This window comes from Phascolarctos cinereus, unplaced genomic scaffold (genome assembly GCF_003287225.1).
Source record: "Phascolarctos cinereus isolate Bilbo 61053 unplaced genomic scaffold, phaCin_HiC Scaffold_726;HRSCAF=1367, whole genome shotgun sequence".
In the NCBI taxonomy this organism is placed as follows: Eukaryota; Metazoa; Chordata; class Mammalia; order Diprotodontia; family Phascolarctidae; genus Phascolarctos; species Phascolarctos cinereus.
This window is the reverse complement of record NW_027556098.1, coordinates 247,943,963-248,000,403: the sequence shown is the minus strand read 5'-3', so window position 1 is coordinate 248,000,403 and position 56,441 is coordinate 247,943,963. Positions and strand designations below refer to the sequence as shown.

Sequence of the window (56,441 nt, the reverse complement as noted above, 5' to 3'; positions counted from 1 at the left end):
CAATGGATGATAACAACAGCTCACACTACATGGCAGTTTACAGCTTACAAAGCACTTTCCTAACAGCTCATTGTGTTGCTGTTATGCAGTTGTTTTAGTCTCCTCTGACTCTTCATGATGCCATTTGGGGTTTTCTTGGCAGTGATAATGGAGTGGTTTGCCATTTCCTTTTCCAGCTCATTTAACAGATGAGGAAACTGAGGCAAACAGGATGAAGTGATTTGCCCAAGGTCACACAACTGGTAAGTGTCTGAGGCTGGATTTGAACTCAGGAAAATGAGTCTTCTTGATTCCAAGCCCAGTGCTCTATTCACTGTACCACCCAGCTTCCCCCTACAGGCTAGGTTAGAGGTGAAGAGACAAACAAATGATTTACCCCTGGAAAGCTCTGCGCCATCCTCTCCTAGTTTGTGGTAAGATGCTCCTTCATAAGTGGAGCTGCTTTGTCACAGACTGATTTGTTCTTCAGTGTCTTTGGTATTAGGTCACTTGCCCATAGAGCTGGCTTGTATAATCACGTATGATGATAGGATCGTAAATTTTGAGCTGGAAGTGATGGTGTTGGGATCTGGGCCCCAGAAAGGAAAAACCCTGGACTTTCCCACATGGCCAAATCCCTGTCAGTTGCCTAAGGCTATAATCCCATCCACTGGCCTTTCTTTGTGGCTACACCTAATCTCCCCTCCATTGCCTTGCCTCCCTATGGCCCCAGGCCACTTCCCACCCTTGGTCCCATCTAGGCTCCATTAACTCAGAAACTACTTGGCCACTCCTAGATCCCTCCCATAGGCTTTCTGTATATAAGGTCCATCTTGTCTCCATTAAGATGCTTAGATTCTTAAAATTTAGCCACTGGTGGGATTCTTATAATCTAGCCAATAGTTTACTAATGTTCAGACTCATTAAGACTCTGCCCAATATGACAGATATTCTAATAAATCCTGTCTTTGGCTGAAATAAGACTTGGGTCGAATTCTTTCGTGCAGGGCCCGTGTATTGTGATTTTGAGGTCCCAGCACCCTGAAGCCTAAACCGCATCAGAAGGGATCTTGAAGGTCACCCAGTTCAACCTTCCTCCTCTCCCCCTCCCCATTTCATAGCTGAGGAAAGTGAGGCCTGGCCCAAGGTCACACTAGTAGTAAGTAGCAGAGTCGCATTTGAACACAGGTCCTATAACTCCAAACTGAGTGTCCATCCATTGGACTCTTCTGCTTCCCTCCATGATGTGATTTGAGGTGCTCCTTTGAACTGGAATACCTGCTCCTTTCACTGACACCACCTGAAATGCACATATCACCCTTGCTATTTGGGGTTAAAATATTGAATGCCTCTGTTACAACTAAAATACTACCTGTCTGAGACTGGATGACATTGCCGTTCATTAGCTCATCAAGAAAGAGACAGGGAATACTGAAAACAACTTGGCCCACTTCAATTTTGCTAGGGCCCACCCTGGACACCTAGATAGCTGAGTTGTGCATATCTCTCCACATCTTTCTCTTTCTTTGCCTACTTGTTTTTGGTTTTTGGAGACAATCAGGGTTGAGTAAGTTGCCCAGGGTCACACAGTAAGTGTCTGAAGCTAGATTTGAACTCAGGTCCTCTTGGTTCCAGGGCCAGTTGCTCTTATGGGGTATGGGCCCAAGCTGAGACCTTTGTCCCAATTTGGGCCCCATTTGTCTCCAGGGGCCCTAGGAAAACCCTTGGATTGTCCTTAAATTCTCCCATTTGATCAAGGAGGTCTCAGGCATTCCCCTGAGGCTATAATTCCATCAATTTACCTTTCATTGTGGCTGTACCCAAACTCCCAATTCTGTTACCCTTGACCTAGACTAGCCCTCCACTGTCTCACCTCCTTGTGGCCCCAGGCCACTTCCCAACCTTAATCCTATCTAGGCTTCATTCTCCCTGGTCCCTGGCATTCTATTACCTCACAGTCCCTGCTACTAGGCTACTCCTAGCTCTCTCCCACAGTTTTTCTGTATATAAGGTCCATCTTGTCTCCATTAAGGTGCTCAGATTCTTACAATCTAGCCAACAACTCACAGATGTTCAGATTCCTTAAGAATCTGGCTGATATGGTGGATCTTTAATAAACTTTGTCTCTGGCTGAAAGAAGGCTTTCGTCTAATTCTTTTGGGCAGGACCTGTGTGTTGTGATCTCAGGGCCTCAGCACCCCTAAACCTCTAGACCTCTTCATATCCACTGTGCCGCTTAACTGCCACTCCCCCCTCTCCTGCCCCAGTTCTCCACTCATTTTTGAGAATTAAATTGAAGCTGAGGTGACAAATTACATCACAGGATCTCAGAGTTCAGAGCATCATAGATTTAGAGCTGGAAGAGATGAGGAGCCTGAGGCAAGGGAGGTTAAGTTACTCACCAGGTCACCCAGAAAGCTGTCGGATGGGATCGGAATGGTCCTCTTACCCTCCTAAGACCCCAGAGACTGAGCACAAGCAGAACAAACACCCCCTCTATAAAAGAGCCAAGGAGTCACTCAGTCTTTGCTTGTAGAGCTTTGGTGAGGGGAAATTCACTACCTCCACAGGCAGGCTTTTCACCTTGGGCTAGCTCTATTGCTTAAAAATAAAAAATCCTTTCTATTTAGCCTAAAGCTTTCTCTGCAACTTCTAAGCACTGCCCTCCTGGCAATACTAAAGTCAATTATCTATAACCCTTGCTGGCTTGTTTATACTGAGATTTCCTGAATATTATGGTGCACATACCTTATTTATGCTTCACTTTGTAGATTTCACCTCTACCTGATTTTCTTCTTTCATTTGGATGAAATACAAATGGAGCTAAACTCTGTAAGGATCATTATTGATTGCATATTTTCCTTCAGTTTCCTTTTCTAGTATTTTCATACCCTCTGATTTGTATTCTTATACTTCTCTCTTTATTTGCATACTTAAAGCTTTCAGAGGGGAAAAATAGCTGTATGTACGCAGAGAAGCATTATTTGTATTTTTGTTATTCTTCACTAGATAATAAAGGTTAAAAATATGTCCTTTCGATAACAGAATTTTCTTGCTACTTCTTCAACAACATGAATAAGCAAAGAAAAAACAGTCATCATTGTATTAAACTGTCTGATTTAGAAACCAATTATAAAGAACCTAATTATCTCTGAATGAAATAGGCATGGAAGTCCTTGGTTTGCTGCTTGTAAAGTCACTATCAGCAAATATTGAGCCAGTAGTTACTTCTAGAAGAAAAGTATTAATTTTCCAGTTTGTTCATCAAAAATACTATGTCAGGAACTATCCCAAAATCCATTGTAAGTGCTGCTGGAGTCACTACTGAACCAGTAGGAGACAGTGTAATTAGCAGGAGCACAATACCATATTAGAAAAGCTTTGAGTATGGCCCCGGCAGCCCAGTGAATCTGCTTTCTAAAATCTAGCCCAACTCAGGACAGAAAGGCCTACCATGGGTAGTCCTGTTAATTGGTGTTGAATTTTTTTGTCCATAGGAATTCATGAAACAGAGAAAAATACTGTGTTCCTCCCCCCAACACCTCGGGGGCAACACTATCTCCTAGTATCTGGGGAGAGTGGGCTCACTCTCAGCACAGTCTCCACATAGCAATGGTCCCACCAGGTTCAGATCCAGATAAGTCCAAATTCTGACTAACCCTAATACTAATTCTGACTCTAACCCTAATTCCATCTCTGGGCTGGGTCCCAAAAGCCACTCCTTGCTCCTCAGCGCATTAATGCTACACTGGCCACAAAACTTAGCATGATGTCTAACCTCCCCAGAGGCTTGCTCTGTAGATCTTTCCAAATTCACAAGTTGGAGCTTCTAGATTAATCTCTTTTACCTAAAACAGAAAAGGAAACATGTCAAGTCAGGCAAACAGCCAAGACCCATTTTTTCCAAGCTATGTGGCCTCAGACAGGAGAAGGCCCAAGGCTTTTCCCTTCATAGCATCGTCTCTCACTGGACACCATTAGCCATGGAATCAGAGATCCACCAAGACCAAGCTGGACAGGGATGGTCAGTGCCTTTTGGAAGGCACCACCAATTCTGACTACCCAGCCAATTGTGGTTAGGAGACTGGAACTGATGGAGTCATGGGACCTGGACCCCTACAAGGAAAAGACCATGTCTTTGAAAGAAATCCAGTTCCTGCATTTTTCCACACATTTCAGCAGCCCAGATCAGTGGTGCCTCTGCCCAAGTCAACTGACCCACTCCAGCCCCCTAGATCACCTAATTAGCTTATTTGACATTCCTTTCTCAGTTGTATCTGACACACCAGCTACTTACCACTCCTTAATCCCATCCTGATCCTTTCACTGTTCTTTTGTATGTAAGTAAGAGTCTCACCCCCATTAAATTGCAGGTTCATTAGGAACCTTGCTCACTTCTATTGGTTATGAGTGAGATATAAGCCTCTGTGAAGAATTCTCAGGGTGGTGATGAAAAGACAGCCTCAGAAACTAGAGATAGGCTCTGAGAGAACAAATAGGTCATAAGTTTAAATTGCCTAAACCTATAGGAATTCGGCCCTAAACCCCCTTCTGATTGTCACACCACTGCCACATCAGCACTAGGTTTGCTAAATAAGAACATGTATGCTTGGATTGGCTATACCCTGTTTCCTTTTCCAATGTAAACCCGCCTCCCAGCTAATGGGAATAAGGGATAGTGGTGGGTAGAGGTCTGTTTCCGTTAGGGTATATAAAATCTCATTTTGCTTTCTGTGCCTGCCTCTCTCCTGCTGGTAGTGTACCGGAGGAGCAGACACCCCTTCTCTTGAGATTGTAATAAAGAGTAACTTTTGCTTCCACCTTAAGAAGTCTCTGAGTTTAATTGAGTCAGGGTTGCTGTCCCACACAGGTACAATAAACCTTGCCATTTGACTGGAAGATGGTTTGAGTATGGAGAATTCATTCCAGGCTGATGCCCTGTACTTTCAGGGTTCCCAGCAGTCCCAAACCCCATCAGAACCAGTTACAGAATATCTACACTTGCTCCAATGTTTTTCCAAGGCACTAGTATGACACATCATCATGATTCACTAGCTTTTTCTACTGTAACCAGATGTATGTATGTTCTAGTCTTTGTCATGTGTAAAATAAAATGCATAAAGGAAATCAATTTTACCAGTTATAAACAATGTGTTATCAAAATGTTGCAAAAAACAATTTACAGACCTCCCCATTAAGAATCTTTGCCTTGAACAATCTGTGGGTACCAGCCTAGCATTTGTGCCCTCTTTCTTCTTACTGTATTAATAGATCTTAATCTTAATCTTCTATTTTGTGTGTGTAATATTCCTTAGTGTATGTGTTGTTTGCTCCAATAAAATGTTAGCTCTTTGAGGGCAGGGTCTGTTCTTTTTTTTTCTTTTTTATTCTCATTCTCAACACATAGTAGGTACCTAATAAATGCTTATTAATTGATTGGGAGCACCAGCCCTTCTTGTGTGGCCCCAGAAGAAAGGAAAGGGACCTTGCTTCCTCAATTGTCCTTTGGAGATCATAGATGTGTCCTGCTGGGGCTAATTTTTAATTTGATTTCTGATTCCAGGATCCTCCAACTTGAAAAAAAAAGAAAAGCTCAGAATCTCTCTGAGGGATGGGAAACTATTGAGGTTTAGGGGTGCTGGAACCCCCAAATCACAACATGTGGGTCCTGCTCAAAAGAATTGGACCCAAGCCTTATTTCAGCTAGAGAACAGGTTTATTAAAGATCCACCATATCAGCCAGACTCTTAAGGAATCTGAGCGTCTGCGAGTTATTGGCTAGATTGTAAGAATCTGAGCACCTTAATGGAGACAGGATGGACCTTATATACAGAAAAACTGTGGGAGAGATCTAGGAGCAGCCTAGTAGCAGAGATTGTGAGGTAATAGAATGCCAGGGACCTAGACCACTGAGGCCAAGGGAGAATGGAGCCTAGATAGGATTAAGGGTGGGAAGTGGCCTTGGGCCGTAGGGAGGTAAGACAATGGAGGGCTGTGCTAAGTTAAGGGTAACAGAATTGGGAGATTGGGTGTAGCCTCAATGAAAGGCCAGTTAATGGGATTATAGCCTCAGGCAAACGTCAGAGATTTGGCCATGAGGGAAAGTCCAGGGTTTTTCCTTTTTTGGGGTCCACATCCCATCCTCATCAAAACTGAAGTTCCCAGTGACTGAGCTCAGGGACACTTGCTGACTGTGAGTCAGACATTTCTGCCAGATACTGCATGTACTTTGTTTTGAATAGTTTAATAATGGTGGGGGTTTTTTGTAGCCACACAACTTTTAGGCCTTTTGTTCATATCATTATTATAGTCATCATTCAATAGACTCAGCAAAAGGTTATTTACACCAAACAATACAATCCATGAAGTAAAAGGTGAGTGAGTCACACATAGGTATCTTAGGGAGAATGACTTTGAAATGGGGCTTCTGTGATTTATCCTGAGAACACAGGAAGTAAGTATCTCACTGAAGGCTATGGAAGGTTGGCTGTTTTTTTTTTTATCCAGGAAATAAGTATTCCAGTGCATCCTTGCTCTCTGCCCCGCTAGATTCATCTCTGAAAGAAGTGTTCTACCAGATGAAAGATATTTATTCCCCTAGGTTATAACAATATTAAGGCGATGTAGTGATCTGCTGGCCTGGTTTGGCTTAGTATCTTATTAAGTGGAAATGAGAAATTTCACCTAATCCCAAATCTTAAGGTATAGGTCACAGGGGTGGGGAGCCTGCGGCCTCGAGGCCCCACTCGGCTCCCCACTCTTGGTATAGAATTTTGTTTTCATAACCCAAGGAGGTGAACTATAACATATATACTGTTTGTTTATAAAGGGCCTTGTGGGCTACTGGATTTATTTCTTAATTCAACTTGAACTAATTTCGCAGAATTTATACTGTGAACGGGGTGCTTTTTTTGGAGAAGGTAATATTAGTACTATTGGGGACATACATCACATATGCTGGGCGACATGCCTCCTGGGACTGGGAAACAATGCATTTCCTTCCCTTTTATTCCACCTTTCTTCCACTATGATTGGGAAGAACTTTTGGGTCTAACAGTCCTGATTCTCAATCATTCCTGATCCCACTTTTTCTTTGGCTAAGTGATCTGCCCAGCAGGATTGTCAGACTCTCCATCTTTAATCTCTTCTTACTTTTGTTTTTTATTTTATTTTTTGGCTAGGCAATGGGATTAAGTGACTTGCCCAGGGTCACACAGCTAGTAAGTGTTATGTGTCTGAGGCCAGATTTGAACTCAGGTCCTCCTGAATCCAGGGCCGGTGCTCTATCCCCTGTGCCACCTAGCTGCCCTTTAATCTCTTGTTGAGAATGGATAATTACATGTCTAAAGTAACCTAGGGAAGGTAGGTGGTACGGTGGATAGACACCTGGCCTGGAGTCAGGAAGACTCATCTTCCTGAGTCCAAATCTGGCCTCAGACATTTACTAGCTGTATGAGCCTAGGCAAATCACTTAAACTCTGCGTACCCATCTGAGTTTCCTCATCTGTAAAAGAGAGATAATAATAGCACCTGCCTCCCAGGGTTGGTGGGTAGCAAGGTGGCACAGTGGGTAGAATGTTGGGGCTGACTTCTGAAAGATCCTAGTTCAAATCTGCCCTCAAACACTTAACTAGCTGCAAGTCACTTAATCCTGCTTACCTCAGCTTCCCCATCTGTAAAATGATCTGGAGAAGGAAATGGCGAACCACTCCAGGACCTTCGCCAAGGAAACCCTAAATGGGACCACAGTCAGGCATGACTGCATAATAACAACAATAATAGTTATTGGAACATGGATCATATCTCCTCTATTCCATTATAAACTCAATGGCAAGGACCAGGTTTGTCTTTATTTTTTTCTTATAGCCCTTCCCCTCTGCCATAATGTTCTGAATTCGATTGGATTGGATTAAACCCCACTCTCCCTCCCTCTAGGGCTGATTTCCACATGCTTTGGCGGTTTGTTGATTTCTGGTGATTAGCTCCTTTCCTTGATTAGGAGAAAAGCAGCTAGCCCTTGGATGGTGCCTGATTATCCCTCCACACCGGTTTATTGATGCCTGGCTAGCGGTGGCAAAACCCAGCCCCTGGTTCCCAATCTAAACGCAGCTACAGTCTCCAGCATCCAGCTTCCTCCTTCCTTAATTTTTAGTCCTTTTTCTCTAGCAGCAGCATTTTAATAGTTATATCTAACTGAGCAGAGGAAGCAGAGATGCCTTCCTCTGTCTTCCCCTGAGGAAAAAAAAATGGAGTCGGTGACATAAATTCTGGCTGGCTCCGTCTAGAGAGGAGCTGTTGTCCCTGTAGAGTCTAAATAAGAGTCCCAGTCTTTTGCTGTATCGCTCTCTAAGACAACTGCCTATGCAGCTGAGATTGAGTGGATTAGCCCTCGGGGGCTGGAGAGACTTAAAAAAAACAATTCAGAGCAAAGGAAGCAGCACAAACCTGACACTGGAGATGAATTTTGATAAATCGCATACCTAGATTCCACGGGCTGGGACTCCAAAGAGCCTCATTGCTCATCTATTCATTCATCTAGTTACCTACCTATGGCAAAAGCTCCCAGCCCCTTTCGGGCTGTGTTTTAGAAAGAACCAGGGCAATGAATGTCAGTCTTGCAGTCAGAAAGGGGACCTTTGATTTGGGAATGTGTCAAATTCAATAGAATCCATGTGGTTCTATGAAGAGAGAAGTGCACTTGGAGGCAGGAAGGCCTAGCTTCAAGATATGTCTCTGACATACACTGTGTCTCTGGTCCTTTGGCCTTTCAGAGCCCCTAGGTAACTCTCTAAGACTATAAATTGCAGGATTTTTGAGAGAGTTTCCTTCTCCAGGTGCTTCCTATACCAATTAAATCACCCATCCAATCTCTTCTCTATTTTTCCTCCTCCAAGCCATCCTTCTTTCTAGCTTTCCTATTTCTGTCTAGTACCACCCCCCACCCCACCCCCCACACCCCTGTCCTTTCAGTCATCCAGGTTCAAAACCTCAGAATAATCCTAGAGTCTTTCTCTCACTGCCTCCCATATCCAATCAGTTGCTAAGTCTTTTTAATTCTATCTAGCCTTTGCAGAGGCTTTCCCCCCATGCCTGGGATGTACTCACCTCTACCTTTTAGCATCCCTAATTTGCTAGCTCAAATGCCACCTTCTACATGAGACCTTTCCCTAATCAGCTGCCAATACCTTTCCCTGGTGAAATTATCTTGTGTTTACTTTGTACAAATTTTGCATATTCTCATGTAGCCCCTATTTGCCCTGATTGAGCTCATTGACAGCAAGGACTGCTTTATTTTTGTTTTTGTATCCTTAGAGCCCAGCATAGGGCCTGGCATATAGTAGGTGTTTAATAAATGATTAATGATTGATTAAGTTGCCTAACTCCTCTGGGCCTTATTTTCCTTGTCTTCAAAGGATTGGATTAGATGGCTTCTGAGATCTGTCCCAACTCTAGTCTATGATCTTGTGATCTCATTGGAAACCAGGCCCAGTAAAGGTTATCAATGGGAGATGCACCAACTCACTTTTCATAGGTCGCCTAGAGGTAGGGTGCCAGGTAACTCACATGGAGTTCAGGTGACCCAATATGAGGAAAGAAGGGTGAAAAATAGCCTTGCAATTATGGCAATCATTAGCTAGCCTCTTGGTTTTCTTTTGCTCGAGCTGTGATGAGACACCAGAATGAACAAACAAATCTTGGCTGTCTTTGTCTTTGTTTGATTGGGTTCTCTTTGGAGTTAAGTAGCTGCCTCCAGAACCCAGGGGAATTGTTAATGAGCTGACAGCAGTGAGATGCTGTGACTTGCCGATTTCTGTTATGGTTATCCCACTCCGGCATCAGCTCTGGTCCCTCACACTGCGGGTCTCTTTGCTTAATGGGGAATAGTTCATTAAAGTGTTCAGCTCAGTGGGCTGCTCTCATCGGTAGGGACAGCAGACGTTGTCAGCAAACAGACCTAGCCTGGGCTTCCATTAGGCACATCCCAACCAAGCCCTTGTCCCTGATGCTGATAACCTTGAGTGACCGTGCATAGAGAATTGTACTCGTCTGCCCTGTGGGTCCCCTAAGGCCATCCTTCCTCAGTGCTGTCTGGGGACAGTGTGGACTCTTGAAAAACTGGAGGGTGGGAGCAGCTGGCTCAGAAATGATTGACACTTGAGAGCATTTGCTGCCTCATTCAGTTTCACTCCAAGGGTTTTCATCCCTTAACATTCCTTTCCTGTACTTGCTCTGCCCAAACTTGAGGGCTACAGATGGGCTGCTCAAGCCTGCTGCTTGCTGAATACAAGCACTATATATACGGGCCTTAAATTATAAACTAAATAATAATACAGGCATCAAAAAATACCCTTCATAAAAGGTCTTTGTTTACCAACTACTTCAATAGCGAAGCTGATAGCCCCTGATGACTGCTAAGCGAAGGCTTTACAAATGCAAGTCTCTGCCAAAGTCTCTGACATTGGTTGACCTCGGGAGGGGGTTGTTAATGCTGCTACTGTTTTATCTGTTTCATTAATGGTTTCATTTTTTCCTTTTTGGCCTTGCCCCCAAGGTAGTTCTGTGAAATTGCAATTTCAAAACCATATAAATAAATAAATCACCAGAAGCATTGCTTGGATTTTAGGGAGGAAAATCATCTCCAACTTTCAAAGAGGACATTTTTCCTGGTAAAAACTAAATGATTTGATAATACTTTGGCTGGAAGTAATATTTCAGATATTGCAGTTACTCTTAGGCAGTTTATCATGCCCTGTACTATTGCTAGTTCAGCGATTTTGACTGCATTTCTATCCTCCCCCCTTCCCCCTTGGGCACATTTTGCTCAAGTTACCTAGCACTTAGCACAGATCTGTTTGTGGCACCCCACTGCTCTTTAGTGGTTCCCTATTACTGATTGAATAAAGTTTAAAGTTCAGCTCATGTCACCTCTTCCATAATGACCATTCCCTCCTTAAATTCCATGTGGCATTCTGCTCATACCTCCAGTGGACATGCTATGTATTCTGGTTATTTATCTCTGTGTCCCATTCCTCTGCTTAGATTGTAAGCTCCGTGAAGACAGGAGTACTTTATTTAATTTTTGTATACCTCGCATAGTGCCTGCACATAGTAGGTGCTTCACAAATATGTGATGATTGATTACTGTGTTCCAACTCTGACCTAGATATTGTGGGAGGATTGAAAAGGAAAAAAAGACTTTGTCTTTGCCCTCTGTAATTATAATCTAGTTGGAGAGACAAACCATGCACGATGAAAATAACTTAAGAACAATTATAAAAGAATATTTTAAAAGCTCAAAATAATACATACTTAATGATACAAAAGAACAGAAGAATGCTGGTAGGGCAGAGGTGTCTAACATGCTGCCAACATTCCTGGAGCGGTGCCCAACCAGATTAAAATGTAATTGGGAAATATTTGATAAAATAAATAAAAATACAATATAACATAGATAATGTGAATATGTGGTTTTCTAAGTCGATATGCTGCCTGCAAAGATCTTTATGTACTGGTTCAGTGGCCTCAGTTTCTATTTCAGCGTGACACTACCGATCTAGGGTATGGCTAATACCAGACAGCTTCTTGGAGAAAGTGTGTTTTGAGATGAGTTTGAGGGAAATGACAACACTGGATTGACTTGGACTTTCTGTGTTACAGCAGAGAGAGCATTGGTCGAGGAGTCAAGAGCACTTGGCTTCAAGGCCTACCTCTGACATGAACTGGCTGTGTGACCCTAGACAAGTCATTTACCACTCATTCTTCCCCTCCTTTATCCCCCTCCCTCAACTCTCTAAGACTATAAGTTGGGGGAGTGAAGATTTGACTTGTAGAGAGAATGTCCTAATTTCCTTATAAAACTAATGAAATCAAAGGTTCAGGCCCATCCTTCTTCTCTTCATCCCAATTCAATAAAGCCTCTATTAAGTTGCTACTTTGGACAAGGTACTGGGAACACGAAGATAAAAATGAAATCATTCCTACTCTCAAGTAACATTCTTACTGGATTTTTCCTATTCTTTCCTCTTCACATTGATGGTTCTTATTTATATAGGCTTATGAAATATTTTCCTCACAACAAACCTGTGAAGTAGGTAGAGCATAAGTATTGTCCCTATTTTACAGATAAGTATGCTGAGGCTCAGAGACATTAAATGATTTTCACACAGCCTAGTTAAGTGCCCAGGTCTCTACTGACTCTGGGTCCAACATTCATCCCACTATTCCACCTTACTTCTCTCTGCCTGTCTCTCTTCTTCCTTTAGCCTCCCTGAATGTGAGTGCCCCTTGAAGATCAGTCTTGGTCCTCCACACTTTCCCTCATTAGAATAGATATACACTGATGGCTTCAATTGTCATTGCTGTGCTCTTATTGTTATTGAGTAGTTTCATTTGTTTCTGACCCCATTTGGAGTTTTCTTGGCAAAGATACTGGGATGGTTTGCCATTTCCTTTTCCAGCGCATTTTACAGATGAGGAAACTGAGGCAAACAGGGTTAAGTGACTCACCCAGGGTCATACAGCTAGTAAGTGTCTGAGGCCAGATTTGAACTCAGAAAGATGAGTCTTCCTGACTCCAGGCCCAGCACTCTATACACTGAGCCACCTAGCTGTCTCTGACTATTCTAGTCCTCATTAATTTCTCTTAAATTCTAGCATACTTATAGAACAGTGCTCCACACAGGAGCATTTTATTATGGTCTCTTTCTTGTTATTGACTTGTATTTTACATGTTCATTTTGTTTCCTATCTTCTTCCCCATTAGTCTATGAATGGAGGCCATATCTCAGAGCTCTTTTGCCACACATTTCCCCATCAGATGGCATGTGCTCAAGAAATACTTGTTGACTGTTTAATCATGCACTCCCTTCTCCAGTCTAACTGGATAAACATCATTTGATCTATGTTCTGTGCTTTCCTACCACTGTGCCTTTTCCCTTTTCCTGGAATGCTCTTTTCTTATATGTCCACCAGTTAAATTCCTACCCATCCTTCAAAGGCCAGCTCAAATGTAACCTCCATGAAGGTTTCCTTGGTTTATCAGCCACCCCACGAAGACAGAACTGATTCTTCTCTTCTTTTGAACTCTTATACTTTGTACTTCTTCTATGACCCTTCATTGGCTACTCTTCTCCTGTGTTTGTGTCTTATTCTCTCTAGATTGCAAATGCCTTAATGGCAGCGACCATGTCTCATATATACCTATTTCCTCGAGAATCTAACACAATGCATAATAATAATAATAATAATAATAATAATAATAATAATGATAACTGACATTTAAGGAGCAATTAGATAATAAAGAGGATAATGCAGTGGCCCTGAAGTCAGGAGGAACTAAGTTCAAATCCAGCTTCAGACACTTAGCTGTGTGATCTGGGCAAGTTACTTGACCTTGACTGTCTCAAAAAAAAAAAGTATACGCGTGCACACGCACATGCACACACACACCACATATGTATGTATATATGTGTATCTATGCACACACATATATACAGACACATATGTAGATACAGATATGGACATAGATAGATAGTGTTTACTATGTGCCAGGTGCTTTACAATTCTTTTCTCGTTTGATTCTCACAATAACCCTGGGAGGTAGGTGCTATTATTATCTCCATTTTACAGTTGAGGAAACTGAGACAAATAGAGGTTAAATTAAGTCTCAGAAGGCCTGGGAACCTCCAGTCCCGTCATCTGGCATGTGTGTGTAATCACATGCACATATATGTGTATGTATGTATCTATGCATATGCAGCCATATGCACTTATACGCATGTGTGTGCATGTATATATATCTGAAAAACTGGGGACTAAGTAATGGGAACCCCATCCTTGGAGCTTGCATAATATGCTCTGCTTACTGCCAATCCATGGTGAGTCTCCTTCTGGAAATGTGTGATGGTGTGTCAGGGAAGGGCCCTGTTCTTAGACTCAGAGCATTCACAGCTATTCTGTGACACTTTCCCATCTGGTTACTGTGTGGTAAGGAAAAGTTTTTCCATCAGCTACTGAACTGGAACTGGATGCACATTCAAAAGGCATACCCTGTCCATGCTCCCTTAAACACCATTGTGCACTTCCAGGAATAATCTCCGGGAATAAGCCCCTCCCTCCTTCCATGGGATGGCAGCTGGCAAAGCATACTGTGCAAAATTCTGAGGATGGGATTCTCGTTGGCCATTCGTCTATCACATGCACACATATATACACACTTATGTTGTGCATGTATACAGAAATGAACACATGTATATACACATTACATATATTTTGTATATTATAAATTTATGTCTGTACATATATGTATGCTTGCATATAGTACATCTAACATATAAATATAAGGCTATACACACATTTTATATGTGTGTATACACACATACACACACACACACATAGAGAGACTTGACTGAAGTTATGGGTGGAGAAGATTTTATATATTTATATAAATGAGTATATGTGTACACGCATCTATGTATATGTACACATACACACATGTATATATGTGTATGTATTTGTGTTTTTGTATATGTATATACAGAGAAAGATACACACACACACACACACACACACACACACACACACAACCAGGAGGATAAGCAAAGGTCTCATGTAGCAAGTAGCACTCGACCTGAACTGGGAAGCAAGTTAGGGATTCTAAGTAGCCATGGTAAGGAGAGAGTATATTCTGGGTAAATGAGTGGGGGCCCATATAGACAAAGGCAGGTGGGAGGTGGATTGTCACATACAGGAACAGTGATCGAGAGAGTTTGACTGGAACAGTATGTGATAGCCACCTGATCTTATCAGAACTGACCTTTTCAGAGGTTCTCCAGAACTAACTGGTTTCATGTTACTATGTAAAGACTCATCCCTCTGATGTTCTCCTCATTTTTTCTTTTTTTCACCTTGGATCTCTTTACTGTGATTTCTCCTCTCAGTCTGATTCTTAAATGTAGTCCCTCTTGCTAAGGTTCTGATCTCCAGATTTCATGCTGTTTTCTTACTGAGAATGGCTCCAATGGTCTGTAACATTCCCATCACTAAATGACTCATAGTTTAGGGCTAAGATGGGCTGTGGCATCTCAAATTGAATAGAAGGTACACAACCACTACCACTTTTGTAAACATTTTCAAGACCAAATTCAAAGCTCAGTTATCCTTGGCCAAGCCTGATTAATAATCTAATCAGGTGCATATGTTGTTAATCAAGACAAAGCCACAAGAACAGCCTGATTTATGATCTTTTCCAAGTATATCTTGGGCCAAGCAATTTATTAAGGGTTGATCTTCTATGCTATCGTTACTCTCATCCACAAACATCAACTGAGTATTTAATGTGCGTTATAAAGGGAAAAAAAGAGGCCTGACTTTAACAAGTTGACTATCTAAAGAAAGCAAAAGCAACTTGACTGGTCAATGATTGCTTGTTGGAGCCCTAAGGACTACTTTGACTCCCCTGTCTCTATGGCCCATAGACTTTATTCATTGCACTTGTAAGAAAGACTAATAAATAAATGAATTAACAAGCATTTGTAAGTGACTATTATGTACCAGACATTATGGTAGGTGCCATTCTTCCCAGATGCTATGTGCATTTGTGAAAGCGTGTGCTCCAGGTTAAGTGGAGGAATGTTTTACAGCTACTATTCTTCCATATTAGTAAATGCCTTTGCTAAGAGCTATGTGTGTCTGCTGATTGTTAATGGGAAATTCGCTGGTGGGGGCTTATGAACTATAGTTTTAGAAGGGTGGCCCCTAGGGCACACCCTTGAAACCTGATGGTAGTGGTCCTTTGGAGACCCAGCCTTTAAGTGTGAGCTTAAGTTAGGGAAGTAGCTCCACAAGTAGTCATTAAATATGTGCTTACCATTTAGAACCCTAACTTGTAATTTTGGTGCTTGAAGTTTTTGCCTTTCAGTTGTTTCAGTCATGTCCACGTCTGCATGACCCCATTTGGAGTTTTCTTGGCAAAGATACCGGAGTGGTTTGCTGTTTCCTTCTCCAGGTCATTTTATTAGTGAGGGAACTGAGGCAAATAGGGTTAAGTGACTTGCTCAGGGTCATACAGCTAGTAAGTGTCTAAGTCTGGATTTGAACTCAAGCCTTCCTGACTCCAGGCCCTGTGCCACCCAGTTGCCCTGGTGCTTGAAGTAAGTCCCACAAATCACACTCAGGAAAAGTGGAGTTTAGGAGGGGAACAGACCAACAAGGGGTGGAGCGAACAGGGCAAGGCTGGGCCCAGAAGAAGCTAAACTAGGCTTAGTCAGGGCAAGGGTAGGAAAGGAAACTTTTCAATCAGGAGCTTCCCATTCAAACTGGTTTACTTGCTAACAAAGCACCAAAAGTCAGGAAGCCCTGGGCTCATGTGTTGACTGTTACATGTGCATGTATGTTACATTGATGATCCTGGAAAAGAAACAGAACCTTTCAGTGCCCTTGGGCAACTCTCTAAAATAACATGTAGGGGAGAGCTAGGTGGCACAGTAGATAGAGCTCTGGCCTTGGAGTTAGGAGGACCTGAGTTCAAATCTAGCCTCAGACATATGACATTTACTAGTGTGTGACCCACTTAACCCTGATTGCCTCACCAAAAAGCTAAAAAAAAAAAATAAAATTATATGTAACAGAGAAGGTACCAATCTATAGTTTATAGGAATACTTTCTTCCTACAAACTCCTTATGCTGATGAAATCACAAGTCCAGTTACACACACACACACACACACACACACACACTTACAAGTAGGCCCTAAGCATCCTTGTTTATTCCTCCCACAAGAAGAACAAGTAGCTTTTAAATTTGGGTGTCTTGGGGCAAAGCCCTAGCTAGCCTCCTCACACTGGCTAGATCTCTGCTACTGTGTACAGAGCTCTGTGCTGGGTGATGCAGGAGGTATGGAGATAAATCAGATGAGGTCTTGACCTTCACATCATGGAGGGGTTGCATCACATGCACAAATAAGATGAAATAGAAAATGCTAAATGAACAAAGGAGGGACCCATAATCATTTCCATAATAATAATAATTATTGCCTTTTGATATTTACAAAGTGCCTTCCTCACAATAGCCCGATGAAGTAGGTGGTGCACGCATCACTATCTATATTGATAGGGGTGCCTCTCTGAGTCTCAGAGGAATTAAGTGACTTGTCTGTGATCACACAGCTAGTAAGCATCAGAGCCAGGATGACAATCCAGCTCTTCGGACCGCAGCCTAGCGCCATCTGGAACAAGGGCTGATCAGACTGTGGCTGTTTTCTACTATGAGCTCCTGGCAAACAGGAGAGGAAAAAAGGAAAGGTTAAAAAGAAAAGCTCCCATTTTGACCTCTCCTCTTGCTATTCATAGCTCTCTAAAGCAGCAGGTGCCTTCCTGCCCACCTGCTCAATGAAACATCTGTTGTATTCACTTCTGCTATTGATTCTACCCCTCTGAGTTTGTAGGCTTCCCTGCTGAATCTCACTGTGTTTGCTTCTGAAAAGGACTTGAATTGGAAGTTACAATTTGTGTTATTGGAAGGTACCATTTATGCTGGACTGGCCCCAAAGAAAACTGTTTGAGTTGAGTGAATAGAGTTAGTTTTGGTCTTGATTCATTTTGACCACCACAGGCTCACACAGTCTGAAATGGAGGTCTCCCAGGAAAGTGGGTTCCAGGCTAGTAACCATGGTCCCGTTAATCTTAATTTCGAGTAGTCACATCAGTACACTGTGTGCTGGGATAATGGTAACATCTTTAAATGCTTTAAAAAGGAATCTCAACGTGTGTGTTGGGGGTGGGAGGTGGGGTGGTGAGCCACTGTCACTCATGGAAATTTCTGGAAGGAATTAGATAAGTTGGGATGAATCTGAGATGGCAGACAGGCCGAGAGATGAGATTACTGAAAACAGCAACTAAAGGGAGGCAGCAAAGTTGCAGTTGGGGGCACGGAGGCAAGAAAAGGGACCATGAAGTGTGTTGTCATGGCCCACAGGATGGGACGGGGAACAGGAGCTGGGTTCTAACTAGACAGGAGTGTTCTAATAGGTATAGCAGCTCTAAGAAAAACAGTCATATTCCAGTGGAGCAGAAAAGGGTAAACAATTATTTTCAGAGAAAGGATTAGTCCATATTTTTAGAGCTAAAATTCTATAAGGGAAGGCAGATCTCTTCTAGGAGAAATGTGAAGCTCTTCAGAATGAATATATACACACGTGTACATGCACATATATGATGTATGTGTGAGCATACATGCATGTGTGCATGTGTGCACGCTTGCGTGCGTGTGTGTGTGTGCGCACGTGCGCGCACACACACACACACACACACACACACACAGAAGTCATTAGGATGAAACATAAAAGAAAGAGCTAGCTGAAGATATGGCTGCCCAGGAAGCTCATTGGCCAGCTCAGACTTTTAAAAAGACATGTATGGGGGTAGCTAGGTGGCACAGTGGATGGAGCACGGGCCCTGGAGTCAGGAGGACCTGAGTTCAAAACCGGCCTCAGACACAACACTCAGTAGCTATGTGAACTTGGGCAAGCCATTTAAAAAAAGAGAGAGAGAAATTAAATTAAAAAGACATATATAGAAGATGGAAGCAAATGAAGATGACTGCGGATAAATGTAAGAGATATGCTAATAATATGTATAATAATATGCTAATAAGGAGAATAAATATAAAGTCCTCCATTTGGGTTCAAAGAATCAATTACATAAGTGAAGTTGGGGTAGGCAAGGCTAGACAAGGTCTGTGGCGCCAGGGGTTTAGTGAATTGCAAAATCAATGAGTCAGCAGTGTGACATGGCAGTAAAAGCCACCATCTTACGTTGAATTAAAAGAATCACTTCCAGAAGAAAGCCAGCGATCATCCTGGTCTGGGTATTCCTTGTCAAATGTCCATGGGAATGCTACATTCCGTTCTGAACACCTCATTTTAGGAAGGGCCCTGACTTTGGGTAACAAAACTATGTCCTTGAAGCTACTTATTGGCTTTCCCAGAAGCCCAGAATAGCTGTGGTGACACAAAGCAGAACACAAAGGAGCACCCATCTGAGTCATGGCAAACTCCCTAAAGCCTCACCTGGCTGCTTGTTTCCATCTCTGGTACACTGTGGCCTTGTTATTACAAAATATTGTCTGATTTGCTACCATTGCAATGCTAAATTCACCTAAATACTCTTTTGGGTCTGTGGGTTGAGTCTTCCACCTTCATACCTAGTCCCTGGCCTCAGCTGTATTCCTTTTTCCCCATTTCTAATACTAACTCAGTCTATTTCTGACCCCACACTTAACAATGTTTTCAGCTTGGTTGGGCCTTCCACAGCTTCTATTCCATTGACACCTCCTTCAGGAATCCAGAGTCACTTAATTCTAAGATAAAGCACCAGAATTATAGTTTGTGGTACATCTTACTGGTCATATTTTTTTTTTCCTAGTCTGAAAAGGGAAATATGACAATACTATAGAATAGTACTACAGCAGTTTGAAAGATATGATGGTATGGTGGATAGAGCACTGGCCATGGATTCAGAAAGATCTGGGTTCAAATCCTGCCTCATACATTTACTAGCTGTGTGATCCTGAGCAAATCCCCTTAACTTTTGTCTGCCTCAGTTTCTTCATCTGTAAAATGGGGATAAAAATAGCACCTATTTCCCAGGAATGTTGTGATGATAAAATGAGGTAATATTTGTAAAGTGAATTAAAAATCTTTTTTTAATTAATTAATTTTTAGTTTTCAACAATCACTTCTATTAGCTTTTGAGTTTTAAATTTTTCTCCCCCTCCCTCCCCAAGATGGCACTCGGTCTGATATAGGCTCTACATATTCATTCCTATTAAACATATTTTCTCATTAGTCATGTTGTAAGGAAGAATTAGAACCAATAGGAGGAACCACAAGAAAGAGGAAACAGAATAGGAGGGGAAAAAAGAGCAGATAGTATGCTTCAATCTGCATTGAGATTCCATAGTTCTTTCTCTGAATGTGGATAGCATTATCCATCATGAGACTTTTGGAGATATCTTAGATCCTTGCTTTGCTGAGAAGAGCTAAGTCGATAGTTAGTCATTGCACAGCATGGCTGTTACTGTGTACAGTGTATTGGTTCTGCTCACCTCACTCAGCATCAGTCCATACAAGTCTTTCCAGGTTTTTCTGAAGTCCACTTGCTCATCACTTCTTATAGCACAATAGTATTTCATTACATTCATATACCACAACTTGTTCAGCCATTCCTCAATTGATCAATTTTCCCTCAATTTCCAATTCTTTGCCACCACAGAAAGAGCTGCTATAAATATTTTTGTACATGTGAATCCTTTCCCCATTTTTCTGATCTATTTGGGATACAGCCCTAGAAGTGCTATTGCTAGGTCAAAGGGTATGCACATTTTTATAGCCCTTTGGGCATAGTTCCAAATTGTTCTCCAAAATGGTTGGATCATTTCACAACTCCACCAACAATGCACTGAAAATCTTAAAGTGCTATATAAATGCTAGTTGTTACTACTACTACTGCTGCTGCTGCTGCTTTCATGGCTCTGGGCAAGGTGCTTAACTACTCTGTGACTCAGTTTTCTCCTCTGTACAGCGAGAGGGTTAGAATTGAGGTCCTCCAAGTTTCCTTGCAGCTCCAAATCTATACACTATTATGAAGAGATGTAATTAACAATGATGTGAGTTATTAGTAAAAGAAATACTAGGACAGAGAACAAGACCCACACCCAAAATTCATTAGCTATATGGGGCATAGGTGACTCACAGAAACTCAGAGGGTATCTAAACCATGCCATGTGTGAGTAAAGAGTCCCTCTAAAAATACCCAACAAGTAGTTACTCAGTGTGTGCTTGAGGAGTGAGTTAACATACCAAGTCCTTGTCTTCAAGGACCAGGTTAGTCCCAAGTTCAGAGAGCCTGAGGGTTCTGTTCCACCATCCAGGGCTTGAACAATGGTGCATTTAGTCAGGTGTAGCCTTGATGAGTAATATATGCATCAAATAATTATTGTCTAACTTACAGGCTATATTATTCACTTTGCTTATTGAGTCAGTCCCTTGATATTGCCTTCATAAATTTTTTTTTAGCTCCTGAATATTCAAAGGAAGCGGCCTATTAAAAGTTCTGCTATTCTTAAGAGCAACTCCCTTTAATTAATATAGTCTCAGAGGCATTGTGTTTAGCACAGAGTTGGCCTTCTTTATGTTTGTAAGTCTTGATGAGGGAATAGCTGAGTCAAGCACCACAGAACTGCCCAGTTCTAAGCAAAATCAAAACATTACCACGGCTTCTAATATTTCTCCTCTCTGCCTTGGCAGTATTTTTCCAGTCAAAATGAAAATAACATTTAGATACTTCATTCTCCTTTTGGACTAAAATGCTCTATTACATAGAAGTACCAAGGAAGACAAAGGCTCAGTGTCCTGGAGAGATTTTGGGCCATGGAGTCTGGTGTTAGAATGATGAATGTAGAATCCCAACTGGAAGAAGTGTTACTAATTTTCTTCCCCTCCCCCAGGATTCCTTTTCCTATCTGAGAAAATTTTCCTCATAGTATCTAACTCATATTCTTTCTAATTTATTCTGTTCTTTACATTGGACCAGAAATAATTGCAGCATTTTGTTTTTCAGGGATTTGAGTCCCCAAATAGCAGCATCTAATAGAAGATATCTAGCTATAATTAAAACAGGAGATGATGTCAATTTAGCTGACAGTTTTTGGAGGCAAACTAGGGTATTGGCTAGCATTCAGACAGCTTTATAAGGTTATAACCCCTTTATTTTTAGTAATGGCTTCAGAGAAAGTCATTCAAGACACCCAAGATTTGAACTTCAAAGAGTCAGATAATGGGAGCTCTCTGCAGGTTTCCCTAATCCAGGATTCTCTGCCATCAATAGCTTCTGTAAATTGAGTCTCAGTGAGGCAGGACTAACACTTGTATGGCAGCTGGAATAGTACTGAATTTGTGTGGTGCAGTGGAAAGGACCTGGGTTCATATCCCACTGATTATTACCACTCATGTGACCTTGGGCAAGTTATTTAATCTTTTGGGGTCTCAGTTTCTTCACCTGTAACATGGGAGAGTTGCACTATATGGCCTCTGAGATTTCTTGTAGCTCTGTGATTCTACGATTTAGGTTCAAACCCCAGCTGCTTTTTCTTGTCTGTCCTTCATTTTCAGAGAGGACCATGACATTAGGGAGGTGATGCTATGACATGCAAGTGAATTGGATAAAGGAGGGCTGTGCAAAGTCACCAGCCTCACTTTTTCCTCAGGAGCCATCTGGGTCCAGTGTCGAGATACAGATCAGGATGACTGGAGATGCCCCCTACCTCTTTATTCTTTGCATGCATAACCTTGGGCAAGTCATAGCTAATTCCTGGGACTAAGTTTCACAGGATTATGCTATTACAGAATTTTGAAAATCAAATGAAATATTTGGGAGCATGGGATGACTGATTTCTGTGAGTTGAGAAATAATGTGACATGATCTCAAATCTTTTTTGGTGCAATAACCCTTTGGTGATAGCATAAATAAATGTCCATGCTCTTTTATATTTCTATTGCTTTTCCATTTTCAATTACTTCCTTCCCTGCAGATCACAGAATTAAGGCTTCTTCCAGCTCTAAATTTATGATCTGATGATCCCATTCTCTTTCCTCTTCAACAATAAGGGAATCTGTCAATGTCACAAGTAAATACTCAAACACAAGTGAAGGAGGAATGGAGGCCAGTAGTCTGGAAGCCAGTTGTCTTCCATTATAGTCAAAGGGAAATGAAAAGCAGTATCAACGATACCATTAAATCTTCACTGCTGCTGGTGCTCTTCCAGGACTGGCCTCCTTCTGAGAGAGGCAAAGTGCACTGCAGCATCATGAGGGAGCATTTCATAGACATCAGTCTGTGACCAGCTCAAGAATTCAGTAGCTTCTGCCTGCTTGGTGATCTGGGGCTCCTACTCTATCTTCTTTAGTGTTATTCCCTCTGATTTCTTCCCATTAGATTTGGATTTTAGGGGATTAGGCCTGTCTCTGTGTATCTGGAAGAGTGGTGATCTGGGAAGAAATTCCATTCCTCTTTGTATGAAGTGGAAATGTAATATGGGTCAGTCAGATCACAACAGAAATTTGCATTTTGGTGAGACCTGGCACCAGATCTTGTTGGAGCATGGGCCTACTGGAAGCATTCCCTCACCTCACAATGAGGGTTCAGTGGAGAAATAGAAAACATGTAGTTAACATCTATTTCTAGCAGTCTCAGCAAGATTCAAAATAGGTCATAGCAAAGAGGTGATTTCTTTTCTCAGCATTGGGATGGACCATTTCAGGATCCTCCAGTTGGAAGGCCATGTTGAAGACTGAAAAAAAATAATGGTTTCTCTGAACCCCGGGTTTGAACTATTACAGTTCATATATTAGCTAGATGATGTAGGTAAAGTATTGAGAAGGGTGTAACTTGCATTTCATAACATTTTAATTGGGTGGGTGGGGATGTCATGGGAGCAGAAATGATCTGCTGACCTCCTAAACACTTCCTAGTGACCTAGCATTGTAGTACTTTGCACAGGTTAATTTAGTGGAAATCATTGACCCCACTGAGATCCATTACTTAAAGGGCTAAGAAACTTGAGGAGCTAGTAAGAAACTGGTTACAGACTGTTAGAGGGAAGGAAAAAGGAAGACGCAGCTGAGCCACATTTATGGGGATGGGGGGTAGGAGTGGGGCAGTTTGTGGTCTTCTTGATCTTAATCAGACTAGGGAGGATATTATATATTTCTTCTTTCATGTAAAGGCAGAAGTTATTGGGAGATGAAGGGAAACATAACTCTTTCCAGAACATAAAATGGGCCTTCTGTAAAGTAACCTAAGAGAAATCTGAGATGTCATCACTATCCTGAGAATATCATGAACTAGAAATATACAGACAATAGAAAGACAAATCTAGACAAAGTAAAAATTCTGAACTTCAAGTCAACAAGCATTTATTTTTATTTTTTAAATTTTTATTTATATGTACTTTATGGAATAAAACAAGTATTTCCATAACATAGTATAATAAATACCCATCTTCAGACACCATCTTCTCAACCAGCTATTTGCTGCCTAAATCCATCTTTCTATTCCGAAGTCTTTACCTTCCTTTGGCAATGATGAAGAAAATACCACCAACACCCTAATGTCTTCAACTTCTTGTCCAACAACCTCCAGCAATGCTTGGTAGGTTTCTTCTGGGGCAGTATCCTTTGTATTCACTTAGTCTTGGGAGGCTTCATCTTCAGGCTGCGGCTCAACTATAGGTTGGCTAGATCTGTTTGCCTCACTGGGTGCTTAATCCCTGGGAAATCTCGATAGAGACTTCATTTAAATTTATTTGTTATTAATTTGTTATTATTATTTATTAATTAAAATTTATTTATTTAATCTTCTTGATTTTCCTCAAGGCCAGTTTGCTGTACTAGCTTTACTTGATAATTAGCAGTTTCCTGTTGGGCACTCACTTCTAGAACATCACTTTTTTTCCCCCTCTACTCATCCTTGACACCCGGTCAGGCCTCCCAGAGATGTGTTTGCCGACGCCCTAGAACTACCCTTGCCTCTGCTAGTCTTCCCACTTTGCTAATTCCCAGCCCTGGGTAATCACCACTAATTGCTCTCTGCTTCCAGTGCCAGGCTTATTAAGAGTATTGCTGGAAAAACACAAAACTGTTCTGACTTACTGTGGTACAAACGAATGCTCTCTGACCTTGGCTGGGGCTTTGCAGCTGCCTGGCAGCCCTTTTATTGGATCCTTCTGGCTCTGCTCAGATCATGACGTGACATTGGGGAGTGTGTTCACTGTGCAATTTGAGGTGACTCTGATTTGCCTGTGATCTCCCCTGCCTTTTCTTCTTTCCCTTATTGGATGTGCCTTTAGTTCTATCATGGCCAGGGTGCAGGTAGGGGTTTCTCCAGATTTCTGGGTAAGAACTAAAGAAGTAGTAGGCTAGGCAGCACAGTAGATAGATGTTGGATTTGGAGTCATGAAGAATCTTGCCTCAGATCCTTACCAACTGTGTGACCCTGGGCAAATCATTTAATCTCGGTCTGCCTCAGTTTCCTGAACTGCCAAATGAGAATAAAAATAATAGTAAATGCTAGCTATCATTATTACTTTAAGTTCTACAGAAATGAGGCACACAGTTATTTTGTGCCACGGACATCTCTGTTACCTACTGTTTTGATCCTCACAGTAATCCCCAAAAGGTAGGTACTGCTAATATCTCCATGATGAGAGTACCCTGGGATGTTACTTGTTGGAAAGGGAGACCTATCCAGGCTGGTTCTCTCTTCCTCCTCCTTCCCTCCTCACTTCCTTCTCCCTCCCTCCTCCCTCCCTTCCTTTCCTCCACCTCCCCCCCAAGCTAGTTCCCCTTTCCACTCCCCACCAAACTGGCTTTTCCTCTGCCTCGAGGCTGACATCATTGTAGAACTGCACCTGCTTTCCCAGGCAATATTTCTCCTTCTCTCTGGGCCCAGTCTAGTCTACTTGGGTCTGAGTTTAGTTGAGATGAAGTTGGAGTTTCCAGAAGGAATGATTACTAAGCAACTCAGAATGTTGTTTAGGCTACCTGGTTAATGAGACACTTCATCACCCCCCCTCTAGTTTCTTTCCTCTGTCACAGCTCTATTTGTAGAGCAGTGGCCAATAATGCATAGCTGGGTGGCATAGTGGATAGACACCGGCCCTGAAGTCAGGAGGACCTGAACTCAAATCTCCCTGAGACCAAACATTTGACACTTATTAGCTGTGTGACTCTGGGCAAGCCACTTAACCCCAATTGCCTAATATATAACATTACAAAATGCCAGTAATGAATGATGACTTTCTAGAGAACTTTGAGGTTTCCACAGTAATTTCCTTTCAACAGCCCTGTGAGGTGGGTAGTGCAAATATTATCCCCATTTGGCATGAGATGAGACTGATGCAGCATGCATGGAGTGGTGAAGAGAACACTGGAAGATTTTGGTTCAATCCCTGCCCTAGAGACTATTGTGTTACCCTGGGCAAGTCACTTAAACTCTATTAACAATATTGTCAAAATGAAACAGAAATGGGGGACAGAGCTGCACATGGGAATCCCTGCTGCCCAAATATTGGCACAGAAAACCACATATTAACATTATCTATGTTGTATTGTATTTTAAATTTGTTAAATGTTTCCCAATTACATTTTAATCTGGTGCTGCCCTGGGGAGGGCTTCGGGATGCAGTGCAGTGAGTGGACCTCGTGTTTGACACCTCTAGTCTAGAAGATGAGGGAGCTGGATTTGACAGCTTCTAATGTCCCTTTCAACTCCAAATCTAAGGTCCCTGAGGTTGGTGCCTTTCCTCCAGTTTATCCTGAATACGTATTGTTTGTAAAGAGTTGTTCCCTGTCTCCCTAATTAGCCCTTGTGCTCCTCAACAGCAGGGGTTGTCTCTGCCTTTCTTTGTATCCTCAGTGCTTAGCACAGTGCCTGGCACATAGTAGATGCTTAATAAATGCTTGGGTAGCTAGGTGGCATAGAGGAAGGATCAGCGGGCAGGCATGGAGTCAGGAAGACTCATCTTCTTGAGTTCAAATGTGACCTCAGACACTTATTAGCTTATTCCCTTAACCTTGTTTGCTTCAATCTCCTCATCCATAATAATGATCTGGAGAAGGAAATGGCAAACCACTCCAGTATCTTTGCCAGGAAAACCCCAAGTGGGGTCACAAAGAGTTGGATGTGACTGAACAAAAAATGAACATTGAGCAATGAATGTTCATTGAATGAATGAACAAAAGATACTTTTTGACTTGGCTTAATCCTATGAGGCTCAAACATAATTCTACACAGCTAGTTAGTATCTGAGGCAGGATATGAACTCAGATCTCTTGACTATAAGCCTAGTGATCCTTTCACTACACAATGCCACTTATCTAAGAACCCCCTTTTAAAATTAAGCCTTGGACATAATCACATCCACCTTCTTTCTCCCTTGGTGTCTTTTTCCTTCCAGAGCAGGAGGCTGGATCTAGAGTTCTAGTCAGCTGTCCCAGGTCAGTGGGGTTATAAACCTAACCTGTAGTACCTGGTTAGCAAGAATACTTAATTAAAATAGAAGGCACTAGATGCTTTCAATAGAAGACCCTCTTCAGGACACCGCCCCTCCCAACCGTGGACAATTGGAACCCTCGGATCTCTCTCTTCTCATTTCTGACCACTCAGAAGAAGTTTACTTCCTGCATCTTTCCCCAAGTACAAAAATTCCTGGTTTTAGCTCCACCTTTCACAAGGGCTGGGGAAAACTGTCAGTGTCAGAGACACAGAGAAGTCTTTATTTTCCTGGAAAGCTTAGCTCATGCACTCTTTCTTCATGAGGTTCACCTAGTCCTTCTCAGCTACATTCTGACTCCCCCTATTATTGTATTTATTGTGTTTATTATTATATTTATGTGTTTCTTTTTGAATACATTATACATATATACATGCATGTGTATATATACATATGTGTACCCTTATACTCATATATTTTTGCAGTGTCTTTGCCAAGAAAACCCTAAATGGGGTCACGAAGAGTTGGACATGACTGAATAACAACAATGTTCTTATATTTTTATCAGGGGTGACAACATGTATGGATATGTGTGTGTTTATATACGACAACATGTGTATGTATGCACATATACACACATGTTGCTACTCCTGATAGAATATAAGCCTCCTGAAAGTAAGGACTGTATCATTTTGGGATTTGTATCCCATGGTGCTAATTGATTCACGGTAGAGTGGATGGGGGGGGGGGGACACCAGGTAATAAATATTCATATAGCGCCTGCTATGTTCCAGGCATTGTGCTGAATCCTTCTTACCGATATTATTTCATTTGATCCTCACAATAACCCTGCAGGGTAGGTGCCATTAATATCCCCATGTGAGGTTTGAAGAAACTGAGGCAAGCAGAGATTAAGTGATTCACCTAGGGTCACACAGCTAGTAAGTATTGGAGTTTGAATTTGAACTCAGGTCTTCCTCAGGCTCAGTTCTTTATCTGCGGTGCTACCAGCTGCCTTTACTCTGGGTAGGCTGTTGGACTTGGAGTCAGGAAGACTTGGGTTTGAGTCCTCCCTATGATATTTACAAGCTGTGTAACCCTAGGCAAGTCACTCACAGTTCCTGGCCACAGTACCCTCATCTATAAAATGAGGGGTTTGGAGCAGACAACTTCTGAAGTAACTTTTTTGTTTTTGCTTTTTTGGTGAGGCAATCTGTGTTAAGTGACTTGCCCAGGGTCACCCAGCTAGGAAGTGTCAAGTGTCTGAGGCTGGATTTGAACTCGGTCCTCTGAAGTAACTTTCAACCCCTAAATCTATGAACCTATGAGTAGTCTAAACAAATGATGGAGAAAGAACATAGAAAACGGAAGGCCATGGGGAATGCCCTGACTACATTTCAAGCAAGATCTCAGCATCTTTTCTTATTCCAGCCAGCTCTTCACCTGAGCCCCTGACATGTAACAAACTGAAGGGGTGGAAGACTCATCTCTCTCCCTTTTCCTGAGTAGCCCAGTGTAGAAGGCCTCCCAGGCTAGGAAACACCAAAGCAAATCCAAGCCAAAACTCAAAACAGACCGAAGAAGGGAATACCCACGGACAGCAGGTAGAGAAATTAAGCACCAAAGCTGCAATTAGGAGATTCAGATTTACATCCCACCTCATAGGCTTACTAGTTATGTGATCACAAGCGTGCTGCTTACCTTCCAAAAGACAGTTTTCTCATATGTAAAATGGGGAGATTCTTCACCACCTTGAAGAGTTGTGAAGAAAGTGCTCTGCAAACCTTCAAGTAGGAAAGGAAGAGCACAAGCACCTACTGTGTGCCAGGCACTATGCTATATATACACATATCTCACTCAAAATACATACATAGAAAATGTATGTATGTGACATTAAGCAAAGAAATGTAATAGTTGGATAAGCCATCAACCAGTCGATCTACCCTAATATAATGAAATTGACCAAATAATTTTTAAAAGGATATATACCATACTTATTAATATTTTCCTCACTTCCTGACAGTATAGTCAGGGCACTGCATTAGGAATCGGAAGTCCTGGGTCCTGAATACCTGTTTATTACTTGTGGCCTTGGGAGAGATCAATTCGATTCAACAAGCATTTTTAAAGCACCTACTGCGTATAAGGCATTATGCTAGGCACTGGGTGGTGGTGGTGAGGTATTGAGACTCAAAAATAAACTGGTCCCTGTCCCCTGGAGGCTTATATTTTATTGAGAAAATAAAACAAATATGTAAATATAAATATAACAAATATTTAAGTAAAAAATGCAAAAATTTGAAGAGAGTATTAACTGGCAGGAACAGAAAAGATCTATAGCAGGTGGCACCTGAGCTAGCATTGATAGGAGTTAAAAATATGAAGAGGCAAATGTGAAGGTAGAAGAGAACATTTCAGGGGTAGAAAACATCCTATACAAAGGCCCAGAGACTGGAAATGGAATATCTTTTTTTTTTTTGGTAAGGCAATTGGAGTTAAGTGACTTACCTAGGGTCACAAAGCTAGTAAGTGTCAAGCATTTGGTCTGAGGCCGGATTTGAACTCAGGTCCTCCTGAGATGGAAGAGCTAGCAGGCCAATTTGGCTAGAAAATAGAATGTATGTGGGGCAGCTAGGTGTGGCAGTGGATAGAGCGCCGGCCCTGGAGTTAGGAGGACCTGAGTTCAAATCCGGCCTCAGACACATAACACTAGCTGTATGACCCTGGGCAAGTCACTTAACCCTGTTGCCTAGCCAAGGGGGAAAAAAAAAAGAAAAGAAAAAAGAAAATAGGGTATTTGACCTAGCATAATGTGAAGTAGGTCTGGAAAGGTAAGCAGGCCAAAGCTAGGTGGTAGTGGTTGATCAATTGTTTCAGTTGAGTCTGTCTCTTCATGCCCCCATTTGGGGTTTTCTTGGCAAAGATACTGGAGGGGTTTGCTGTTTCCTTCTCTAGCTCATTTTACAGATGAGGAAACTCAGGCAAACAGAGGTAAGAGACTTGCCCAGGGTCACACAGCTAGTAAGTGTCTGAGGTTGGATTTGAACTCAGGAAGATGAGTCTTCCTGACTCCAGGTCCAGCACTGTACTGCCTACCTGCCCTTAAAGCTAGGTTATGAATATATATTAATTTTTTTAATTGTATTTTATCCTAGAGACAATAAGAAGCCTCTGAAGATTTATTGAGGAGAATGACATTAGTGAGACCTTTGTAATAGGAAGATCATTTCGCCAGCTGAATGGTGGGTAGATGAGAGCCAGGGAGAGAAACTGATAAAAAGAGCTACCAGTTGCAGCAGTCCAGGTGAGAGGTGATGAGGGCTGAATGCGTGGGGTTACTGTGGAGAAGATGGATGGGAGAGAGAAGTTATGGAGATAGATCCAGCAAGACATGCCTCGGAGACTGTAAGCCTGGTGACTGGAAGGATGGTAGCGTCTATAACCAAAATAGAGAAATTCAGCAGAAGCATAAGGGGAAAGAAGGCACTGAGTTCTGTTTTGGACGTGATGTCTTAGGGCTTAATTGAGTCCACCAATGTTAAGAGATTCCTTCAAACAAAAAGCTGTTGGATAGCAATAATAATAATAATAGCCATGGTTAGCATTACATAGTGCTTTTAGGTTTGCAAATGCTACATATGTTAACTTATTTTCCTTCTCACAACCCTGGGTAGTAGGTGCTGTTATTATCCCCATTTTACAGATGAGGAAACTGAGGCAAAGAAGTTAAGTGACTTATCTGGGGTCACACAGCTAGCAATCCTGTCTGAGGCAGGATCTAAACTCCAGTCAAATTAACAGCTTGTAGCAGCTAACCAGCCTTAATACTATAGTGGCCGAAGCCCATATGTTCAAATCCCCCTCAATGATGAAACTCCTTCCTTCCCAAGAGTTTCACCCTTCACTTGTAAAGGATCTAGGTGCCCAAGCATCCTGTTGGATTTCCAGGCAGGACTACCCCTCACTATAAGACCTCCAGTCATTGGGGGATGAATTTGCCAGCTAAGCCGTGGGATGCCAGCCATTGTTAGCTGAAGAGGCCCTGCTTGGGGTAGAGGTGGGCTGGGAGCGAGTCCTGCCGATGATAGTGTTGATGTACCAGGGCCTGAATGTGTGGCTTCCCTAGCTCAGTTAGTCCCAATCCCCTAATTTGTGAGAGTTTTAGCCCAGCTCAGAATGCAGATAATTAAGTAAATGTGTTGGCACTCGATTATCTGCATGTAGAGGAGTGATCCACCTTAGCAATCTAGATAGAAAACTGTCCAGGCCAAAGTGAATTATATACCTATTGTTTCACGTATGCATCCCATCAAAGCTTCCTCGCCTAGCAAACGTTTGGGTTTAAGATGCTCATGAACACTCAGGAAAAGATATCCACTAGGCAGCTGGTAACACGGGACTGGAGCCTAGGAGACAGGGAGCTAGATATATAAATACAGGAGTCATACATGTGTATTATGGTCTTGCCTAGGCCCACTACGGTTGTGAAGGAGACCAGGAAGCTAGAGATAGATGCTAGCTGGTTTCTGGTAGAAATACCAGAGACTTTGGAGATTATTTAGTCCAATGTCTTCATTTTTACAGATAAGGAAACAGAGAAGTAAAGGTGACCTTATGCAAGGTCACACTGTTGGTAAGTGGTGGAATTGACTTAAAATTTTGAGCCTTGTTTTTTTTCCCACAGTACCATGATGATTCCTGAACTTCTTTTCTGTATGTCTCAGTTTACACATCTATAAAATGTAGCTAACAATGCCTTCCCTGGTTTAGATTTGATTCAAAGATTAAATGAGATTAAATCCAGGAGAATGTTTGGTAGGATAACATGTGGGCCAAATGTAAGGGGTTATTAGTATTCTAAGAGTTTTTCAGGAGACATAGAGGAATCCTGGGGCTGATCTAGAATTAGCTACTTGAAGGTTGGGAAATATCTTGGAAGAGATTTAAATGTCCTTAGATTTTGCTGGATTCCAGTCTCAGAATGAGTCACTTATTCTTCTCTTGTGGTTTGGAAGGAAGAGAGGGGAATCTTACTGGTTTTCCCCTGCTACTTTGTAGTAGCTCTGTAGTACAGTGAGACTAATTTTCTCTTTCTTTTTTTTTTTTCAAATCGTGTGTGTTTCTCTTCTGGAGGGCATCTTTAATGATATTTCAGGTAAAAGTGTTGGGTTTTATCTATCCAGTCTTGGAGGGGCATGTGATGGTGGAAATAGCAAAGAGATTGGTATCAGAGATCCTACATTCACATTCTGGCTCTGCAACTTACTACCTGTGTGACTTCAATACTCTGAGACTCAGTTTCCTGATCTGTAAAATGGGGGTAGGTGTTGAACTAGATGAGCTAGAGGAATGAGGCAGTGCAGTAATAGATCACTGGGCCTAGAGTCAGAAAGACCTGACCTCAGATTCAGTCTCAGACACTTAAGAGTTATGTAATCCTGGGCAAGTCATTTAACCCTGTTTGCCTCAGTTTTCTCATCTATAAAATGAGCTGGAGAAGGACATGGCAAACCACTTTAGTATCTTTGCCAAGAAAACTGCACATGGAATAGCAGATTGACTTAAGATTGGAAAAGGAGTACAGTAAGGATGTTTATTGTAACCTTATTTATTTAGCTTACATGCAGAGTACATCATGTGAAATGCCAGGCTGGATGAATCAAAAGCCAGAATTAAGGTTGCTGGGGAAAATATCAACAATCTCGGATATGTAGAGGGTACCACTCTGACAGTAGAAAATGAAAAAGAATTAAGAAGCCTTTTGGTGAGGGTGATAAAGGAGATTGTAAAAGCTGGCTTGAAAAACAAACAAACAAACAAACCCTAAGATCTGGGCAACTGGTCCCATCACTTCCTGGCAAATGGGGAAGAAATAGAAGCAGTGTCAGATTTTATATTCTTGGACTTAAAGATCACTGCAGATAGCAACTGCAGCCATGAAATTAAAAGATGCTTGCTCCTTAGAAGGAAAGCTATGGCAGATCTAGACAGCATACTAAAAAAGCAGAGACATCACCTGGCTGACAAGGTCTGTATAGTCAAAGCTATGGTTTTTCCAGTAGCAATGTATAGCTGTGAGAGTTCGACTATAAAGAAAGCTGAGTGTCACAGAACAGATGTTTTCACATTGTGGTGCTAAAGAAGACTTTTGAGAGTCCTTTGGACATTAGGAAGATTAAATCAGTCAATACTTAAAAGAAATTAATTCAGGCTATTCACCGGAAGGTCAAATACTGAAGCTGAAGCTTAAATACTTCAGCCACATCCTGAGAAGAGAGGACTCATTGGAAAAGATCCTGATGTTGAGAAAGATTGAAGGCAAAAGGAAAAGGGGCTGGCAGAGACTGAGATGGATAGGTAGTTGCACGGGAACAATAAATGTGAAATTGGACAGACTTTGAGAGATAGTGGAAGATTGCAGGGCCTGGCTGGCTGTGGTCCAGGGGGCCATGAAGAGGCAGACATGACTGAACAACAACGTTCGAGCTCCACATCCTCTGATCCTAAGCTGAACTCTGATTTCATTGTACATATCAAACTGGACAGTCTTTCACAATCTGACCCCTTCCTAGTCTTATGATTTACCCCCTCTGTGTATTCCATGGCTCAGAGACACTGGCCTGCCTAATGTTCCTCCGTCTTCTCCTCGGCGTGCCTTTCCGCTAGATGGCCCCCGCACCTGGAATGTCCCCCCTCATGACATTTGCCACTGGCTTTCCTGGCCTCCTTCAAGTTTCAGCTCCATTTTCACCTTCTACAGGAGGGCTTTCCCGATCCTCGATTACTCTTGAACTGTAAACCCCTTCTCTCTGAGATTACTTTCTATCTATTCCATCTATATCTTGTATGTATGAACTTGCTTTCAAGTTGACTCCTTCTTTGGAATGGGAATTCCCTAAGGGTAGAGGTTGTGTTTTTGTCTTTCTTTGTATCCCTGGTGCTTAGCACAGTGTCTGACATAAATACTTGGGGTGGTGGTGGATATAAAAGATAACCTGCCAATACCTGATTGACATTATATATTTCTATTCCTCACTTTAGGGAGATGCTGCTGTTTCTCCTTTGTTCTCAAAGAGGACCATGATATCAGGGAGGTGATGCCTTAACCTGCAAGTGAATTGGATGTAAGTGAGGGAGGCTGTATAAAGTCACCAGCCTTACTTTCTCCTCCTGAGCCATCTGGGTCCAGTGAAAAGACACAGTTCAGAACACCTGGAGATGGGGCAGGATGAAGTGGGGGACTCTGGCCTTTTTTAAAAAATGATTTATTGGTAGTTTTTTGAAAATTTTTTATTCCATTTAGACAATCTGAATTTTGCATATTTTTCCTACATTATAAATATCTAGTCATTCTCACATGAGAGAGAATGTCTTATAGGAATTAGCTGCAACAATTAGTGAAGGCATAAAAATGTACTTTTAAATCAAACATTCAGGTATTACTAGAATGGATTCACAAATTCAGTTTACCATTTCTCAAACTTTTTCTCTGGTACAACCCTATCATGAGGTTCTGTAACACCTGGGGGTAAAAGAGCCAAATAAACTGGGGTTTCAGTGCTTTCCTCTGTACTTTTGGGAGCTTTGGGTCCCAGCATGTCGGTTCTCACACATCCTGGGTAGCAGGCATTCAGAAGAATATCATCACCTTTCCTCTGCTCATTCAGTTGCCTGGCATGGATTTTCAACAAGACAGTGTCTCCAATCTTGGACACTCCATAAGCAGTGTTAGACTAACCTTTCTTCTAGAGCATTCCCTCCTTTGTAATTTCCACAGACTTGTTCATGAGCCCCACTAACTCTTCTGTGATTGTGTCACTCAGAAACTTTTGCTGTAGTTCTGGGCTGCAGCTTTTAAGAGAACATAAACTCAGGAAGCTAAAGACATTCGCTACTCTACCTTGGGGTTTTATCAGAAGCAGTAATTCTGCAGATACAGATTTGGTACCAAAAAAGTTGGTTTGCATTGTCACCTCAGCTTGAACAGGGAAAAAGTGTAGCATCAGAGCTTTGAAGGCCATTCCAGCATCGTTGACCAGCACAGGCCCCCCACCACCACGTGTCCCCCTGTAGAAATTCCCTTAGGGTCCGAATGCTCTGCAGGTCATTGATGTCCAGGTGGTAGAAAACAGGGTTCAGTGCTTCCTCTTTCAACTTCTTCACAACCTTCTGGCCTAGGGTCGGATTCCTGGAGGTGAGAATTTCTTGTCCAGATTGAGCATGATGGCAAAGTCGATCCTTTTGTTTCTTCTGGTCACCATGGCCACTCAGCTGTGGGAAGACATGACTCGGCTTCGGTAGAGGGCAGGAAGTCCGGGACACTCACCTGGGGCTGGTCTTGACTGTGGTCTTTTCAAGCTTTAATAGGTCTCAGGTTGACTAAGGCAAAGGCATTTAGTGATTAAGGCGTAGTAAGGAAGGAGGCAGAGAATGGTCTCTTTACCTAGTCAGAAAAAAAAAATTGATTTGGGAGAGGAAGATCCTCAGGGTTTCTGGCTGAAACAAAAACAAATATTTCTATTCATTCTGAGCCAATCAGGGTCCAAACAGTGACCAAGTAGGGCTAGCCTGGGACCTATTGTTTGCCAATCCACGAGAGCTTGAGTGGTTTGGGGATAAGGCTGGTTTTTTCTTTTTTAAAAAAAAAATTTTTTTAAGGCAATTGGGGTTAAGTGACTTGCCCAGGGTCGCACAGCTAGTGTCAAGTGTTTGGTCTGAGGCCGAATTTGAACTCAGCCCCTCTAGATTCCAGGGCCGGCTCTATCAACTGTGCTACCTAGCTGCCCTGGTTTTTTCTTAAAGAAAAAACAAACAAAAAAAAGTTTCAGAGATTAAAATTTACATTCCATTTGGACAGAGCACCCACAGGTAAGGGTGTGATACCTTATATGGACAGAGGGAAGGGAAAGAAGGAAAGAAAAGGAAAGAGAAAGAAAGAATCAGGGAGGTGATGCCATGACTGGGGAGACCTGACACATTATCCAATACTTAAACTTTAAGCAGTTTTCTCCGGAGTTGGGGTAGAAAGAACAAAGAGTAGAGGAAAAGAAACCCGACCCCCTTTTCTGTCGAAGGCCAGAGCTGAGAAGGGACTCTTAGTACAGAGGGACATATTGCCAGTCTCCAGTGCCACCAACATTTAGTACTGTTATATGTTAATATCAATTCCCTCTATATCTGGGATGTCAGACCTATTAGAATGAAAGCCCCCTGAGGGCAAGCATTGTTTGACTTTTGTTCTTGTATTTCCATCACCGTCTGAGGGAGCAGCATGGTTATGAGAAGTTTTTGGCTCGGTTATTTGTGTCCTTCAGTTTTTCAGATGTTGTGCTCCCATATCTGATTGCTTCCGAAGCTTCCTTACCTGGTGTGCCCCATAAGGGGCACCAGGGTGGTGCAATGGATAGAGCACTGGGTTTGCAATCAGTAAGACTCATCTTCACGAGTTCAGATCCCACCTCAGACATTTACTACTGAACCACGAATTGACCTAGATAAGTCTAACTGGGACTTTTGTTTTCCATGACTTCAGGTTAGGCTTTTCACATGTGGGCACTGCAATGCAAACTTCCTGCTAGTATCGTTTCACCTGACTGTGGGGCAGGGCATATAGCAGGTTTGTTTTTTGATTGAACAATTATGCCCTCCCCCCAGTCAAGGAAAGTTTCTCGTTCCAGACCCCCTCTCCCAACTCTTGACTGGGGCGGTGAGGCAGCTTAGTGGATAGCATGCTGGGCCCCGAGTCAGGAAGACCTGAGTTCAGATGCAGCCTCAGACACTTACTAGCTGTGTGGCTCTAGGGTAATTCAACCTCAGTTTCCTCAACTGTAAAATGGGGATAACAATAGCACCTACTTCTCAGGGTTATTGTGAAGATTAAATGAGATAATACTTATAAAAGTGTCCGGCACGTAGTAGGTGCTTCATAAGTGCCTAACCCTCCTCACTCTGTTTTGAAATGTTACAAAACACCCCTTCAGATCAGTGTTTAAAAGCCAAGTCAGAACTTACAGGATATTTTCATTCCATTTCCTCCTAGCCGAAGACAATCATGACTTGTTTACGATCAGTAGTAAAACCCACTTTTTAGTGTTCACATAAATAACCTATTATCCACCCTGTGCTTTTTCCAAAGGCCAAGAAAATCTTTTTCGTGATGGCCATGAGCAAAGAACTGTTACTGAAAGCGGGTCCAAACCGCTCAAAACGTTGACATTAATTATCCTGTAAACAGCCTCAAAGAAAATCCAGGTGACTGCAGTTACGAAAATTTAAAAAAGATAAGATGGGGCCTCTCTCGGTGTCATTGAGCTCGCTATTCTGACAAGGCACCAGGAGACCCTAATTATGCAGCAGCATGACTTGGAGAGCCGGCTGCGGGAGATAATGAGCACCCCAGCGGGCAGGCCCTGCGAGGGGCGTGCGGGGAGCGGGGTGGAGGGGGCAGCTCTGCTCCGCGCTGGGAGGGCCTGCTGGGGCTCTGCCGTGAGATGGGACGTGGCCTGAAAGAGAGCTCTTTCTATAGCCATTGCTCAACCCCTTCCCCTCCTCCGAGGTTCTTTCTAAGAAGGGCACGTTTTCTTAGCCTTTGTGGACACCAGGAGGCTGTTTGTGTGTAACCAAAAGCAGCAGGGCGCCAGGATTGTATGGGGTTCTCCTTTAAAAGGAGCCCAGGGCTCCACTGGGATTGGTGGCAGCGGGAGGATCTGAGCTCTGCTGGCCGCCAGCCTTGGGGCAGCCTTGGGCACCTCAAGGAAGGAGAGAACAGCTGGGACAAATCCTCATCCCCTCTACTTCTGCCTGCTGGTTTCCCCCAGCTGCTCACACTGGATATATTTACCAGGGCGATTTCCCTTCTGCCCAAGGGCGGGCTTTTAGCAAGAGAGGACCGGGCACATAAATGCACTCCTGTGCCCTTTGCTCTATGCCAGCACATTTGGTGCTGGGGCATTCAGGGAGGGAGGAGGACATCAACTATGCAAAAAAGTTGCCCCAGCACTTGGTCTCTGCTCATTTGGTTTGAGAGTCTGGGAAAGCATCTCCTAGTTGGGTTGGACCTTTTGAGGAATGGTTAGCAACCCTTCCTCTTCCCCCTAGTTCCTCTACATAACTATGTACTCAGATGACAGTTGGTTTGCCATTAACTTCCCCAAACTACTGTCCTTTTCCCATTTAGGCCCCTGTTTAGGCTACATCCCAGCAACCAATTAAAAGATGCAAAATCCAGTCAAATAGTCATCTCATCAGAGATGTTTTACTGAGTTGACCATGACTGGTTATTCTGAAGTCATGTTTAAACAAACAGTAGAAGGAACACTGGTTTTGGACCAGTGTTTGACTCCTGTCTGTGCAGTTTATGTGATCTTAGACCACTTACTTCACATCTGGGCCTCAGTTTCCTCATCTGCAAAATGAAGGTGCCTTCATTCTTCCAGTCACCCAGGTTGGCAACCTCCAAGTCACTCCCAACTCTTCACTTTTATTCGCTATACATAATCAGACAACTGACCACTCTGCACATATCTCTCCCTATCACATTTCTTACATCTATTCCCTTCTCTCACACAGCCATCTTATTCTTCATCTGTAAAATGAGGGATGGCTTTGCAAGTCCCTTTTTGCTCTAGATCTGTGATTTCTCTTGGCTCCTCCCCCCCATTCATACCCTCTTCACTTCTCCCTATTGTTATGTGGTCTTCTAATTACCCTTCCTGCATCCAGGCCCCATCCCTCTCAAATCCACACAGCTGCCACATCGATATTCCCAAAGCACGGGTCTAACTAGGCTACTTTCCTGGTCAAGAAGCTTCAGTGGTTCATTTCTGTCTCCAGGATAAAATACAGTCCTCTGGTTGGCATTTAAAGCCCTTCGCAATCTGACTTTCCAGATTGGTCCTGATGTGCTCCGTGTTCCAGCTAAACTATCAGACTTGGGGTTTGAAGTACACGTAGTCCACACACTGTCTCTGGTGCCCTTGTTTGGGTTGTCCCCTGTGTTTGTGTGGCTAGGGCCCGGAGATCATTTCTTCGGGGCAGGAAAAGCTCCAGCACCCAGTTACCCGGGAGATGCAGGAACTGAGTGTCTGAAATCACCAGCATTCTCTTTCCCGTGCTGGGGAGGAGAAGGCTCCCCGGTGGTGAAAGGAGTAGAGAAGTGGGGATGAGCTGAGAGACACTCGGCGTGAAATTCAAGCACAAGGAACAATGAAGGAGAGGGAGACTATAGAAATGAGGGGAGAGGGTTAAGGTATAGAGGTGGGGGCTGGGGGAGAGAGACAGCCGAAAAGAGAAAGAGACAGAGAGACATACAGAGAGATGTAGCTAGACACAGAGAGAGAAATGAGGAGGCAGATTCGATTGCTGGGATCTAGCTGAGGCCTTTGCAGCTATGTGAGAAAGAATCTTTTTCAGCTTTAGGCTTTATAGAAGTTCTCAAAGCAGGGTTTAAAAAAAGGCGTGAATACAGTTTCTATTTTTCCCTGGCTGGATGAGAGATCAAAATAGCTATGGCTGTCTGGTGGGGGCTGAGTTTCCGTACAGAAGAATTCCCGCATGGGGAAGAAGCCAAAGGCACTAGGACAGTGACCGGAAGAGTGTCAGATAATGTAGGTGGACAGAGAAGAGAGTGGCTGGAATAGACTAGAGATATCCCCACTTCAGCAGTGTGACCTTGGATAAGTCACTTTTCCTTTATGAGGCAGTTTCCTTTTTTTTTTTTTTTTTGGCTAGGCAATGGTGTTAAGTGACTTGCTCACAGTCACACAGGTAATAAGTGTCAAGTGTCTGAGGCAGGATTTGAGTTCAAGTCCTCCTGACTCCAGGGCCAGTACTCTATTCGCTGTGCCAGCTAGCTGCCCTGGGGCACAGTTTCCTTAACTCTGTTACTGATGAAGACATTGGACTAAATAATCTCCAAAGTCTCTTCCAGATATGGCAGTGTGTGACTCCAACCTCAGCCTGCAAGTCTTCCATCTTCTCCCTCAGCTAGACTCCTCCTAAATCTCTTTGTCATCCAGCAGACATTCCACTCTCACTATTCTCCATCACCCAGGCACTGGCCTCATTTTTCTCCCTTTGAAATCCTGATGCTACAGTTCACCATTTCTACGTTACACCGACCTCTACTTTCAAGTCTCTGATCCCTCTTTTATTCCAAAGGTAGGGCCTACAGGAGAGGGAACGAGATTCCTCCTTTTCCCTCCTGCATGCTTGAATTTGCTTAGTGGTTTTTTCTTTGTTACAAGGGAGAAGGGAGGGTTTGGAATCTAGTGAAGGGGGAAAGGAAGGCAAATAGGGAAATTATTATGATATAATGACAGTAACAACCATTTTTAAAGTGAAAAAAGAGTAGAAAGACCCTCTCTTTCCCCATCTTGCTGACTCTTGGGGGAACCCTCTAGCTAGTCTCTTAAAGGCCTAGTCTGTAAGTCTTGTATCCCAGATTTCCTTGGGATAAAGACAGTGGAGAAACAAAAGAAGTAGAAGATGGGGATCTGTCCTTGATAAGCTGACAATTTTGTTAGGAAGATAAAAGTGATGTGTGAAGAAACTAGGCAACTAAAAGGTAGTGATTAATCAAGTGCTAATGTGTAGCAGAGTGTGTAAGTGCTATAGGAATACAGAGACACAAAAATCGATATTATGATGGCTGGGCACTGAAGGGCACTCTTAGACACTGAATAAAGAAAGGAAAATCCACAAGGTATTCAGGTAGGGTACAGAAATTTGAGATGCACCTTGCCACTTTCTAAAGGAAATGAGCTGGGTAATTATGATTCCTTCTTAGACTCCTTTTTTTTTGGGTGGGGAGACAATTAGATAGGAAATGTACACACATGAACTAATTTGCATTGCTAATAGTTTCTTAAGTCTAGGCAATCAAAACAATAAAGCCCTAATTTATAGCATTGCAGATTTCTGAAAACTTAACCTTTTCAAAGTTCATTAGAGTAGGCTACATGCAGCACACCCCTTACTGGAAGGGAGAAAGTGGAGTCAAGGAGGTCAGTTAGAAGGCTGTTACAACAGCATAAGTGAGTCTGAACTAGGGTTTTTCAGTGGGAGTGGAAATGACGGACCAGATATGAGGAATATTGTGGGGGTAGAATCAGTGGCCTTGACAACAGATTAGCTATGGTAAGGAGAAAGACACAGCCAGGGTGACTCCAAAATGTCCAGTCTGGGTAACTGAGAACATGGTAATTCCAACAACAGAAGAATTATGTATAATTCTTGTGTCACAGGGTGATCCTGTCATGAAAGGTCTGGGAGCACTTTGAGGGATGTTTCGCTTCTTTTGGCTTATTGTCCCCAAGCAGATAATCTGGGTATTTCAGTGTCCCCAAGAGTGTGGTCACCAATTCCCTTTACAAGCACATAGGCTGACAATGCCCAAAGTAGGAACGTGTTTATGGAAGTTAGTGGAAACAAACTATACTTATATCAGAGCCCATAGGAACTAACAATACCCACAAGGAGTGATTTTCCTTTCAAAGGTCTGTGTAGTCTCAGCCCTTTTTAGTGCTGCTGCAGAAAGCAGCCCCAAATGGTGGGAACTCCGGGATTGCTCCTCCATCTTATTGCTTCACCCCGTGACTTTTCTGGCTGCTTGTTCAGGACTGCTTGTCTTGGAGCTCATACATCCGGCTGCTTTTATAAGCATTGCTGGTCGTTGCTCCCCATTGTGGTCTCTGTTGCAGTCTTGTGTGAATTCACCTGCTGCTTTCACCCCATACAGTTCTCTCTAGGTCTTAACAGAGGGCACCAGTTGCTGGTCCCCATTGCTATTCTTCTTCTTTCTGTGAAGTTTTGCCTGTAAATTATGTTTCTTGAATTTTTCCTCAGCTTCTAGCAAATGAAGGTCTTTCCCTTTCACAGGGGACCAGCTCTTCAGACTCCCTGGCCCATCTGTGTGACAGCTCAAAAACACAATTTCCAAGGTGCTTCTATTTCAGCACCTTCTCTTGTACGGTGGATACATGGTCCCAGACTTCACACAAAAGGAGCTAGAGGATCTATCTTCCCTTGCACCGTGTAAGTGGGTCTTTCTCCCCTATTTCTTATTAGTTCATGGTGACAGCACGGTTTGTATAAGATTCAAGATTCCCAAAGATCAAAACAGGCTGGGGCCTTTGGATGAATCTAATTAGATGAGATTAGACTTGAAATAGGGATAAATGTTAAAGCCTTAGACCTGGGTTTAAACAATCTGCTTCAAAAGCACAAGATAGTAATTTGAAAAAAAATCTAGATACTTTAAAGGACCATAAGCCTCAAATAAACCAACAGGGTTATGTGTCAGGCCATAAATGCAATGAGATCTTGGGCTGTCTTAAGAGAAGCATAGCTTAAAGGAATAAGGAAGCCAGAGTCTCTCGGTATCTTGCCCAGGTCAGACCACATGTGGAGATATTATGTTTAGTTGTGGATGTCATAGTTTAAGAAGGACATTGTCCTTCTAGATGCTGGAAAGTGTCCAGAGGAGAGCAACCAGAATGTTGAAGGACCTTGAATCCATGTCATATGAGGATTGATGATAGAAAGAAACTGGGCCTCCTTAGTCTGGAACAGAGAAAACTCAGGGGGCAGACATGATGCTGTCTTCAAATACATGAAAGGTAGATTAGATTTATTTTGTTTGACACCAGAGCATAGAACCAAGAATAATGGTTAGAAATTGTAAATATGCAAATTTAGGTTTGATGTTAGGGGGAAAAGCCTCAATAATTCAAACTGTCCTAAAGTAGATTGTGTTGCCTTGGGAGGTAGGACATCTCATTGGGGTATTCCACCGGAGGCTAAATGACCACTTATTAAATGTGTTCTGGTGGGGATTTCTTTCATGTATAGCTTAGACTACATGGCTACTAAGGTCCTTTCCAAATCTCAAATTCTGTATGTGTGTGAGAAAGTCGTTGTTGAGTTATTTTTCAGTCATGTGTGACTCTTCATGACTCCACTTGGGTTTTTCTTGGCATGGATACTAGAGTGGTTTGCCATTTCCTTCTCCAGCTCATTTTACAGATGAGGAAATTGAGGAAAACAGGGTTAAGTGACTTGCTCAGGGTCATATCGCTAGGAAGTGTCTGGGGCCACATTTGAGTTCACAAAGAGTTTTCCTGACTCCAGGCCCAGGGCTCTATCCACTGTACCACTTAGCTGTGCCCCCTCCCCCCACCCCCCTTTCTTATAAGAAACTCTGCTTCTCAAAACATCTAGAGGAGGACCACGTATTCCTGCAACTACTATGCTCTGGGAAGGGAAAGATTTGTAGTCCCTGATGCATAGGGAAGTCAGGAGGAGCATGTTTAGGAGTTGATGAGTTCAATTTTGTATAAGTTGAATTGGCATTTGAAAGGGCAGATCTAGACCTCAGAGGGGAGAGGGTGAGACTAGAGATCCCTGTTTTAGAATCCTCTGCATGGAGGTAATAATGGAAGCCATAGAAGAGAGAAAGGATGGCAAAGGAGAGTAGAGTCTTGGAGGATGCCACATTTAGGGGACAGAAGGAGGAAGAGGATTTGGATGATGAAAAAGAGAGCGAGTCAGGAGAGTGAAGGGAGGTCCAGCAGAACGTGGAAGTTAATGGAGGAGAAAATATCATCAAGGAGGAAAAGTTAGTGAAGAGTCGAAAGTGCTTCAGAGAAGTAAAAGAGGATGAGGATAGAGAAGAGGCTATTGGTGACCTTGGAGAGAGCATTTTGAGTAGAGTAGAGTAAGAAGAACAGAAGTCAGATTCCTGGGGGCAGAGGATTGAGTGGGAGGTGAGGAAGTAGAAGTGAGTATCCACCTTGGAATTAAGTTGACAGTGAGTGGGAGGAAAAAGACAGAATTATAGCTGTCCACAAAAAGACTACCTAGCCAAAGTCAGGAATGAAGGATTAGCCTAAAAAGTGAGAACTTGGCAATGAGAGTTCTGTGCCCTCAGTTGAAATTTCAGAAAGCAATTTCTTTCTTTAGGCAGGTGCAAAACAAATGGATCACTGGAGGTTTGAGGACTTTCTTTTCACAACTCTCCTTGCAATGCAAAAAAGTCTATGCTTGTTTGCTCAGCATTTTGAAATTCTGCCATGTCAGCATTTCTTCACTCACTTGAACTGATTTCAGAGTCTTGGTTAATAGTGTTTTGGAATGGTGTGTGTGTGTGTGTGTGTGTATGGGTGTGTGGGTGTGTATATATATGTATATATATATTTGTATTTAAATTCACCACTTTTTCTTACTATTCCTCTAGTACAATCCATAGTTTATAGACCCTTGGAGTCAGGAAGACTTGGGTTCAAGTCTTGCCTTTGACGCATAGTTTGACTCTGGACAAGTAAGTCACTTAACCCCTTCAGTGCCCCGGGCAACTCTCAAAGGTTAGAAATTACAGATGAATTATTGGTCTATATCAATTCAGGGTTTCCATACCAGTATTCCTTAGACTCACACACATAATTCCCATAGAGAGTTTCTAGATATTTGCTGGCTACTTCTGACCCTGCTTCTACCATGAAAAAGTAACTTATCAGGCTACTAGGAAAATGCCTAAATGGCATATATAGGCTGACTGCTTAAGTTGCTAGTGCTTAGCACAGTGACTGATACACAGTAGGCGCTTTAACAAATACCTGTTGATTGACTGACTGTAAGTGATGAAACAGAAAGCTATAGAACTAAACTGGTTTTCTTGAAGTGGTATAAAAAGCTCATGAGAGTGCTGGAGTAGCAGCAGTTTTATAAATAGATTTTACCACGTCTCAAAATTTCTTTAGCCTTTTGACTGAACCACCATGAGTACCAGTTATGTGAAGAAGTAATGATAGCTCATGACATTGTTATTCAAATTCTTGTCTGCTCATAGGCTTTATTTTAGGTTCATAAAACCATAGACTTAGAACTGGAAAAGACCATAGAGGTCATCTAATCTAATCATCTAACCTTCCCCACCCTCCACCCTATTTTACAGATAAGGAAACTGAGGTCCATAGAGTTTAAGTGACTTGTCCAAGGTCACACAGCTCGTAAGTGGAGGAGTCAGGAACCAAACCTATGTCCCCTGATTCCAAATCCAGCATACTTTCCAATGTACCCTGTTACCTCTTCTTGACTCACCCTCATGAGCCTGGGAATTAGTGTCTGTCTGACTCAGAGCACAGAATACTTGACTGGTAAAACCCTCCCCTTTCACATGAATGCTTTCCCCAGGCTCTGTTTTGTGTTGATTGGTAACAACTACCAGAACTGACCAGCAGTGCTGCATATAAAGTCTAATGTTGGGCAGTCTTTTCTAGATAATCCAACGTGAATGATTCCCCTCCTCATAATCTCTTTCTGGAACTGTCCTATCCTGCTGATCCTTATGAAGGGGCTGGCAGACTGAAGGATACAGACTTAGGTGAAAGCATTAATTTTGACAGCTTAAAAATTACCCCTGAATCCGCATCTCTTCCCTCCTGCCATTCCACAGAGGCTCAGCTAATGGATAAAGCCTTGGGAAAGCTAACTCATCCTGCAGAGATTGACTTTTCCCTGCCTCCTACTCATGCAACAAATTGCTGTACAGACTGTACCAGATAAATTGGCATTAAGAGTTATTAAAGAAAAGTTGGCTGTTTAGGAAATAGGAATTCAAAGCAGGCTTCCGATTTCCCCTAAGGGAGCTGAGAGAAGTGGCGTGGGTGAGCTAGTGAGTCATAGAGAGACTTAGGGTCTTGGTCCATGAAAAGTGGTAAAAATCCAGAGTGAAAAGACAAGTATAAAGGACCCCTGCTCCTGAAGTCCAAACATGTGTAGGCTGTGACACCATGTTGCGTGTGTGTGTGTGTGTGTGTGTGTGTGTGTGTGTGCGTGCGCTCATTTCCCAAATGGATTTATGCCCTCTTCCCCCTGCTAAAAAAAAAAAATCATTAAAATGTCAAAGGGTCTCCAGTCTTGGAATGGTTAGAAATAATGATGAAATGATACTTGGAATGGCTGACTCTATTTTCAAATTTAAAACTGCCTCCTTCCCAAGACAGCATGCAATCTTATATAGATTCTACATATACATTCATGTTATATTTTCACATTAGTCATGATGTAAAGAAGTGTTAGAACCAATGGGAGGGACCATAAGAAAGAAGAAACAAAACAAAACAACAAAAGAAAAGGAGAGCAAATAGTATGCTTTGATCTGCATTCAGACTCCAAAGTTCTTTCTCTGGATGTGGATAGCATTTTCCATCATGAGTCTTTTGGAGCCCTTCAGTGTATTCTTAAATTCTGACCCTTCTTAATCCTAGACTACTTGCTGACTTCTCGTATTTCTTTGTCATTTATTTAATTCTTATGTTGCTACTTAAATTTTTTCATGTATCCATACCTTGTTTTTCCAATTAGATTTTAAGCTTCATGAGAATAATGTAGTGTTAGCTATACAGTGCACATTCAAACAACATTTTTTTCAATGGATGAATGCATGAATGAATGTGAGGGTGTTGTTGAAGAATAGAGTAGGGTTGCAATGGGGTAGTAAGACATATGTTAGATAAGCCCTCACATTTCCAAAGGATGGCGATCCTTTTTGTGGGGCCAGGGAAACCTTTTTATAGGCAAGAAATCTAATGATAATAATAATAATAGCCAACATTTGTGTTGTGCTTACTATGTGCCAGGCACTGTGCTAAGTGCTTTATAATTATTATCTTATTCTCATAACAATCCTGGGAGGCAAGTGTTATTATTACCCCCGTTTTACAAATGAGTACACTAGGGCAAATAGAGGTTAAATAATTTGCCCAGGGTCATATAGCTAATAAGTATCTGAGGCTGGATTTGAACTCAGGTCTTCTCGACTCTTGGCCCAGTGCTGTATCCACTGTGCCACCTAGCTGCCTACAATGAATTCATAATCCTATTCCAATGTATGAAAAGTCTAAGAGATATAATTTCTGGGTAATTAATAATCAATTTTATTAATTATGGCTAGCAGATAATTAATAAAATGATGGTCATTTGGCTTCCTCTTGTAAACCAAAGATGAATCATGGAGGCTGCTCAATGCTTATATGCCCTCAGAAGAGTCAATGTTCCCAATAGGGAGAAATCAGCTCTGATTGGTTAACAGTTAACGAGAGAATGAATATTATTATGAAAGTGGACCTGTGCTAATGAGAGGCTGGGTACCTAACTCTGATCATATCACTCAGGGGCAAAGAGAGACTCATCTCAGACCACTTCCAGACCTCTCTATAAAATATCTATCATCCCCCTCCCCCCACCCACTCAGGTCAATGAACAATGAACAATGGTGGGGTAAGAATTCCACCTAGAATAGATTCTCTTTGTGAAGTCTTCTAGTTGGGTGGGGTGAGAAGCATATACTCAGAGGATTTGGGCAATCTCATCTATCGGTACAGTGCTTTACAAGGGTTTGTCTTTGAATGAGGAAATGGAAAGGGAAAAAACTCTGGATCTCCCCAATATTAATTAGTTATTAATAATGATTTCTCTCAAAACCCTTCTCCCACTGTAGAGATGATGGGTCAGTATAGGGTTTGATATAAGGAAGTTTATCTAGGGCCTGTGACACAAATACACTAGTGGTGTAATTGGGCCTGTTGATTCAGCTGAAGCCAATGTGATGGAATAAAAGAAAGTTGGATGAAAAACCCCCTTCCCTGAGTGTTTTGGACTGAGAGGCGGGGATGAGAGCAGAACCCTTGGGTGTATCATCACATGGTAGACAGCAGAGAGCGTGAGCTGGGCTTGCCCATGTGATACCAAGAGAGGGGTTTCCTGAACCTTCCGTTTTTGGCTGCCTTTTTCTGCCTTTGTTTCCTTTTCTGCATACAGGTCGGGGACAAACGCTTGTAAGGATGGGACACTTCCAGCCTTGGGATTGACCTGACAGAGAAGCCTGAGTTTGAGAGGTGGGCACTCTCTTCACTGAGGAAAAGGGTTTTTTTTAACATTATACTTCTCAAAGCAGGAGAAAATCTTCCATCGAGGCAATCCCTGAAGCTGCTAAAGATGAAAGACCAAAGCATGCCATAAAGGGCCAGGAGATCTGGACCTTGCCAGCCCTTTGTGATTTTGCTTTGGAACTACTTGGAATGTGTATGTCTGAGGTGAATGGAGAGTATCTGGTAAATTATCCCACAAAGTGTTTTCACCTTCTGAAGGGAATCTAATGGACTATTTGAATCTATTGCACTATTTGAATATTTTATGTTCTTTATTTGTTCATGGGTATCTGTGAGTCCTTTGCCCCTTCTTTTTCATGGTGGGTGAAATAAAAGCTGTCTTTAATGAGTACCCATATAGTGCATTAAGTGTGTTTGTAAGAGTTGAGGAGTCACTTACCTACACTTAAGAAAATCTAAACATGAGCTACATCAAGGTTTTATTCTAATTTCCCCACAGTTTTACTCCAGGGTGGGAAAAATTAGCCAGGGAAAGAAACTGACACCTTTGAGATCACCTCCAGTATCAGAACAAGGTCCATGTAATCCCAGAGTCCTTGGAGGTGGGGCAAGTCTGGGTCATAATAATAGCTAGCATTTGTATAGTGCTTTAAGGTTTGCAAAGCACTTTACACATGACTTAGTGTTATTTGATCCTCAATAAACTTTGTAAGGTAAGTACCCGTTTTAAAGATGATGAAACTGAGGCTAGAAGAGGGTAAGTGACTTGCCCAGAGTCACACAGTTAATAAATGCCTTTGGCAGAATTTGAAATTGGGTCACCCTGATTCTAAATCTAGCACTCTATGCACTATGTACCCTAGCTGCCAATAGGGAAGCCAATGGCTGGAGGTAACAGTAATAGATACTAATAACTTTTTTGGAGAATAAATGGAAGATGTAGATAAGAATCTGTGCTTTTTTGCACTCTTATTAGCATTAGCCAAGCTCTAGCCTCACAGCTTATTCACTCTTACTCTGTAACTTATTATTTAAAAAAAATTTAATTAAAGAAATTAATGTTTCTGTATGAGTATTTTCATGATGTGAGATATTTTGCATTAAGAAAGATTCATCCTACATACTGTATGTACATGGTATGTCATGCATTGTGGTCAGGATACCAGATATATTGAATAAACTGACCGGAAGACAGAAGTGGGAGGTGTCCAGAGGATGTATAGATATAGAAATTTGTCCTTTAAGGGACAGAATCTGTTTCCTAGTTGATAGGAGGTCAATGAGTGGGCAGAGAACTATCTACAGGGGTTAGGAGAACTGACTTTGATAAACAAAATTGGGTTCATTATACTCACAGTGAACTTGTTGGAAAGTCTAGGGCCAGAGGATTCAACCTATATACACGGACATTTGCTACCTCAGTTAATCATACAAAAACATCTATTTTATTCATCGTTGTTGAAGAATGAGGTATTTCACATTAGCAAATTTTCTTGTAAGCATTGCATGATTCATGTGAGGCAATAGGTCTGTGTCCCCTGTTACGCATGAGATCTGCCTTGAGATGTCCCATGGTACGCGGAGCATGTACCCTGACCTCTTTTTGAAAGAAAGGTGCTTTGGCCTCTTGATAAAGGCTTTTGATTGGTCTCGTTGTTATAAGAAGGGGACAGTGTCAAAGAAGGTTGGCTGAGCAGCAAGAGCTTTCCACTAAATGGACTTTTAAGGGAGAGAAGACTTCCACTCTCATTCTCTTCTTTCTTCTGAATGTGTAGTAGTGGAGATCCTGATGATTCTGTTTCAGATGTCCCATGAGGGACATCTAAGGGGAAAGAAATCCTACCTCTTGCCAGCCACTTTGGTGGCTGCTCCCACATGACAGCAAGAGCACGTGCTGAGCCAGATGAGGCTGACTGTGGACCTTAACTCTATGGCTTCCTCTTGGTATTATGTTTCTTTCTCCAATCCTGAGATTAGAGATCTTTTCGGATCCTCCAATCTAACAATGATCCTGAGATGGATATTTTCCACTTTTGTGAGATCAAGAAGTCAGGAGTTCCTGAGTTGGAGTGTTAGTCGCCCAGCAACAATAACTTTTCCTTCCATAGGAGAAGATGACCTCCTTCTTTCCTTTTGTAGAAGAAGATGACCATTGCCAGGAGGATGAGACCAAGGTATCAGCAGAAGATATGATCCTTTATCAAATTGCTTGGTCAGTGCAGAGCTAAGATGAAGGCAAAGGTAGGATGCCTGTTAAGTGGCCCCATGAAGTATTTCATGTTTAAGTATTTTAAGTATTAACTTCTACAAGAGAGTAATAGCAGTTATGGGTTACCTTTTCATATTTTAAGCCTTTGTCAATGAGTGCTTATGAGACTTTTATATTTTAAGTATTTATTTTATGGTGGAGGAAATAAAGAGCTGTCCTATACTTGATCTACTTTATATGTTAAGTATATTTCTAGAAGGGATCCTGTTAATTCCTTTTAGGGTCTACATGAACAACACACCTTCTTGTTTTGGTCACATATCTCCTTGATAATATTTTTTATGTTTCTTCTTTGTAATTATTTATTGGTAATATATTGCTGCCGGCTCATCCCACCATAAGCCTCTCCATTTGGGAATTCCATCATTTATATCCATCAAACATCATCAGGAGACTGTTCATATTTTTGAAAAGGGTTTTTGGGGGCAGCTAGGCCCTGGAGTCAGCAGGACCTGAGTTCAAATCTCAGCCTCAGACATACAACACTCATTAGCTGTGTGACTCTGGGCAAGTCACTTGGCCCCAATTGCCTCAGCAAAAAAAAAAAAGGGGGGGACTTTTGTTTCAAGGAGAAGCCCGTGATGACTAAAAATACCATTTAACTTCCCAAAAGCTATCCAGCTCACTCTACTTCTCCTATTCACTTTCGGAGATAAATTCGTTGTTACTTACAATGTTTTTATTTATGGACAAGGAATGTTTGGGATGTTCAGGGAGGACTAGCACTTCTGGTGTGAGGGCTTGTCATGCCCTTTTCTTTATATATATATATATATATATATATATATATATATATATATGGCAATTGAGGTTAAGTGACTTGCCCAGTCACACAGCTAGTAAGTTTTATGTGTCTAATCCTGGATTTGAACTCAGGTCCTCCTGACTCCAGGGTCAGTACTTTATCCACTGCACCACCTAGCTGCCACTTGTCATACCCTTTTCAGGGTTACTCATCCACCTTTGGTATCCACCTGTCTCCCAGTTCTCACCTGTGGCTCCAAGAAGCTATAGCATGCTCAGAGGCCACACCCTGGTAAAACCATCCCAGCAGATAGGCTCAACCAAGTTGAGGGTAACCCATAGGCTTCTGACCCATCAGTAAGTTAGGGGGTTGTCTACCCCAAACATGTGAAGACTTCCCCTGGCAGAATGGCTAGATCAAAATAATTTATTCCAACAGCCATGAAAGTGGCTAAAGTAGGCACTGTGGAGCACTTAGCTCTTAGTCAGACGTTGAAGACCCCAAGGTCATCCATTGCATCTCAGGACACTGCCAATTGTCTTGACTTTTGTCTCACCATTGGACTTTGATGACTCTGGCCGAGAGAGTGAGACTGATGCCTTTGCACAACTCTGCCTCATTTAAATCCAGTTCACACACAAGTCAAGAAATCACCCCATCATGTTAACAGTCCTCTTCAAAAATGGACAAAGAACAACAACCACTGATGGGCCAACAGATGTACTTATGGACCAGTTCTGTGTGTTATCCATCCAACTAACCATCCACAGTCTAGATGATAGACATTCTTCAGCCATTTTTTTTCTTCTGTTTTTCCTGGACAGTTTTTAGGTTGAATTCCTTTGAGTGATTATGGATTCCATTTAGAAAGCTTTGGCATGTTCAGGACAACACAATGTCACTGGCAAACAGGAACATCTGGAGGTCTTCTATATCCATAGGGAATCATTTTTTCATTTGGATTCTGCGCTGGACAAGCTCCTTGAAAGTGGCAAGTCCTTTTGGCAACCATTCCTCTCCCTGTTTTATGTGTCATTTGAAATTGGCCATTGATGGTCACTGAAGAAAGTTCCATTGTTACCGCTTTCAAGGAATCTTAAATGATTGTAACATGTGCATGGAGACGTCTTGTTGGAGAACAGCCTTTATGGGGCCATTTTGCTTTACTGAATCAAATGCTTTTTTAATAATGAAATATATTGATATATTTTGTTTTGGCACAACAGATACTTTCTCACAAATAGCCAAAAAAGCTCCCCAGAAAGTACATTGCTCAAAAATGATTAATGTATCAAATTTTATTTGGACAATGCTTTCTTTGATTTTAACAGCATGGTACTTATATCAAAAGGTCTTTTTTATCAACAAAAAAGGAGCACAGTGGGATTTCTTATTCTTGCTTAACTAAAAGGTGTGGTCTCCTGTAGAGTAACAGTTGCAAAAGCCTGCTTTTTCATACATTCATCAAGTTGCATCAATATGTGTGTAGATTATTTTCATAAAGAATCTGTAGAGATGATAACATAAGCATGTGGGTCAATAGTTATTGATGTTTGACAGCAATGGGTGGAAGCTGCAGAGAGGCAGGTTGATGCAGGAAAAAGCTTTTTATAATTTAGAGCTGTAGTGAGTGCCACAGTGCCATGGATTGTCTTGGGAGATAGAGGAGGTCTCCAAGTAAAGGCTAAATGAACACTAGTCAGGTGTGTTACAGAGGGAATTCTAGTTCATGTACAAGTTGTACTAGATGGCTTCTTTTTGTGATATTTCACAATACCATACAAATGTTTTTTGCATTATATCTGTTTTCATCCCAGTCTTTGATTTCAATATTGAACAGAACAAGATCAAAAGCACAACCCTAAGATAATCAACCAGAGACTTCCCTATAGAATGACATCAATCAATGCTCTGGATATAATTTTACATCCAATTAACTGTACTTCCACCTACTTCATCTCTCAATCTTGTCCATAAGGATTTCATGAGAGACTTTGTTGAATACCTTGATGAAATCCAGATATACCATTTTATGGCTGTCCTCTGATGTTACAGTCCTCTAATGCAATCAAAAAAGGTAGAAGGCATTGTAGCGTCATGGAAAGAGTGCTCGATTCAGAGTCAGGACTAGAACTGAAATCTTGGCCTTCCCACTCACTACTTTGTGTGACCCTTGGGCAATCCCTTTCATGTCTCTGACACTCAGCTTTCTCATCTTTAAATGCAGATATTGGGCTAGCTAAACTCTAAGGTCCCTACCAGCTCTAAATCTATGATTTTGTGAGATTAAGTTAGTCTGGTATACAAAGTACATACAAGGTAGCCTTGGAGGGGAAGGCACTAGAAACTGGGTAGATCAAGAGGGGCCTCCTGCAGAAGGGGATCCTTGAGTTAAGTCTTGGAGGAAGTCAGGGATTCCTAACAGAGATTGCAAAATTGACACAGTGCCAACATACCACTCGTTAGGGAAATTGTGGAAGAAATTTATGCTTCAGATACTGATTGGATTAGGACATACACATGAGGTCAAGGAGTTTCATTTTTGTCTTTGTACCTCCGACAGCTTCCTATTACAGTGTATGGCACATAGTAGGTGCTTAATAAATGCTTTTTGGATTGATTGCTTCAGTGAGTAATTTTGGAAGCTCTATTGATTTCTTAGCCAGCAACACTTGAGAGTTTCATTCAAAATTCACCTACAGTTATATTGTTTGTGATAATAATTGTGATGTTAATAGTTAACATTTATATAATGCTTACTATGTGCCAGGCCCTATGCTGAGAGCTTTGCATTTATTATCTCATTTCATCCTCGTAACAACCCTGGGAGGCAGAAACTATTATTATCCCCATTTTGCAGATAAGGAAACTGAGGCAAACAGCAGTTAAGTGACTTGCAGAGGGTCATACAGCTAGTAAAGTGTCTGAAGCCAGAGTTGATCTCAAGTCTTCTTGACTCCACACCCAGCGCTCTATCTACTGTACCATCTAGATGTCATTCAGGTCTTTATAGCTAGTGGTGAGTGATTGTATTTTAAAATTTAAAAGGTACTAAGTACATAAAATAACAGTTAAGTGTGGTCATTATGGGACGGGTGAAGCCCTAGTTCTTGAAGCATACCAATAGGTCCTACTTAGTTCAGACATATGTGAAGGTATGATGAGCCTGTTTCTGGGCCTGGGTAATACCGGAGCTCTTCATTTCAGTGTATATGCATGTAACCTCTGTTTCTTGCTGGCTTACTGCATGTGATGAAAGCCTTTTATTTTTTTAATATAAATTTAGTTATTTTTAGTTTTCAACATTTACTTCCACAAGATTTTGAGTTCCAAATTTTCACCCCATCTCACCCCTCCCCCCACCCCATGATGGCATGCATTCTGAATACCCCTTCCTCTAGTCTGCCCTCTCTTCTATCTCCCCCCCCATCCCCTTCTCCTTCTATTTGATGAAAGCCTTTTTAATTGGCTTGTGTACATACCAAAAATTCAGGCCAATGGTCTCTTGTTCTCTTTTTTGTCAAATTTTGAGTGACATTGAAGAATTTTGGATATCCAAGTGAAGGAGGAACATTGAGGCCTATATCCCACTTGGCTACCGTGGGTCTATGAACTTATGGAACCTCTAATTCTTTTGTCTCCTGTGTTTATTTTTTCCTCATCTTAGGTGAATTAGTATTCAGAGATAGAACAGACCAGGCGATGCCCTTATGAGCTTCAAGATATCTAAAGAGCCATCAGAGGGCCAGCAACTGGAGTTGGTAGCAGAGTCTGCTGGTAACACCAGAGGCTAGATCTGGTGAATAACCTATTTGACCCAACCCAGCAGTAAATGGACCTGGCAGCAAAACCACCATATCCTGCAAGCAAGGAAGCAACTTGCCCATTGTCCAAGTGAACTTGGTAGTGTCTCTGCAAAGGAAGAAAAGGCCTCCCACGAATGGGAGATATTTTTCAGCCACATGTGTTCACTGTATATATCAAATTTAAATCTTCTTTCCCCACGGACTTTGTCTGTGTGCACAGAGAGTGTGCTCTGTGTTGGGGGACACTTTCATTTTGAGCCCACTCTCTTAAGGGACTGAATATGTGCAGAGGGGAGATTGTGCACCCCCTCCACCCCAGTTTTGGGGAGGGAGTGTTTTTGTACTTCAATCCTAATTGATATCAACTGGTTGATATTGGTTAATTGGTTAACATCAATAGTGTAGGGAACACACTGGATGGGAGCTCAGGAAGATAGTATTAGAAATTCCACTTCCTAAGGGTTATGCCTAGAACTCCAAGGAGAAAAGCAGTAAAATGCTTCTCTATCACCTGAGCTGCCAGTACAAGAAGTTTTGGAGAGGTTGGACTTGGGGTTCAGTCACAGTGCTGTTTCAGTTGGCTAATTAGTAACCAAGTCATTGTGTTGTCTTATTTAAGGAGAATAAATGGAAGAGATAAGGTCCTCAGGAAAGAATTAGATGGCAATATAAAATGAGTTAAGAGCTTGTCACAAAGAAAGGGTCTAAACCAAGAAAGTAAGGCAAATGGGGGCAGCTAGATGGAGCGGTGGATAGAGTGCTGGGCCCTCCAGAGTCAGGAAGACTCAACTTCCTAAGTTCAAATCTGGCCTCAGACACTTACTAGCTAGTTGTGTGACCCTGAGCAAGTCCCTTAAACCGGTTTGCCTCAGTTTCTTCATCTGTGAAATGAGTTGTAAAAGAAATAGCAAACCATTCTAGTATCTTTGCAAAGAAACCACAAAGAATCAGACATGACTGAAAAATGACTAAACAGTAACAGTGAGACCCAAGAATAAGTCGTACCTGATAGGCTATTGGTTTCTTGATAAATGGTTATGGGGAAGATATAGGAGATCACATATCTTAGGATGAGAGATTCCCCATGTTTGGCTATGTACAACGTGGCTAATGTGGATTTTGTAAAATCTAGCAATAATATTGATCAAGGACAATTATACTGGTAAAAATGGTAATGTAAAGTAGTACAAATATGTACTAGCTATGTGTATGTATTATCTCAGATTATGTGAATGAGCTAAAAGGCCATTACAGTTTTAGATAGTATATTACTCAATAAAATAGAAAGAACTTTTCCCCAGACTATTATAGAAATGAATATTTAATGAGAATTTATAAGGTTATGGACTTTGGGGAAAATTTCTAACTAAATTTGAACATGAAAATTTAACAAAAATGCCTTCTATAAAATGCGAGTATAATTCTTAACCATAATTCTAATGGTACAAACCCCCAAAATTCATAGAAATAGTATGGAATTAAGTTATAAATCAATACCTTTCCTAAGATCCTATGGAGATGGGATTGTCTTGGACTACTAGTTTCAAATGCAGGAGCAGAAACAGACAGATGGATTATTTCTTCCTCTATTCATTTGTATTGTCCATTGATGTCTTTCCCCCCCCCCCCAAATATTGTTCTCAGTCAACAAGCATTTATTAAGTACCTACCATGTGCCAGGTAGGGCAGCTAGGTGGCACAGCAGA

At 42.0% G+C, this 56,441-nt stretch overlaps 1 pseudogene; it reads right to left on the bottom strand.

Annotated features, from left to right (window-relative positions):
• Positions 1–34,459: 34,459 nt before the first annotated feature.
• LOC110215533 (carbonyl reductase [NADPH] 1 pseudogene) lies at positions 34,460–35,312 on the bottom strand (annotated as a pseudogene).
• Positions 35,313–56,441: the final 21,129 nt, after the last annotated feature.